Below are 71,702 nucleotides of genomic sequence, written 5' to 3'. Positions count from 1 at the left end.
ATAACGTTTGGGCTTTTTATTCCTTGATGAATAAATGAACGCCCATACCCGCTTCCAAGTTCTAATGATGAAGCCCTATATTAAAACACGAAGCACCTGTCCCTTTATGAAACTGGAATCAGATCTCGCGTGCTTATTGATCTGCTTCTACTACAATTATTGGGTTCGGTTAAAAAAACACAGGTCTCCCGAGCGCGTCGCTTTTCCCTATTGACAATCGATCCAATACGCGTCATTTCGATGGCTCCTGCTCTTTCGAAACATGTGACGGCTTTGAATGGACCTGGGGGGCGTTTGCCTCATTCAAACCCAGCGCACAATGCTCTGCCTCCTCACGGTGTTATGGCGAAGAATTTTAATGTGCATCAGGCCGGCAGCCTGAAGGCTGGTTCCCATAGCAATTTCCTTTTGCAGGAGTAGGTGGCATTTTCGGCCACAGTGGCTTCTGATTTCTTATATGAATCAGATACGCCTAAGCCTTCTACAGACAACATAACGCACACTGAAAGTAATGCCAGCAGATAGGGTTGCCAACCTCCAGGTACTAGCTGGAGATCTCCTGCTATTACAACTGATCTCCAGCCGATAGAGATCAGTTCCCCTGGAGAAAACGGCCGCTTTGGCAATTGGACTCTATGGCATTGAAGTCCCTCCCCTGCCCAAACCCCGCCCTTCTCAGGCTCTGCCCCAAAAACCTCTCGCCGGTGGCAAAGAGGGACCTGGCAACCCTCGGGAGCTGGCGTCCCTAGGTGTCAATCATACGGCCTGAGGGCCGCATCCGGCCCCTTGAGAGCTCTTATCCGGCCCGCAAGCCAGCCGAAGCAGCCCCCCCCGCCCCGCTCCTGAGGTTTCAATGATCAAAGATGGTTAAATAAAAGAAAATACTGTGAGAGTGTTATTGTTTTAAGCATGTTTGTATTTTACGTTAAAAACAAGTAAAAAATAATAACACTAATTGGCTTTGCCTGTGTCTTCTATAAAGTTGGCATTAAAGTTTATGGTACACATGGCCCGGCCTGACCAAGTGACATTTATGTCATATCCGGCCCTCGTAACAAATGAGCTTGACACCCCTGCTCTCGACTCAAGGACTCACATTGTTCTCCTTTCCTCCCTTTTATCATCACAACAACCCTGTGAAGAAGGTTAGACTGAGAGTGTGTGACTGGCCCAAGGTTACCCAGCAAGCTTCCACGGCAGACTGGGGATTCGAAGCTGGGTCTACCAAATACTAGTCCAATACTCTTAAAACCCTACGCTGCACTGGCTTTATCGAGTGTGCTTTAAATTGTTAGCTGCTTTGGTGGCCCTTCTGCTTGGCATGGAGAAGGTCCCAGGTTCAATCCCTGGCAACTGCAGTTAAAGGGACTAGGCAGGTAGGTGATGTGAATAGACCCCTGACTGAGACCCTGGAGAGCCGCTGCTGGTCTGAGTAGACAATACTGACTTAGAATCGTAGAATCATAGAGTTGGAAGGGACCACCAGGGTCATCTAGTCCAGCCCCCTGCACAATGCAGGAAATTCACAACTACCTCCCCCCCACACCCCTAGTGATCAGAAGATGCCCAAGATGTTCTCCCTCTCATCATCTGCCTAAGGTCATAGAATCAGCATTGCTGACAGATGGCCATCTAACCTCTTCTTAAAAACCTCCAGGGAAGAAACACTTCCCACCTCCCAAGGAAGCCTGTTCCACTGAGGAACCGCTCTGTTAGAAAAATCTTCCTTTGATGGGCCAAGGGTCTGCTTCAGCATAAGGCAGCTTCACGTGTTCGTGTGTAAGGGCAGAAAGGTAGGATACAAATTCTGTAACTCAATAAAATGATACACACTTCCCCCAGCTTTTCCCAGTGAGATTTATGGAGGAAGGGTGTGACGCACCCAAGGAAGAAGTCCCTTCAGACTATTGCCAAGGCTTGGGCGTTACTGCCCTCTCCTTCGCACCATTGCATCATTTCAAAGATCACCTGGCGTCGGAGTGAGCCACGTGTCCAAAATCCAAACACCCAGGCCATTTGTACAACTCCCCTTCTGCCAGGTTGCTGATTTTGCAGTTCATTAGCCTGGCTCTGTAAGCTTGGGAAGATGCCATGGCTGGTCAGGGCCCAGCGACTTTGCCCAGGGAAGAAGAAGAGTTGGTTTTTATATGCTGACTTTCTCTACCACTTAATGGAGACTCAAACCGGCTTACAGTCACCTTTCCTTCCCATGAGCAGTGGAGGCTAATCCGGTGAACTGGGTTGGTTTCCCCACTCCTACGCATAAGGCCAGCTGGGTGACCTTGGGCTAGTCACAGCTCTCTCAGCCCCACCTACCTCACGGGGTCTGTTGTGGGGAGGGGAAGGGAAGCTGATCTGATACTCCCTTAAGTGGTAGAGAAAGTCGGCATACAAAACCCAACTTTTTTTCTTCTTCTATATGATTCCCAGTCTCTTCTAACACGATACTGTAACCACAACATCCTGCAGGCTGTCAGTATAGTTCTGGAGGCCAGCCTGCGTCTGGCAGGTTTGGGTGTGGGTTTGCTTGGCTCCTCTGCCCCCCTCTGAAATGAATTCACACCTTGGACTTTCAGAGGAAAGAAATCGGGCGAGTGTTGATGCACCACCACGACTCCCGTCAAGGCAGCCGGACTGTCGAAAAAATAAAAATAAATGCCGAGTCTCAAAGCGGCTCCGGCCGTGTCCTTGCTTCACCTCCACCAACCGGAGCTCCAAATTATGCAAATAATGAACAATTTTCCAGGCTGCCTATTAAACCGTCTGCTGCGAAGCAGACCAGCTAATTCCTGGAGCGTTCGGATGCGGCGGCTGATGACGGAACGTGCCTCCGTTTGTCTCGAAAGGTTACAGGCTCCGCAGGTTGCCAACATTGGCACAAACGGGGTGTGGATCCCGATTGTTTTGCAGTTGTTCAGCGAAGTGTCTGTGTAGCTCGTCCTGAAGGGTTTAAGGTGTCTAGCAAATGACATTGTTGTAGCAGTTCTGCTCTTTGTGTTTTGTATAGCTTGGCATTTGAGAATGCGGGCTCTTGGATGATTGCCCTCGATGGCTGGTGGCTACTGGCTGCTGGGATTTTGGGCAGACCCCATTCCCTTGGGTGGTAGGGTTGCCAACCTCCAGGATGGATATGGCAAGAGGCTTAAATGTCCTATGAAAGAACTGAATACTATGCACAGACACTTCTGAGATCGAATGACTGATGAAGCCTTTGGCAGAAACGATCTTCTAATGTGTATCCAGAACAACCGTCTCCTTCTTTGATCTCTTTTGGACCTTTCTGATCCATTTTGGATCATTGTTCAGCATGCACACTTACCTGACCACCAGTATTTTTCATGTCTTGTTGAATTTCTCTGCCTTATTTACCCCCGTGTGAGGTTGGACTGTAATGTTGGTCTGCATGTATGCTTAGACACTATATAGATTGCTATACATTGTAGTATTTCGTGTATGGTTCTGGTCTGTTTCATTATATATTGTTCCATTCTTTAGCCTGGTGTTGTTGTTTTCGTTCAACCTCCAGGTACTAGCTGGAGATCTCCCGCCATTACAACGGATCTCCAGCCAACAGAAATCAGTTCACCTGGAGAAAATGGCTGCTTTGGCAATTGGACTCTATGGCATTGAAGTCCCTCCCCAAACCCAGCCCTCCTCAGGCTCCGCTCCCAAATCTCCAGGTATTTCCCAATCTGGAGCTGGCAAACCTAACTCTATGGCATTATACCCCATTGAACTCCCTCCCTTCCCCAAACCCCACGCTTCCGTTGCCCTATTGATGTTTACCTTTTCTGGACTTTTGACTTATTTGTGCCTGAATACTTTGTAAATACACTTACCTGTTTGTAATTTGAATTGTGTATAACACGTCCTTGCTCTGGATTCTATATCCTTAGGATAGTGTGTATTGTGAGGCTCCTCCTCCCAATACATTATTTGCAATTGCTGTGTAAGTGCTTTATTGAGCTTTGTACTAGTGCATAATTTTGATTCCTCTACCACCTGGAAGTTGGCAATCCTAATTGAAGGGGAGAGGGAAGGGGGTGAATGCTGAGTTTGGTGTTAGTTGGAGAAGGTGACCTTAAGCAGATGATGAGAGGGAGGGCATCTTGGCCATCTTCTGGGCATGGAGTAGCGGTCACTCGGGGTGTGTGTGTGGGGGAGGTAGTTGTGAATTTCCTGCACTGTGCAGGGGGTTGGACTAGATGACCCTGGTGGTCCCTTCCAACTCTATGATTCTGTCAAGTTTCTTTCTGTAAGCTGTCTTGAGCCCATTTGGGGGAAAGGTAGGGTATAAATGCTTTAAATAAATAAGTTGAAAGAACAATTGAAGCAAACAAATGCAGGTCTCTGCCTCAAGGAGTTTACAATCTAAGTGGGAAAGGGGATGGAGAGATAGGAGGAGGTAGAGTTGCCAGGTCTGGGTTGGGAAATAGCTACAGCTTTGGGAGGGGGGGTTGAGCCTGGAGTTTGGGGAGGAGAGGGAACTCAGCAGGGTATAATTCCATACAGTCCATCTTCCAAAACTGCCATTTTCTAAGATTGCCAAGAGGTTTCAGACTGGGTGGGCCAGGGGGATCTCACCAAGGGAGCAAGATTGAGAAAAGCCCCCAAGTATTCTTAGAGCCCTTTATCTGGAAAAGAATGTAGGCCAGGCCTAGTTCATGCAGTCATTTTCTTCCATCATAATGACACAAATGTTATTGGCATATAGGGTTGCCAGGTCCCTCTTTGCCACCGGCGGGAGATTTTTGGGGTGGAGCCTGAGGAGGGCGGGGTTTGGGGAGGGATTTAAATGCCATAGAGTCCAATGGCCAAAGCGGCCCTTTTCTCCAGGTGATCTGATCTCTATCGGCTGGAGATCAGTTGAATTAGCAGGAGATCTTCTGCCACTAGCTGGCAGTGGGCAACCCTATTGGCATAGGATAAAGGAAATTCCCTAGCTCTCCCTTTTGAAGAGAACGGGATTTGTGCTTTTGATATGCACAATTAGTACACAGAGCCTTTTCATAGTTTAGGATAAAATTCAGTATGCGCCACTAGTGAAAAGGCTGAATTAGAATTCCTTAAGAAGTTCAATAGTATCTCATTCCCTGCAGGGCTGAACAAAGATTTGGAAGTTCTTACTCACCATAGGTGTTAACTGTTTTAACAAAAACCTGGAACTTTCCCGCCCACCCGTTCCAGGTGTTAACTAGTGTAGCAGTTCTAGTGAATAGTCTCTGTACTTTCCTGAATTAGATTTGACGTTTACATAAATGCATTTTAACTAGATTTCTTGCATTTTATGGCCTCCTTGATCTTGCTGAATTTGCATTTGAAGAAGTGAGTTCTTGTGGAAATCAGAGGCTGGGATAAATATTTTGTAAACTGGTTTTTTTTTCGGGGGAGCAGTTCCTACGCAGGGTTAACACTCTCCAGATTCTGCTTTCCTGCATCCACCCTCCATTAATGCCACTTGGAAGAAAACTAGAATTAAAAATCTAACATTTAAATTACCGTGACCTGAAACATAAAGGGAAAAGATTTTCCTTCTGCTACTACGGTTGGGAAATACCTGGAGATTTTGTTTTTTTAGGGGGAGGGAGCCTGAAGAGGGCAGGGTTTGAGGAGGGGAGTAGGGTTGCCAACCTCCAGGCAGTAGCTGGAGATCTCCTGCTATTACAACTGATCTCCAGCCGATAGAGAGCAGTTCACCTGGAGAAAAATGGCCCCTTTGGCAATTGGACTCTATGGCATTGAAGACCCTCCCCTCCCCAAACCCCGCCCTCCTCAGGCTCCACCCCAAAAATCTCCAGGTATTTCCCAACTGAGAGCTGACAACCCTAGGTGGGCTGCAGAATGCACAGAGATGCTCTGCTCTCTTCCTTGGGGTCCCTGCAATGGGTAAGCCTTCCTGCCCATCCCAAATGACCGACATCTTGTAAGACCTTAATATTCTCTTCCTGGCTGTCCCTACCTTCTTTCGGTCAGACACCCACATCCTGGAAAGACCAGGTGGTGATTTTCAAGGGGAGGGGAGTAGATTATATAACTGGCATAAAAAGGATTAGTAATTCTCCTCGGTGGTAACTACAGACTGAGATCAGATATACACGGCAAGCCTTTGTGTGGGAGCAAAAATCTCGCTTTTCCAGTTATCAGACGAACCGTTGGATATTGCATTTCCTTGGAGTGCCTCCTTTGACAGTGAAAGACAGCCTGGTCTCATCCCCCCCCCCCCCCCCAATAAATTGCAGACTTGTGGCTCCTGGAAAACTTGCAAGAATGTATTTGATTCATGCAAACTCGTCTCCTTAAAGACCTCAAGGTGCCCCGGGCTCCAGTTTATTTTGGCTGCCGCAGACTTAACACAGCGACCCTCCTTTGGTATTTTTGTGTAGGTGGATCAAGATGCATTTCCTTGCTGCAATTAAACCGCTGGGCTTTTTCTCCGTTTCCTTTGGAGGCGGGAGGAATGAATGCAATCTGGTTAGGTTGTGTTGGGCAATACAGTGGTGCTTGGTCGAAATAAACAAATAAATGCCACATGTCATGGAATCAATCAATCAAGTTTTATTTCGATACAAAACCAGCTCTGGATAAAAATCAAACTTAGATTAAAATAATAAAATAAAATAATGAAAAGTTGATGATTCTGGGAAGGATGATTTGAAGAAGAGGAGGAAAGGTCTTCTATGGGGAAAGGTTTTCAAGTAGCCATTTACGAATCCCACTAGACCGGAGGCAGAATTTGGCTACTTGAATGGTTATCTCCCGAGAGGAGTCTGCTAAGAGAAGGGAAACTTTCGTTTCTGCCGATCTCCCAGGAAAGCATGACAATATGGGGAGAATGTACTGCGATCTTATGTCGTTGTAGAAGGGACACTGCAACAGAACATGTTCTATGGTTTCCACTTTCTCTGTTTTGCACGGGCATAGTCCTTGATGAAAGGGAGTACGGAGATACCTGCCTTCCAGGAGAGCTGAAGGTAAGGCCTTGAAACACCCAAGAGTAAAGGCCCTTCGATATTTGGATACTTCCAGGAATCCAAGGTAGTCGGCAGGGTGGAGAGTTTTGATGTATTGCAAGATGGGTGAATATTTATGAATCTGAGCCCCGTCTGATTGAAGGGCGTGGTCCAAGAGTCTCTGTTTGATTGTTTCCTTGGCCTTTTGGTGTCCCAGTGGCAATATGGCTTGAGAAGAGAGGCCGTGTTTCTGGAGCATCTTCTCTATTGCACTTTGCCAAGTTGAGCAGTGATTATCAGCTAGAATCAGAGGGGTTAGACCAATAGGGTTGAATATGAGTTTTAGCCAATAGTTAAGTGCGCGGACGGTCGGACCCACATATTGGACTCCAAAGAGATCACTCCAGTTTCTAATCGGAGAAGGGATCTCATGGAATCATAGAATCATAGAGTTGGAAGGGACCACCAGGGTCATTTAGTCCAACCCCCTGCACGAAGCAGGGCATTCACAACTACCTCTCCCCCACGCCCCTGCACATACTCCATGTCCAGAAGATGGCCAAGACACACACCCCTTCATGAACTGCCTAATGTCAGTTCCAGTCGCAATAGCGACTTTGATGGCAGTCAACGGAGCCAGCCCTGACTGTTCCACATGGTTATTTTCCTAGTAAGAAAACCACCAACTTACTGCCTTTCCCTACACATGCACAAAACAAATGTTGATTTTGCAAATTTCTCAAACCCCGCAGGGCGTTTGTTGCCAAGGCATCCAAAAGCAGCACCGTGTGTTTTTTTTTAAAGGAACTCCATGAGCGGTTTTAATAATGTAATTAGATGTTGGAATACAGTATCCAAAGGGGGTCATCTGAGGATAAAGGATGCGGAGGCAAGGGCAGAATGGGCTCATGAGCATAGAAGAGCCAATCTCTGCTGTGATTTAGGACAGGTGGATTGTGGGGGGTGGGAACCCTTGCAGAATTGAGCATACCTATGCTTCACCATAGAGAAAAACTTTTAAAACGAACACAGCATAGAGGTAGGTTCTCACCTGATGCTGTGCTAGGGTTGCCAACCTCCAGGTACTAGCTGGGAATCTCCTGCTATTACAACTGATCTCCAGTTAGGGTTGCCAACCTCCAGGTACTAGCTGGAGATCTCCTGCTATTACAACTGATCTCCAGCTGATACAGATCAGTTCCCCTGGATAAAATGACTACTTTGGCAATTGGACTCTCCAAACTCCTCCCTCCTCAGGCTCCACCCCCAAATCTCCTGTTGGTGGCAACAGAGATCAGTTCACCTGGAGAAAATGGCTGCTTTGGAAGGTTGACTCTATGGCATTATACTCCACTGAAGTCCCTTCCCCTCCCCAACCCCTGACTTTCTCAGGCTCCACCCCCAAAATCTCCAGGTATTTCCCAACCTGGAGCTGGCAACCCTAATGGGAGACCACCAAGGAAGTCCAGGGTTGCTCTGCAGAGGCAGGCAATGGCAAACCATCTCTGTATACCTCTCATCTTGAAAACCCTATGGAGTCACCATAATTCAGTTACAACTTGACAATTTTAGGCTCTGACCTGGATGGCCGAGGCCATTGAACCAAGTGACATATCCGGCCCTCGCAACAAATGAACACACACACATGAAGCTGCCTTACATTGAATCAGACCCTTGGTTTTTCCAAGTCAGTATTGTCTGCTCAGACCAGCAGCGGCTCTCCAGGGTCTCAGGCAGAGGTCATTCACATCACCTACTTGGGTAGTCCCCTTAACTGGAGATGCCAGGGATTGAACCTGGGAAAGGAAGGAAGAAAGGAAGATCTGGTGAACTGGATTTGTTTCCCCTCCCCTACACATGCAGCCAGCTGGGTGACCTTGTGCTAGTCACCCTCTCTCAGCCTCACCTACCTCACAGGGTGTCTGTTGTGGGAAGGGGAAGGGAAGGTGATTGTAAGCCGGTTTGATTCTCCCTTAAGTGGTAGAGAAAGTCAGCATATAAAACCCAACTCCTCCTCCTCCTCTTCTCCTCCTCCTCCTCCTCCCCCCTCTGCTTCCTACCTTTATTCCAGGGCCCTCGAATCTTCCATCTGTAGCCTGCAAACACCCACTGCAGACGGGGGCGCCATTAGAGGAGTGATGTCTGAGGCGCTGCCCTTGAGTCGCATTTCTTAAAAAATTGCTCTGCTTATGTAAGATAGTGGGAAGGATGGGAAAAACCCGACAGATGCAAGGGTTGTGTTCATTCCCTGAGAGTGACTCACGCAGGAGAGGCCTGGGAAACAGAAGATGGCATCCGTTGCTGGGACCAACCGACGCCCTGGCCAGGTGGGAAATGTATCCGCAGTGCGCAGGCTGGAGAGCTGAACATTGGGAACCCTGTTTGCCTTATGGCTCTCAAAGCCGACCATACAGAAGAACATCAGAGCAGCCATGCTGGATCAGAACAGTGGTCCATGTCATCCAGCATCCCATTTTCATGCAGTGGCTGAACAGATGCTCCTGGAAAGCCTATAAGTTGAGCACAGAGGCCAGAACATCGCCCTGCTGTTGCCTTGCAGTATTTCCTGAACTACTGCTCCTGAACATGGAGGTTCCATTGGTGAATGGCCACTGATGGTGGTGGAAAGTGCCATCAAGTCACAGCCAACTTACGGCGACCCCATAGGGTTTTCCAGTCAAGAGACAGAGGTGGTTTGCCATTGCCTGCCTCTACATAGCATCCCTGGACTTCCTTGATGGTCTCCCATCCAAATAAGAACCAGGGCTGACCCTGCTTAGCTTCGTAGGATCTGACAAGGTCGGGCTACCCTGGGTCATCCAGGTCACACACATGAACACACATGAAGCTGACTTCTACTGAATCAGACCCTTGGTCCATCAAAGTCAGAATTTTCTACACAGACCAGCAGCAGTTCTCCAGGGTCTCAGGCAGAGTCTTTCACATCACCTACTTGCCTTGTGCCTTTAACTGGAGATGCCGGGGATTGAACCTGGGACCTTCTGCATGTCAAGCAGATGCTCATCCACTGAGCCATGGCCCTTCTTTGTGGCTCTCCAAGGTCTCAGGCAGAGGTCTTTCGCATCACCTACTTGCCTGGTCCCTTTAACTGGAGATGCCGGGGATTGAACCTGGGACCTTCTGCATGCCAAGCAGATGCGCTACCGCTGAGCCATGGCCCCTCCCCATCAAGGGGGTCAAGGTGGGCAGTAAATACCCTGCACTTATGAAAGATACAGCTATCATTGGCTGTTGGTGGTAGAAAGTGCCATCCAGTCGCAGCTTATGGCAACCTCATAGGGTTGATGAATAGAGGTGGTTTGGCATTGCCTGTCTCTGCATTGCAACCCTGGACTTCCTTGGTGGTCTCCCAACCTGGGCCAACCCTTCTTAGCTTCCAAGTTCTGATGAGATCAGGCTAGCCTGGGCCATCCAGATCAGGGCAATAGCCATTGATGGCCTCCATGAATTTATCAAATCCTCTTTGAAAGCCAACTAAATGGGTGACTTTTATCACACCACATGGCAATGATGGAGAAGGTAGAAGCGACCAGTGGTGCTATTAGCCTGATAAACATGTCACAGCAAATGCATGCATACATCTATGTAAGAACATAAGAAAAGCCCTGCTGGATCAGACCAAGGCCCATCAAGTCCAGCAGTCTGCTCACACTGTGGTCAACCAGGTGCCTCTAGGAAGCCCCCAGACAAGACGACTGCAGCAGCACCATCCTGCCTGTGTCCCACAGCACCCAAGATAATAGGCATGCTCCTCTGATCCTGGAGAGTATAGGTATGCATCATGACTAGTATCCATTTTAACTAGTAGCCATGAATACCCCTCTCCTCAATGAACATGTCCACTCCCCTCTTAAAGCCTTCCAAGTTGGCAGCCATCACCACATCCTGGGGCAGGGAGTTCCACAATTTAACTATGTGTTGTGTGAAAAAATACTTCCTTTTATCTGTTTTGAATCTCTCACCCTCCAGCTTCAGCAGATGACCCCGTGTTCTAGTATTATGGGAGAAGGAGAAAAGCTTCTCTCTGTCCACTCTCTCCAAACCATGCATAATTTTATGGACCTCTATCATGTCTCCCCTCAGCCGCCTTCTTTCCAAGCTAAACAGCCCTAAGTGTTTTAACAGTACATATGAAGCTGCCTTATACTGAATCAGACCACTGGTCCATCAAGGTCAGCACTGTCTACTCAGACTGACAGCAGCTCTCCAGGGCCTCAGGTGGAGATCTTTCACATCATCCACAACCTGGTCCTTTTTAACTGGAGATGTCGGGGATTGAACCTGGCACCTTCTACATGGCAAGCAGATGTTCTACCACTGAGCCACAGCCCTTCCCCATGAAGCTACCTTCTACTGAATCAGACTGTTGGGCCATTAAGGTTGGTATTCTCTACTCAGACCAGCAACAGCTCTCCTGGGCTTCAGGTGGAAGTCTTTCACATCACCTCCCACCTGTTCTTTTTAAGTGGAGACGCCAGGGATTGAACCTAGGACCTTCTGCATGCCAAGCAGATGCTCTACCACTGAGTCACAGCTCCTCCTCTCTAATCTGAGTATAAGGAAGAGCCAACACACATATACTTTGCAATACCTGGAAAAATATGTGGTCAATGTCACATCTTCAGCTCTGCATGCATTGGATGTAACATGAGAATTATATATCTTTAATCAAAAGAATAGACTTTGGCCATTTATGCTTGGAAATTAGCAGAATGGTCCAGGCTGAAGTGCTCCGCATATTTTTTTGCGTTTTTCAAGCTGAACCTTCATTCAGGAAGTGACTGCAAAGCCAGCACATACCTGCTTTGCATTTCTTAAGAGCCCCTTTAATGTAAGGAAGCATGCAAAATCACAGCCACCAGTTAGCTGTGCAAATGGTGGTTGCTAATGGCTATGCAAACAAAGGAATGAAGGAGCAGGCAAGTGGGGGTGTGCGGAATTTCTCCTTTTGCGTGGGGACCATGAATAGGCATTTTAAAGGTCACATTTTTAAAAAGTGCTTTGAGCGAGCACCAAAATTGACCCTGCATAAATGGCCTTTGTCTTGGCATTTAAAACAGTGCAGGACTGGCTTTTGTGGCATAAAAGCAAACAGAAGGCCACGGACAATTGCCTTCCACGATGATGCATATGGCAGAGGGGCGCTGGATAGTTCAGATTTCAGCCCAATTTTGGGTGCTGAGCTTGTGAGATGTCACAAGATGAACGACCAATCAATTGAAAAGGATCAGCAGTAGCCAATCAGACGGCAGCTCTGATAATTGCTGTGATGTAAAGACTTCAAGGACGAAGAGGGATTCCTCGCACCCGCCCCCCAGCCCGCTGCCTTCATGGAAACAGCTGCGGGGTCATTGCAGGACACGCTTTCATTCATAACTCTTTATAGACAACGATCTTTACGGCAACGTTGATTTAAGCCCCAGCGCATGTAACTGGGAATGGTGCTGTTCAGAAGCGTATGAGACCTCTGATGAATGGCAGAAGGGTCCATTAATAAACAAACAAACAAATAAACAAACATATCTATATCTATATGAAAATATTGTGTCCATGTGAGTCGGGGCTGTAGGCTGGCAGCTTTCCAAGGTCTCAGGCAAAGATCTTTCCCAAGAATGGGCATCTTTGCTTTAGACCCTTGCGAGTCCACCTGCGACCTTCCACACAACATGCATATTCGCTCCAGCTGAGATATCTCCTCCTGGGGTTGCCAGCTCTGGGCTGGGAAATTCCTGGAGATTTGGGGGAAATCTGGGGGAGGTAGGTGGAGTTTGGAGAGAGGAGGGAGCTCAGCACTCTCCAAAGCAGCCATGCCCTCCACAGGCAGCCTGCTGGGTGACCTTGGGCTAGTCACAGTTCTCTCTGAACTTCCTTAGCCCCACCTACCTTACAAGGTGTCTGCTGTGGGGGGGGGGAAGGTAAGGTGATTGTAAGCCATTTTGAGACTCCTTTTGATAGAGAAAAGTGGGGCATAAAAACCAACTCCTCCTCCTCTTCTTCTTTTTCTTCTTCTTCATCTCATGCTTCCTCCAAAGCAATCATGGCAGCAAACACGATTAGAGTTTTACAGCTTTTAAACTAGTCTCTTTAGCTGTCTTTTTAATATTACTTGGATCCGCAGCAATTAGCAGCTGATGTTATTTATCTCCATGCTATGAAAAGTTTCAACCGCCCATTTCTACGTATTCAACCTCTATTCAAGGGACAGGACTTTTTTTCCAGGCTGGATGGCAACCTGCTTTTGTGAATGGCTTCTCCATTTCTTGAAACAAAAACTGTTAAATATCTTAAATCAGGACCCAAATAATTCAGAGTGCTTTGCAAGTTTTTGAGTTCTCCAGACTGTTAAAATGGGGGGACAGGACAAAAAATAAAAATGTTTTGAGCATCTTTATTATCTTAAGGTCTGTATCCTTTGCAGAATGGCAGGTTTGAATATCGTAGATGGACAGATTCATGGAGGACAGGTCTATCAGTGGCTACAGGTCATGGTGACTAAAGGGAACCTCCATGTTCATAGGCGGTCAACTTCTGAACCCCAGCATGAGGAGGCAACATCAGGGAAAGGCCTCAGCCTCTATGCCCTCCCTGCTGGACCTACAGAGGCACTTATTGACCACTGTGTGAGACAAGATGCTGGAATAGATGGACCTCTGGCCTGATTCAGCAGGATTCTTCTTTTGTTCTTAAGATGCTGGACTAGATGGACATCTGGTCTGATCCAGCAGGGCTTGTCTTACATTCATAGGATGCTGGACTAGACTTAGCATGCATAATCACAAGGAAGCCCCAAAGCAGTCTGTGGGGATGACTGCGGGGAAACGTCCCTGCATAAAAAACCATAGTTAAAATGCATAAACATTGGATTACAGAGCTCAAAACTGAAAATTAAACATTAAAACATTCTAACATGCTGAGGTTTAAATTTTCCTATAAATCTATCTTTGCCATCCCATTAAATGCCAATCGGAAGAGATGTTAATATGGTGACTGTAGGTTGGTTTAATACTATATCTCGTGTCTCATATCTCAGGGGGGGTGGACCAAACCGCTCAGTCTGAACATAGGCCTGTCTGAAGACAGACCTGTGCGCACTTCATACATCTTGACCGCCCTCTAGTGTCTGCAGTCCCACAAACACCAAAGCTATGGGATGCGGGAAAGAAATGAGCAAAATGCAAAGACTGGGCAAGCCTTTTTCCACCTTTCGCTCTCTGCTCTTTGCCCGCCGGTCCATCTGATTCAAGGCTTGCTGATTACACAGCGCAATTCTATGACACAATCGCAGGAATGAGTTCCAAAGATCAATGCTAACATGTACGGTTGCCAACCTCCAGGTACCAGCTGGAGATCTTCGGCTATTACAACCGATCTCTAGCCGATAGAGATCAGTTCCTCTGGAGAAAATGGCTGCTTTGGCAATGGACTCTATGGCATTGAAGCCCCTCCCCAAACCCCACCCTCCTCAGGCTTCGTCCCAAAAACCTCCCGCTAGTGGCGAAGAGGGACCTGGCAACCCTATGCATTGCCTATGCAACAGAGATAGCCAGGAAAAAGGATCTTCCTTGTGCGGAACAGATAGGGTTGCCAACTTCAGGTTGGAAAATATCTGGAGAGTTTGGGGAGGGGAGGGACTTCAATGCCATACAGTCCAATTGCCAAAGTGGCCATTTTCTCCAGGGGAACTGATCTCTATTGGCTGGAGATCAGTTGGAACAGCAGGAGATCTCCAGCTAGTACCTGGAGGTTGGCAACTAGGATTACCAGGTCCCTCTTCACCACCAGTGATAGGTTTTTGGGGCTGAGCCCGAGGAGGTCAGGGTTTGGGGTGGGGAGGGACTTCAATGCCATAGAGTCCAATTGCCAAAGTGGCCATTTTCTCCAGGGGAACTGATCTCTATTGGCTGGAGATCAGTTGGAACAGCAGGAGATCTCCAGCTAGTACCTGGAGGTTGGCAACTAGGATTACCAGGTCCCTCTTCACCACCAGTGGTAGGTTTTTGGGGCTGAGCCCGAGGAGGTCAGGGTTTGGGGAGGGGAGGGACTTCAATGCCATACAGTCCAATTGCCAAAGTGGCCATTTTCTCCAGGGGAACCCATCTCTGTTGGCTGGATATCAGTTGTAAAAGCAGGAGTTCTCCAGCTACTACCTGGAGGTTGGCAACCCTAACCAGTGGGCAGATGCCCCAGCACTCTTGAGGGCCCAGCAGCTGCCCCTTTGGCAAGGGCAACTGCATACACAAAGTGCTTTCTATGCCCGGGTGGCCCATTGTCCCCAGGGCCTCTGCTGAAGTAAGCGTCGGGGGCTGGCAACAATAGCGTCCGGCCTGCTTAAAGCCCGGAGGCTCAGCCGCCACGTTATTGTTCTGGTGGGAGAGCGTTTTGTGTTCAAAAGAGCCTTGTGACTCGGTCATCAGAATAAGCCCTGAGTCACAGTGCCCTCTGTGCCAAGTTCCCAGCCGGCCAAGCTGGCATGAGCAAGAAGCGGGATGGGCGGCGGGGAGGGGGGGGAGGGAATCAAACCTATGCAAACTGGCTCCTAAAATGAGCAAGGGGGTGGGAAGGCCAAATTGTTTGGGCCTTGCTAGGGGGAGGGCAATGGACTCCTGTTTTATCAATTGGGTTGCCAACCTCCAGTTGGCACCAGGAGAGGTCCCGCTATTACAATTGAGCTCCAGACTACAGAGATCAGTTCCCCTGGAGAAAATGGATGCTTTGCAGCGGGGACTGTATGTCATTATACCTTGCTGAGGTCCCTCCCCGCCCCAAATCCTGCCCTCCCCAGGCTCCACCGCCCCCCAAACCTCCAGGAATTTCCCAGCTCAGAGCTAGCAATCCTGTTTATAAATAAGGTTTCCAGGTCCCTCTTCGCCATCTGCGGGAGTTTTTTTGGTGGAGCCTGAGGAGGGCGGGGTTTGGGGAGGGGAGGGTCTTCAATGCCATAGAGTCCAATTGTCAAAGTGGCCATTTTCTCCAGGTGAACTGATCTCTATTGGCTGGAGATCAGTTGTAATAGCAGGGGAACTCCAGCTAGTACCTGGAGGTTGGCAGCCTTATTTATAAACCATGTAAAATGCCTATACCATGAAGAAAAATTAGGGTGTGGGGACAGGTGTGCCGGTATGACATTGGGGACGACACTCTAGAATTCACCCAAAACTCAATGGTTTAACCAAAAGGGAAGGGAGTTGCTTTCATGCTCTATTTATTAGCTTCTCAGAGTCATCTGGATGACTGATGTTGGAAACTGGACACTAGAGTCAATGAACATTGGTCTGAGCTGACAAGGAAATGCAGTTTTAATGAGCAAAATGTTCAGACACCATACAAAATGCCTTTGAATCTGGAGAGATACAGCTTAGCTCCACAAACGTGCCTGGAAATGAGACATCACGCTCTTCGAATCATACAGGGTCTGAAGATACTCTGACATCTGAAGATACTCCGACGGTGGAATGCGCTGCCTTGGAGGGTGGTGGAGTCCCCGTCTTTGGAGGTCTTTAAGCAGAGGCTAGATGGCCATCTGTCAGGAGTGCTTTGATTGTGGGATCCTGCATGGCGGGGGGAGGGTTGGGGTCACTGGGGGTGTGGGGGGGAGGTAGTTGTGAAATTCCTGCATTGTGCAGGGGGTTGGACTAGATGACCCTGGTGGTCCCTTCCAACTCTATGATTCTATGATCTTTATTTCTAATAAAGGTTCCAAATGGTGCCTACGCTTCTCTGCCACAAAGCCACTGGCTTTAAAAGGAGTTTAGGCAAAGTACCCGGGGGAGAGGCCCAACAACTGCTGTTAACCATGACAGCTAAATAGAACCTTCATGTTTAGAAGAAGTATACCTCTAAGTGTCATGTCCCTGGAGGGGGGGGTCAACTGTGGAATTCATTAGCTTCCCAGAGACATCCCTTTTTTGATGGGTGGGGAGGTGCAATGTGATATTTTCATAATAAATAAATAACAGGCGGGCTTTCGTGGGAAAGTACACAGTCTTTGTACTGAGTTGTGATCCAGCTGGTCTCTTGTGATCCAGCTGGGAGCCAGCGTGGTGTAGTGGTTAAGAGCGGTGGTTTGGAGAGGTGGACTCTGATCTGGAGAACCGGGTTGGATTCCCCACTCCTCCACATGAGCGGTGGGCGCTAATCCGGTGAACCGGGTTGGTTTCCCCACTCCTGCACATGAAGCCAGCTGGGTGACCTTGGGCTAGTCACTGCTCTCTTAGAGCTCTCTCAGCCCCACCTACCTCACAGGGTGTCTGTTGTGGGGAGGGGAAGGGAAGGTGGCTGTAAGCCGGTTTGATTCTTCCTTAAGTGGTAGAGAAAGCTGGCGTATAAAAATCAATTCTCCTTCTCCTTCTCCTTCTGTGCCCTCTCGGAAGGGAAGCCAAGACTTCTCGGAGTTGTGGTTGTAAAAAAAAAGTCACCGCGGTATTGTAAAAGCCCAGAAGTGATCTGGGGTACCTCTAGGAATCACTGGAAACTCAATGGTTTCACCATAGAGTTTCTGGAAATTCCTAGAACTATCCTATATCACTTCTGGGTTTTTACTGGAAATGCCATAGCACTGTAGCTGGTCCTGCCCACAACCCTCCTGCTGGTGGCCAGGCATTGTCTGGCAACTCTACAGCTCAGCCAGGGCATCATACACACAAAAACAAAGAATGATGTCACATTTATTACTGAATCTCTTCTAGTTGCCATGGAAGATCAAAGCCTTCCCAACCAGTATTCAGAGGTACACTGCCTCTGAACAGGCAGGTTCCATATTGCCATTACGGCTAACAACCATGATGGATCTGTCCTCTAATTTGTGTTTAGATAGTAGAAAAGGGCAAGACTCCAGTAGCACCTTAAAGAGTATCAAAAATATTTTCTGGTAGGCTATGAGCTTTCGTGAGCCACAGCTCACTTCTTCAGATACCAGGTATCTGAAGAAGTGAGCTGTGGCTCACGAAAGCTCATACCCTACCAGAAAATATTCTTGTTAGTCTTTAAGGTGCTACTGGACTCTTGCCCTTTTCTACTACTGCAGACAGACTAACACGGCTACCCACTGTGAATTGTGTTTAGATGTTAGGGAGTCCCATTTTGTAGGGAAAATGCCAAGGGAAGTTTATCAATATGCCCAACAAATTGTCTCTGGCTGCCAGTGGTTTACTTGATATGTAACACTGCCATCAAGGGTCCAACCCTGAGAAATGCACTTTTAATATCAGGGCGTAGGGCTGGTCGAAGAGGAAGACTTGGTTTTTATATGCCGACTTTCTCTCCCTTTTTAAGGAGAATCAAACCGGTTTACAATCTCCTTTTCCTTCTTCTCCCCGCCCTGTGAGGTAGGTGTGGGGCTGACAGAGTTCAGAGAGAACTGTGACTGGCCCAGGGTCATCCAGCAGGCTTCATGTGCAGGAGTGGAGAAACCAACCTGGTTCACCAGATTACAGTCTGTCAGAAGTCCCTGCGAGAAAGGCAGACTATAAATTATGCAAACAAACAGACAAATTGTTTTATATGACAGAAGGGCTGTCATATAGAGGAAGGGGCCGAGTTGTTTTCTGCTGCCCCAGAAGGTCAGACCAGAACCAACGGGTTGAAATTAAATCAAAAGAGTTTCTGCCTAGACATTAGGAAGAATTTTCTAACAGTTAGAGCGGTTACTCAGTGGAACAGGCTTCCTCAGGAGGTAGTAAGCACTCCTTCCCTGGAGGTTTTGAAGCAGAGGCTAGATGGCCATCTGTCAGCTGATTCTATGCTGATTCTATGACCTTAGCCAGATCATGAGAAGGAAGGGCATCTTGGCCATCTTCTGGGCATGAAGTTGGGGTCACTGGGGATGTGAGGGGGGGAGGTAGTTGTGAATTTCCTGCATTGTGCAGGGGGTTGGACTAGATGACCCTGGTGGTCCCTTCCAACTCTATGATTCTATGATCCCTTAAGGGCCAGACTACACAGTATATATAACACGTGACCACCATGGGGACTTGCTGCACGAAAGCTGTTGTGAGTTCCTTGTTATGGAACCTTAGCATGTGCTAAGGTTGCCAGGTCCTTCTTCACCACTTGTGGGAGGTTTTAGGGGTGGAGCCTGAAGAGGGCAGGGTTTGGGAAGGGGAGGGACTTCAATGCCATAGAGTCCAATTGCCAAAGCGGCCATTTTCTCCAGGTGAACTGATTTCTATCGGCCGGAGATCTGTTGTAATAGGAGATCTCCAGCTAATACCTGGAGGTTAAGAAAATTACAGCATAGGCTCAATTTCCAAAAATATTTTTATAATAATGCAAAAAACTCATAGCTCAGCAAGATGTAACTATAACTCAGAAACACAAGTATTTTAAAGGTTAATTCACCAGCAAGATCAAAAAACCGGTTACCGCACCGGCAATGTGTAGCCCCTGGCCCGTCCCAAAAATAACATAAAGGGTATGAAACCCACAGTTCTAAATTCAAACAAAATTCAACCGGAATAACTTATTCCAAATCCAAAGGAAATAGTCCAACAAACTTGTTTCAAGAAGAATCGGCATGCAAAGGTAACGTGCGCCGTCAGGGAGGGCAAAATCCAAGAGTTCCAGATAGGAAAATTCCAACAAAACGACACTTCCGGATTTGTGTTCGTTTCGCGTATAAGCTTCATCAGTTGTTAGTGTAATTCCTCTAGCTTCATAAACATTTTTACAGGGTTCATAGACCTCATAAAGGGTTCACAGACCTCACAAAAGACCAGCAGACCTGACACGTGTCTTAATTTTCTTAACTATTGTTGTTTCAGCATATAGACACGTGTCAGGTCTGCTGGTCTTTTGTGAGGTCTGTGAACCCTTTATGAGGTCTATGAACCCTGTAAAAATGTTTATGAAGCTAGAGGAATTACACTAACAACTGATGAAGCTTATACGCGAAACGAACACAAATCCGGAAGTGTCGTTTTGTTGGAATTTTCCTATCTGGAACTCTTGGATTTTGCCCTCCCTGACGGCGCACGTTACCTTTGCATGCCGATTCTTCTTGAAACAAGTTTGTTGGACTATTTCCTTTGGATTTGGAATAAGTTATTCCGGTTGAATTTTGTTTGAATTTAGAACTGTGGGTTTCATACCCTTTATGTTATTTTTGGGACGGGCCAGGGGCTACACATTGCCGGTGCGGTAACCGGTTTTTTGATCTTGCTGGTGAATTAACCTTTAAAATACTTGTGTTTCTGAGTTATAGTTACATCTTGCTGAGCTATGAGTTTTTTGCATTATTATAAAAATATTTTTGGAAATTGAGCCTATGCTGTAATTTTCTTAACTATTGTTGTTTCAGCATATAGTACCTGGAGGTTGGCAACTCTAGCACGTGCAGCCCCTCTGACGGGTTAAGGACCCCAGGCTAATTTGGGTCAGGGGAAAAAGGGCAGGGGGAAAGCTGAAGCCCGTCCTTCCTCCATACCATAGTTCTAATCTGAATTAGGTGCAAGTCCTTGTGACAATCACGTGTTACGTGTAGTTTGGGCCTCATTGATGCTCTTTAGTTAGCAATAATACGTGTGGTTTGAGCCTCACTGATGCTCTTTAGTTAGCAATAATAAATTTGTTTTCATGTTGTTGTAATAAATAATTGTAATAAATAACTTTCTTGATTATTTTTGAGTTGATTTTGTTGGATCTTGGCCTTTGGTCCAAGGTTTGGACCCTCCGCTCAACCAGAAGAAGAAGAGTTGGTTTTCAGATGTCGACTTTCTCTACCACATAAGGGAGAATAAAACCGGCTTACAATCGCCTTCCCTTCCCCTCCCCACAACAGAACACCCTGTGAGGTAGGTGGGGCTGAGAGAGTGTGACTAGCCCAAGGCCACCCAGCTGGCTTCATGTGGAGGAGTGGGGAAACAAATCCAGTTCACCGGATTAGCGTCTGCCGCTCATGTGGAGGAGTGGGGAATCAAACCCGGTTCTCCAGATTAGAGTCCACTGCTCCAAACCACCGCTCTTAACCACTACACCACGCTGGCTCTCTGGGGCTCACCACGTTTGGCCCCACCCTTGCCTGGGAAGTGGTCCTATTTTTACTTCCACATTCAGGCACAAACTTTCTCTCTTAGGAATGCTCCCAACTTCGGTTTGCCTAGAGATAACATCTGCACACATTTCCATGGACAACACTTTATTAACCTGTACAAACATCATATACAGTTAAGAAAAAAATTGGTATTAACAGTTTTAATTCAACCCCATGACCGTTCTGAGGAATAATGGCATATTCTATGTACTGAAGGAAAAACAAATGAAGACCCATTAAACTGGCGTCACTGGGTTGTAGGGTTGCCACTTATGCGTTGGGAGGTTTAATGGGCAGAGACACACAAATATGCATCACAGTGATGCTGCGACGTCTCTTCTAAGACAAACCCAGAAGTGACATCATCACGTTGGTGCGACACTCTAGGATTCCACCAGAGCTCTATGGTAAAACTGAAACCAAAGATTTTCGATGGGATCCTCGCTTGTTGCGCCTGTGTGACGATGTCACTTCCTGGTTTGCATCAACAATGTTATGGCACTGCCACAAAGCCTATTCCCTCCCCCATTTCACCCCCACTACTCTACCAAGTGGCAGCTGGCAACCAGGGTCTCAGGAAGGGTTGCCAGCAATGAGTTGGGAAATACCTGGAAATTTTGGGGGTGGAGCCTGATGAGGGCGGGGTTTGGAGAGGGGAGGGACTTCAATGCCATAGAGTCCAATTGCCAAAGCTGCCCTTTTATCCAGGGGAACTGATCTCTATCACCTGGAGATCAGTTGGAAAAGTGGGAGATCTCCAGCCACCACCTGGAGGTTAATTTGGATAACCACAGCAGCTATGACCAAATATATCATCTCGGTGTGTATGTAAAACAGAACAACCCACCATAGATGTACAACCTGCTTTATGAACAGTAATAATTCAACAGTGATTATAACAACACATTTTACCCAAAAATACTTAGGAGGGCTGAGTTTGTGGAGGGGAGGGACTTCAGTGCCATAGTGTCCAATTGCCAACCTCCAGATACTGGCAAATAAGTAATCAGCCTGCTGTAATGTTAGTTACAAGCTTATAAACTCAGCAGCATAATACAACAAAACACATAAATCATACTAAGCAAAGAGTGCTATATTCTATGTGCAGTAGTCAAATACAGTGAATAAATATATACAGTGATGTTAGCTAGACAAATAGAACTATATACAAAAGTTAAAACGTTCTTTTTTAGAACTAGTGTCTTTGGAGTCATTGTCCATCAGTAATCCTTTCAAGGTGGCCACATTTGGGTGCCTTGTTGTTGTTAATAATAAACTATTATAATAATACTCACTTCAAGGCATTAGAAACCAAGTCTTAGACGCCCCGATGGCATTGCATTTTAAAAACAAGAACCATATCACTGATGATTTTGCATATTTTGTTATTTGGCGTTATGAACGCAGAACTTCTGACAAAGTGGACATAGATAAGATTTTAAAACAACAGGAGGCTAAATATATCCACCTGCTGAATACAGTTTCTCCATTTGGACACAATAATGAACTGGATTTGACATGTTTCATTTGAGGCCTTAAAAGTAAGAATTGAGTGAATATCCCTTTAAGTGTCAGGAAACAGTCTGCTGAAACAGCTGCTGTTGATTTGGAAATGCTGTCTTTTAGCATTCAACTACACAGAGTAATTTGAGAGCTTTGAGTTCCCTCCATTACAAGAGCAGACATATTAACTGCCTTGAAGTGAGTATTATTATAATAGTTTATTATAACAGTTTATTTTTATAATATTTGAATGCTTATAACATGACTAATCTGCTTATAGAACCACAAAAAATTTGTAGGGTGGTTCTTGTGGAGTAAGCTACCTTCTCAATATTATATTGATAACAATGAACAACTGATTGACAGAATGTATATGTATATTATAGCATATTTTCTGATGAAGACCTCGGGTCGAAACTGGGCGTTAATCCGGACCCCTGTTATACACCTTGGACTGTGAAATTTGTATGATCCCAACTTCATATTGTCAGTGCAATCAACAGGATACAACTCCATGATGCACTTCAACAACAAGGCACCCAAATGTTGCAACCTTGAAAGGATTACTGATGGACAATGACTCCAAAGACACTGGTTCTAAAAAAGAACGTTTAACTTTGGTATATAGTTCTATTTGTCTAGCTAACATCACTGTATATATTTATTCACTGTATTTGACTATTGCACATAGAATATAGCACTCTTTGCATAGTATGATTTATGTGTTTTGTTGTCTTATGCTGCTGTGTTTATAAGTTTGTAACCTCCAGATACTAGCTGGAGATCTCCCGCTATTCCAACTGATCTCCAGATCAGTTCACCTGGAGAAAATGACTCCTTTTGCAATTGGACTCTATGGCACTGAAGTCCCTCCCCTCCCCAAACTCTGCCCTCTTCAGGCTCTGCCCCAAATATCTCCAGGTATTTCCCAACCCAGAGCTGGCAACCCTATCCCCACAGGGAAGAGCTCCCAAAGGCCCAAGGGCATGGTGGAGCTTGCAAAGAGGAAAGAATCTCATGAGATCTGAAAGATCTCACAGGATTGGGATCTGGTGTGCAGGGTGGAAATCTCACAAGATCTTGCAAGAGCAGAAAGCAGACCTGAGATTTAGCTAACGGAAACACAGAGAATACACTGTCGCATGGAACCAGGGGAATCCAGCCAGACTATTTCTGTTTGGGTTGCCAACTCCAGGATGGGAAATTCCTTCTGATCTGGGCAGGGGAGGGAGCTCAGCAGGGAAGTGAAGTCACAGACGCCTCCCTCCAAAGCAGCCATTTTCTCCAGGGAAAATGATCTCTGTGATCTCAAGATCAGTTGTAATTCTGGGAGATCTCCAGGACCCACCTGGAGGTTGGCAACCCTATTTTCTCTCTAGAGGTATGCTGAAGTTTCATCGCCCTGTCTTCAGGAGAGGAGAAGAAGGAGTTCAGCCGATCTGGCGCATCTTTTTTAGGTAGCGGCGCTTCCGGTTCTCAGGACAGCAACTTATCCATGATGGGGCTGGTAAATGAAAAGTTTCTGAACAAGTTCTGGTCCATGCTGTTAAGGAGAGCTTGGTCTCCGTACGATAGCCGGGGTTTCTCGTTCAGAAATTCCTTGTCAAAGTTGCTGCAATCGCCGGGCGATTTCTTGCCGAAGGAGAGAGAAATCAGAGTCAGCGATGGTGGTTAGGGATGATTATCGACATCATGGAGGATAACATGTCGGTATTACTGTTTCGTTCGTATTTAACGTATTTGATTCTTAAAGGACTCCCCCCCCCCTTTGCAAATGCAGCCTCTGGGATTGCTTTAGCTACCAAGGAGGAGAATGGGTGTGGAGAGAGAGGGAAAACAACCCTTCCCTCCCCTGCTGTTTGGTCACTAGAAAAAGCTATCTTCAAGCTCCTTTGACTCTTGGGTAAAGCTTACAGGTAATCTGTATTCGAAGAAGAAGAAGAAGAGGAGGAGGAGGAAGAGGAGGTGGTGGTGGTGGTGGTGGTCTTTATACCAGAATTTTCTCTACCTTTACGGGCTCTTGAACCAGCTTACAATCACCTTCCCTTCCCCTCTCCACAATAGACACCTTGTGAGGTAGGTGGGGCTGAGAGAGTTTGGAGAGAACTGTGACTGGCCCAAGGTCACCAAGCAGGCTGCATGTGGAGGAATGGGGAATCGAACCCGGTTCTCCAGATTCGAGTCTGCCGCTCTTAACCACTACACCACGCAGGCTATCCTCCTACCTCACAGGTTTGTTGCATGGAAGAAGAAAAGTTGGTTTTTATACCCTGCTTTTCTCTACCTTTAAGGAGAATCAAAGCGGCTTACAATCACCTTCCCTCCCCCCCCCCCAACAGGTGCCTTGTGAGGTCGGTGGGGCTGAGAGAGTTTGGAGAGAACTGTGACTAACCCAAGATCATCCAGCTGGCTTCATGTGTGTGTGTGTGTGGGAAACCAACCCTGTTCACCAGATCAGAGTCTGCCGCTCATGTGGAGGAGTGGGGAATCAAACCTGGTTCTCCAGATTAGAGTCCACCACTTCTAACCACTATACCATGCTGGCTAAAATTTGCTAAAGAATTTTTTTAAATAAACACAGAAGAAACTCCAGAGGAGTAGCCAAGTTAGTGTGTTGCATTCCAGTGACCCAGACTAGCCTGATCTCATCAAATCTCAGAAGCTAAGCAAGGGTCAGTATTATTATTATTTATTTGTGTAAAACATTTCTTAGCTGCCTTTCTTCCTTACAGAGTTCAAGGCAGCTTACAACATAGATAAAATACATGAAATAAAATCCATTAAAAAACCCCGTAAAAACCAAAATTTAAAAACACAATTCAGGACTGCTAGTAAACGTTAACAAAATGTGGTCCTAAATAAAACCAACAGCCTCCTAAGGATCAAAAGTGAGCGGGACAGGCACCTGGGGAGGTTGTTCCATAATTATGGGGCTGCCACTGAAAAGGCCCTGTCTCACGTACCCACCAAATGAGCTTCTTTGATTTATGGGTCAGGCAGGAGGGCCTTTCCCTGACATCTTAATTCCCAGGCAGGAACGAATGGGAGAAGACCCTGGTACGTAGCTACATAGGGCTTTAAAGGTCAAACCTAGCATGGTGGTTAGCCATGTCAGTCTGGCACTAGCAGTAGAAAACAGCAAGAGTCCAGCAGCACCTTAAAGACTAACAAAATTTCTGGCAGGGTATGAGCTTTTGTGAGCTACAGCTTACTTCTTCAGATACAGCTAGAACATGATTCCATCTATCCTTAAGTAGAGACGAATTAGACACACAAGGGCAATGTAAATGTCAAAAGCAAGTAAATGACATTAGCAGGCGTGATTGAATTAGGTGTGGTATACAGAGGGGTTGTAGGCGTGGAGAAATTAGCATTGGTAATGAGACAGGAATCCCAGATCTCTATTCAGTCCAGGAGAATGCATTGTCTTGCGCTTCATTATTAGTTGTAATGCAACAGTCTCTCTTTCTAACCTCCCTTTGAAATCCCTCTGTAGGAGAACTGCTACTCTTAAATCAGCAACTGAATGTCCTGGAAGATTAAAATGTTCCCCCGCTGGTTTCTGAATGTTGTGGTTTCTGATGTCAGACATATGTTCATTTAATCTTTGTGCAATCAAAAAAGCGCACGTCTATGTCAAAAAGCTCAAGCAGTAACTGATACTGACATAGGAAGACCTCCGTATCGTGTAGTCAGTGGCTCTTAAAGAGATACACTCACAATAAATAAATGCAAGTATAATAAATCAAAACCCAACGTGAAATTTAACAATGCAGGTAAGTAAAACAGTTCTTAATTCCACATTAACACAAGCACCAAGACTTTGTGCATCCTAATATGGTATGTATGAGCCCCGTGGCACAGAGTGGTAAACTGCAGTACTGCAGTCCAAGCTCTGCTCACGACCTGAGTTTGATCCCAGCGGAAGTTGGTTCTAGGTAGCCGGCTCAAGGTCAACTCAGCCTTCCATCCTCCCGAGGTTGGTAAAATGAGTACCCAGCTTCCCGGGGGGTAAAGGGAAGATGACTGGGGAAGGCACTGGCAAACCACCCTGTAAACAAAGTCTGCCTAGTAAACGTCGAGATGTGACATCACCCCATGGGTCAGGAATGATCAGGTGCCTGCACAGGGGACCTTTTACCTTTTTAAAATATGGTATGTACATCCAAAGTTCAAATCTTCAAGGCACGTCCCGAAAAGCGTCTGGGCGACGGACGCCGGGAGAAACCAAGGGAAGCCGAAGATCGGATTCCGTGCCTTGAAGATTTGAACTTTGGATGTATATATACCATATTATGTATGTTGCGCTCAAGATCTTTGGTCAGATGAGCTTGAAATAAAAAGAAAGGATATACCATATTAAGTTGCACAAAATCATGGCTCTTGTGTCTATGTGGAATTAAGAACTGTTGTACTTACCTGCATTGTTAAATTTCACGTTGGGTTTTGATTTATTATACTTGCCTTTATTTATTGTGAGTGTGTCTCTTTAAGAGCCACGGAGTACATGATCTTCCCATGTCAGTTTCATTTTGTTACAGGGACTGGCCTGTTTGTCCAATGTAGAGGATGGAAGGGCAACTATTAAGTTAGGCAGAAACTGTACATCTCCCTTTGGAATAGCCAATATCACACATGCAAACAGGAAATGCCCCCACCCTGTTAACAAGCAGATCATGTGCATTTCACTACTCGGAAGCAAGCCCCCCCTAGGTGCAAAGGAGCGTCCTCCCAAGTAGGCATGCATTGGACTGGAGGAGAGTTCATTTTAATGTAACTTGCTCAAGGGGGAGGGGAATTGTTGTCCTGAAAAGGCCATTTATTGCTTGATATAGCTCTTGATTTATTTTTAACACATCTAACCCACCTTTCCATCCCCACCTGGGGATCCCCAGTGCAGCTAACAGAAACCAAAACCAACAATAAAACCGCAGCCAGCATTAAAACAACTATTGTCAGCAAGCACATGCAACCGTCAAACAACAGCAATTAAAACAACATGGCACAAGCATATCCATAGAAGTGCAACAGAGAGCAGGTAGGCATTGGAGAGGGGCATGCAGCTGGATGAGCAGGTGGGTGGGTGGGAGGGGGAGGAAAGCGGGGCGGGCAGGCATTTGCAGACTGAGCCCCCCCCCCCAATTGGAACTAGAACACAAAAATGTAAGAAGAGCCCTGCTGGACCAGACCAATGGTCCATCCAGTCCAGGATCCTAAGAAAAAAAGAAGAGCCCTGCAGGATCAGACATCCTAAGAAAAGAAGAGCCCTGCTGGATCAGACCAGTGGTCCATCAAGTCCAGCATCCTAAGAACATCAGAAGAGCCCTGCTGGATCAGACCAGTGGTTCATCCAGTCCAGCATCTTAAGAACATCAGAAAAGCCCTGATGGATCAGACCAGTGGTCCATCCATTCCAGCATCCTAAGAACAAAAGAAGAGCCCTGCAGGATCAAACCAGTGGTCCATCCCATCCAGCATCCTAAGAACATCAGAAGAGCCCTGCTGAATCAGACCAGTGGTCCATCTAGTCCAGCATCCCATCTCACACAGTGGCCAACCAGTTCCTTTGGAGGTCCAACAACAAGGCATAGAGGCTGAGGCCTTGTCCTGCTGTTGCCTAAAGGCACTGGGATCCCGAGGCTGACTGCCTCTGAACCTGGAGGTTCCCTTTAGTCACCATGGCTAGTAGCCATTGACAGACCTCTCCACCATGAATCTGTCTAATGCCCTGCCTATGCCTGTGGCCATCACTCCATGCTCTGGCAGCGAATTCCACCTTCTAATCACTTGCTGAGTAAAGAGGTATTTCCTATTGTCCGTCCTCAATCTGCTGCCCACCAACTTCATCAGGTGCCTCCCGAGTTCTAGTAGTTTGGGAGAGGGAGAAAGGGCAAGGAATTCCAAAGGCAAACAATCCCAAATTCTGAGAGCCACCGCTGAAAGGTCCATGCCAGACAATCATACCCACCATTCTCTTGGAACTTCTCACCAATTGAGGCACAGGGAACAGGTGGATGGATGTCCAGTGGCTAGAGCGAACCAAACTAATAGGACTGAGTGGCACTTTTCAAGTGACTTCCCCCACCCCTCCTAAAAAAATTCCAGCATTGGTCAATTGCAGCCATAATAAGCAGGGTCATCAATGGATAAATATGAAAACCACCTTGGATTCTCTAAAAAGGAACTTGGAAGGGAAATGTATATATTAAGGTTGTAGCATAGGAGCCTCTTCCAAAAGGTTTGGCCCCAGAAATGAAAAGGATTCATTTAGGTATGGCAAATACTGAATGGTATATTTTCTCCACATCGGCACCACTGGCCTCCAGGAAGCAGTGAAAGGAATGACTTCATTTTCCCAGCTTGTGCAAGTCCTTTTCACAAAAGCTACCACCTTGTACTTTCGCTTGTAAGTTCCTGTTTCTTTGGTAGTGGGGGTTCTGTTCCACACGTGGTTTGTTCCTTCTAGTGGTCGACTCAGTATTACGCCGGTTTACTTCTGGCATAAAAACCTGACCAGATATGCCGGACATAAACCAGTGTAATTTTGAATCAGCCACTAGAAGGGGCAAACCATGTACAGAACAGACCCCCGCCCCAAAGAAACAGGAACCTACAAGCGAGGAAAATGAGAATGCGGCAAAGCCCCACGAGGTCAGGCCTAGAGTTGCCAACTCCCAGGTACTAACCATTAAAAAACAACAGGAAAAGGTCACAGTGTGGTGTCCGGTCCCATGTATTCTTCCCATATTGTGCTTTTTTGTAGAGATGTCCTCAAGTGGTCAGAATTCTGAGATAACATTTGAGGCAAGTGGCACCCTTAGAGACCAACAAGATTTTCCCGGTATGAGCTTTCAAGAGTGAAAGACTTTGTCAGATATCTTGATCTCTCAAGATACTCTCGAACACGCATCCCACGAAAATCATGTTGAACCCAAATCTACCTGTTCAACCTCAGTACCCTCGGAAACTTGAATTGTACTGAATTGGGTTTCCAAACAGGCTATGTTTGGGGGCAGTTTTAAACCTGGTGTAATATCATTGTGGTCACGGGGGTGGGGGGGACACCTATGCAAGAGGTCTGAACCCAAGAGAATGAGTGGGTAGAAAACGCCCTCCGTTTCGGGTGGACCGTTCGTTCCTGTGCAGGGAACCAAAGGGCACGAAAAAGCAGCAAGTTACGAAAGGGGTTTTCTCACCACTCTGGGCTTGAAAGGGGGTTCGACCGCTCTTCCTTCCACAGCTACCCAGTCGATTTCCTGGAAAAAGGCGTGCTGACGGATGTTGCCTTTGGTGCCCAGCCTCCTCTCCGGTTCTCGTACAAAAAGCTGGACAAGTAACAGAAGAGTAAAGAAAAAAATAGTTTTGTCATGATTCAGGGTACTGGTCCTGTTCATCCAAATACTCTTATCTTCTCAATCAAGATGGTCATCCTTTTCTATTCCAGCAAGCATACAATTGTAGAGTTGGAGGGGGCCACAGAGGCCATCTAGTCCAACCCCCGCTCAATGCAGGATCTGCCTTGAGCATCCCTGACAAGTGCTTGTCCAGCCGCTGCTTGAAGACTGCCAGTGAGGGGGAGCTCACCACCTCCCTAGACAACAACTGAAGAAAAAGGGGAACAAAGAAACTCAACCTAAAAGTCAGGGGGAACCAAAGGGGTTGAGCTAAACACTGTCTAACATAACAACAAATAAATCTATTTTTATTATCTATTGCGCACAATTATATTTAAAAACACAGGGCCTAAAATACAGGCTTCTAAAAAGCACAAACTTAGTTACAAATATTACCAACACATAACAGTTGATGTTAGTACATAAAATGACCAAAATCTGACCAGACGCGTTTTGGCCTTTTACAGACCTTCCTCAGTGGTCATTCATACACGATTTTACAATACACATCCTGACATATACACAAATGTTATGCAAGGTAATATATATATATATATTAAAGCCTTTTATTCTGTGTGGCTTTAAAGAATCATAGAATCATAGAGTTGGAAGGGACCACCGGGGTCATCAAGTCCAACCCCCTGCACAATGCAGGAAATTCACAACTACCTCCCCCCCCCCACACCCCCAGTGACCAGAAGATGGCCAAGATGCCCTCCTTCTCATCACCTGCCTAAGGTCACAGAATCAGCATTGCTCACAGGTGGCCATCTAACCTCTTCTTAAAAACCTCCAGGGAAGGAGAGCTTACCACCTCCCGAGGAAGCCTGTTCCACTGAGAAACTGCTCTGACTGTTAGAAAATTCTTCCTAATGTCTAGACGGAAACTCTTTTGACTTAATTTCAATTTGATTTAGTTTATGTTAAAATAGTTAGTCCATGTGCCTTAAGACATGGCTCACGGCTCACACCTTGTATGTGGTGTCCAGCGTTTCAGGATGCGTACAACATCAACACCCGTGAAGAAAAGATTCCACTGCTGAACTACTTACTGAAAAAAATTTCCCCTAATATCCAGCCAGTACCTTTCCACCCATAATATCCAGCCATCTTCAGGGCAGACTCAGAAGGGGATTCCTGTCTACCCAGCCATCATAACTGACCTCCCTGTTCCATCTTTACTTCCACCTATCCTGCCTTCTCCCCATACTGTTCAGTCACCAGTGCTATTATGAAGGATGCCATCTGGATCTCCTGGTTTTACTCTGTGAGTTTTTAGGATACATTATCCGATAATGATTATCGGTTTCAGTTATCATTTGTTGTGCTATTATGATGCATTGCATTTTAAAGGCGGAGGGAGCTGGGGATGTTCAGTCTGGAGAAGAGGAGGCTGAGGGGGGACAGGATTGCTCTCTTGAAGTATTTGAAGGGCTGTCCCTTAGAGGAGGGCAGGGATGCTGGGAATTAGTCTGCAAGTTTTATCTCTGTCAGGACTACAAAAATGGTTAAATGATTATGTTATGTTTGCATGGCCTCAGGGGATAGTTCTAGCCTAAACTGCTGTGTTTTTTTTCTTAAGAGAAGACTCACAGTGCATCCCTGAGCGGAATGCCTGCACCGCCGAAACCTCTTCCTGGCGCAAAAAATCTGTGCAACCCTCATAGGGTGGTGTATCTCGGCCGGGAAAAAAGGGGGTGATCCTGAGCCGTTCCTGAGCTCCCTGGCTGGCGTCGTGACACCCCGGGAACGCCTCCTGGGACACCGGGATGCCGCCATGGCCTTTGCCTGCGGCCGGATACCAGCGGCAGGCTCCGGCAGCGGCTGGACCTGGTGCTGCCACGGCAGCGGCCAGAGACCGGCGGCCGGCCCTGCACACCGGCGCTGGGGCCACAAACGCCGGCATGAGCCACCCGGACGCCAGCGCCGTGGGACCTTGCGCTGGTGCAGGCCTTTGCCAGCCTCCTCCTGGCCGCCGGCGATTCTTAGGAACGCCCTGTTACTTCGCTTCAATTCTTCTCCTGAAGTTATGAGCCAAAATAGGCAACAAGAGAAGAAAATGAGTTGTAGTTAGGAGTTGTTATTTTATATCCCAAGTTTACCCTCCCTTTAATATAGTAAACTTATATGTTTTGTTAAGGAAACCAACGTGTCTTGAGTCTTAGTGCGTGTGTTTAATATATGATCCACAAGATCACGATCTATCACAATCAATCTCAACAAGGGAGCTGTTCCTGTTCGCAGCAGAGGATAGGATGCAATAATGGGTTTAAATCGAGGACGAAGAGGTACCGGCTGGATATTAGGAAGACGTTTTTTACAGTAAGAGTTGTTCGACAGTGGAATCAGCTAAGAAAAGCCCTGCTGGTTCAGACCAAGGTCCATCAAGTCCAGCAGTCTGTTCACACAGTGGCAAGCAAGACGACTGCCGCAGCATTATCCTGCTAATAACAATACATGTTATTTGTATCCCTCCCTCCCATGGCGAACTGAGCTCAGGGCGGCTAGCCTCATATAAAATACAACATAATTTCGATTCTGTAAAAACATAAATACTGTACAATACACTTTAAGATTGAAAATTCAAAAAGATGCAGCCGATGTTACATAGACTGGTTCTCGGGAATTTTTCAACGGCAAATCAAAACACCTTTTTTTTTGTTTCTGAGTGTTTTTCTGGAGCAGATGACTGTCTCCAGAGATCAAGAATTGCTGGCTGTTTAATAAACCGGCTGCCTGTGTTTGATACTGTTTTATTGCTCTGATTTTCTCAAACGACAGCGCTTATTGAATTTCCACATGCTCGATGTTGCCCCTGGGGCACAGAATGTGACTGGCTAACGTTCTAAGCAAATACAAATAACGGAAATACTGCAAACAAAACGCGAGCTAATTAAAGCGCTGTTCCTCCGGTGAAGGTAATTCTGTTTGTAAAGGCTGCCGTTTTAGCACAAAGGGAAATGAACTGCCCATATATGCAAAACAAGAAGTATTTAGCCAAAAAGGGACATCTCCTTTCTCACCTTCACTAAAAGGTCTCTCGCATTTGTGTCGAGCCAGCGAGGGTAGAAGGGACTATCCATGCGGATCGACTGAAAGAGTTCCTCTTCGTCCTGGCCGTGGAATGGAGACTGGCCAATCAGCATTTCATATAAGAGGACGCCAAAGGACCACCAGTCAACAGACATGTTGTATTTCTGTCCCAGGAGAATCTGTCATCGAAGGGAGTCGGAAATGGAAGACAGAGAAGACTTGAAGATATGACGTGGTTATACAGTGAGCAGCTAGTCACATCTCATATGAACACATGAAGCTGCCTTCTACTGAATCAGACCCTTGGTCCATCAAAGTCAGTATTGCCTACTCAGACCAGCAGTATTGTCTACTCAGACCTCTCCAGGGTCTCTGGCAGGGGTCTTTCACATCACCTACTACCTGATCTCTTTAACTGGAGAAGCTGGGGATTGAACCTGGGACCTTCTGCATGCCAAGCGGATGCTCTACAAACTGAGCCACAGGCCCTCCCATCTCTTCCAGTGATCCCCATGGGAGCCACAGGGCCCGCCAATGTGTTTTCTGGTGCCCTTCTTTCCCAAAGCATATTTCCCCCAAAGCAAAGAGCTAGTCCTGCCTTTCCTTCATCTCTTTGGAGCAGTTCGTTCTTCAGAAGAGTCCAGGAGGCCTTTGGTCTTCAGAAAGCACACAGGAACAGCTGATTTCATCACATGAGGATACTGGGAACCTCTGAAGTGGGACCCTTCCAAGATTTGATCACTGCACCCAGACCCCATGGTAATTATTTGGTAGTGGGCTATAGCCCCCTATGACAGCCATTTGGTGGTAGCCCCCACTCAATGTTCTCAAAATTCCAAAAGGGCCCACAGGCATGACATGATTGGGAATCCCTAATCTACTCTGGTTGACCGCAGTTCTCAAAGGTGTTGGACAATTTCTTTCTAACGAAACATGTAACATGACCAGTGCCATTCTAAACACAGTGACACCCTTCTAAATCCATTTAAGTCAGTAGGATTTTTGGGGGGAGGGCATCAAATTGCAGCTGACTTATAAGAAGAAGAGGAAGAGGAGTTGGTTTTTATATGCCGACTTTCTGTGCCACTTAAGGAAGAATCACACCGGCTTACAATCACCTTCCCTTCCCCTCCCCGCAACAGACACTTACCTCCCCACCCTGTGAGGTAGGTGGGGCTGAGAGAGTTTGGAGAGAACTGTGACTAGCCCAAGGTGGAGGAGTGGGGAATCAAACTTGGTTCTCCAGATTAGAGTCCACTGCTCCAAACCACCTCTCTTAACCACTACACCATGCTGGCTCTTATAGCGACTTTGTGGGGTTTTCAAGGCAAGAGATGAGCAGAAGTGGTTTGCCATTGCCTGCCTCTGCGTAGCAACTCTAAGCTTTCTTGGTGGTCTCCCATCCAAGTTCCTAAGCAAGCATAAAGGAAGAGGCACTCTGCTGTTCTTTCCTCCTAGCATCATTTTCAAAGATATACTGCCTGTGGACAGGGAGGTTCCATTTCTCGACTGTGGCTAATAGCTGCTGATAGACCTTATGAGCAATAGGGTCACGATGCCTGCCTACCTCTGGTGCAATGTAGTCGGGCGTCCCACAAAAGGTGCTCGTCTTGTCGTCTCCGAACATGTTTTCCTTACACATCCCGAAGTCAGCGATCTTGATGTGGCCTTCCTTGTCTAAGAGAACATTATCAAGCTTCAGATCTCTGCAAGATAAAAATGGGTGAGGCCTTTTCTCTGAAAATGCTTCTGAGACAGAAGGGCAGGATTGGTGTCTGAAGAAGTGAGCTGTGGCTCACGAAAGCTCATACCCTGCCAGAAATTTTGTTAGTCTTGAAGCTGCTACTGGACTCTTGCTCTTTTCTACTATTAACATTATTATTATTATTATTTTTGCAAAAAGCATTAACTAACTGTAGGCCTTCCAACAGCAGACAGACATTTCGGTTATAGCCAGAAGTTGCACAAGAGGCAAGGGAAAACATGGCAAGTATTCAACAGGCTCTTTATACTAGGAAGAACACGTTTCAGCTCCTCCTAGAGTTGAAATGGACTATGCACACCCTGTGTCAGCACTGACGTTCCCAAAACCTCTCACATTCTCTCCCACAAAATATGATACAACCCTACCTGTATATGATTCCTTTGGAATGAAGGAATTGCAAGCCGCAAATAATTTCAGCAGCGTAGAACCTGAAAAAGTCACAGTTTTGATTTTACTCGTTTCTTTTCATAGGTATGAACTGTCTTTCGGCAAACATCCACAGAGTCAAGCAATTAAAAAAAAAAATCTGAAATGCTAGAAGAAAAAACATCCAGCATTAATCATAACCCGTTAGAAAATGGCACTGAAAAACCCAGACAAAAGAAGACAGAAGGGTTTTAACAGGCACCTAGTCCCAGCTCAGGCTAAAATGGATTATGCCATGTTTTAATAAATGGTCCACGTTTTCTTGAGCAACTTTAGAGCATAAGGTTCAATTCCTCTTTGAGGACTGTGACCCTCATTTTGCTGCTTGTTCTTCATAGGGTGCAGAGAAGAGTCGAAGGGAGGTGTTTTTAGGGGTCTTATTTAAGTGTTCTGGTTTTATTGTTCAAGACCTCGGTCTAAGAACAGGGGGAAAGAGAGAGAAATAACAGGAACCGAAGGGCCAAAGCAAAGCATCTGTGACTTGATATTAATTAGGAAATATGAGCTGCATGAGGTCCTGGTTTGGACCAGGTCCATGGCGTTGGTAGAGTTTAACTCTTTCGCTCTGAACCTTTGATTTCAGATTGCAGGGCCCTCATTCTCCCCGAGAACAGTGTTTTTCAACTTTTCCAGACCTGGGAGTGAATGAGCCCGGGTTGCCAGACCCCCACGGGGGGCATGGGATCCCCTGCTTTGGGGCCCCTTCCCCTGCTGCTGTTCAGCCAGCCGGCGGGGGGACTTAACCAGTAGCAAACTGAGGCCTAGGACTCTGTTGCTGGCGACATGTCGATGCTACTTCCGGCACTGACTGGGAGTGACATCATCATGTTGCCAGAGATGTGGGGATGCTCTGATAGTTGGGGAAAAAACTCTACAGTCAAAGTGGCTTCTACCAGTGACCCCTACTCCATGCCCAGAAGACGGCCAAGATGCCCTCCCTCTCATCATCTGCCTATGGTCACAGAATCAGCATGGCTGACAGATGGCCATCTAGCCTCTGCTTAAAAACCTCCAGGGAAGGAGAGCTTACCACCTCCCGAGGAAGCATGACAGATGGCCATCTAACCTTAAAAACCTCCAGGGAAGGAGAGCTTATCACCTCCCAAGGAAGCCTGTTCCACTGAGGAACCGCTCTGTTAGAAAATTCTTCCTAATGTCTAGACGGAAACTCTTTTGATTTAATTTCAACCCGTTGGTTCTGGTCTGACCTTCTGGGGCAACAGAAAACAACTTGGCACCCTCCTCTATATGACAGCCCTTCAAATACTTGAAGATGGTTATCATGTCCCCTCTCAGTCTTCTCCTCTCCAGGCTGAACATACCCAGCTCCTTCAACCTTTCCTCATAGGACTGAGCTTTCAAACCAAGGATTATCCCTCACATTCTAAGGTGGTACTTTACTGGCAAGGACTGCACCAAATCAGAAAAGGTTATCATTGGATAATCTCTCAAAATGAGCAGCAAAACTGATGCCATCTTACCTTGCTCTGCCCATGTCAAACTTGTGGCAGATTTGAATGTGAAACATCAGATCTCCCCCGTTGAGATATTCCATTACAAAAAAGAGGTTTTCCTGGGAAACAATGACATGTTGTGGTAAGGATAACATGGAGGACAGGAGAATGTAAGCTCCTTGGATCCCCACTGGGATGTAAATGAAGTAAACAAACAAATGAATACCTATCACCTCATGTTGGGAAGGGGCAGAAGCTCAGTGGCAGAGCATCTGCTTGGCATGCAGAAGGTCCCTGGTTCAATCCCCGGCATCTCCAGTTAAAGGGACGAAGCAGGTAGGTGATGCGAAAGACCTCCGCCTGAGACCCTGGAGACCCGCTGCCGGTCTGAGCAGACAATACTGACTTTGAACACATGAACACACGAATCTGCCTTATACTGAATCAGACCCTTGGTCCATCAAAGTCCCTTTAACTGGAGATGCTGGGGATTGAACCTGGGACCTTCTGCATGCCAAGCAGAGGCTCTACCACTGAGTCACAGCCCCTCCCCAGCATCTCCATTGATGGACCAAAGGTCTTATTCAGTAGAAGGCAGCTTCATGTATGATCTTTAATGGGGTCAGTTCACACAAAATTGCCAAAGACTGTGTGTGTGTGTTAAGTGCCGTCAAGTCGCTTCCGACTCATGGCGACCCTATGAATGAAAGTCTTCCAAAATGTCCTATTTTTGACAGCCTTGCTCAGATCTTGCAAATTGAAGGCTGTGGCTTCCTTTATTGAGTCAATCCATCTCTTGTTGGGTCTTCCTTTTTTTCCTGCTGCCCTCAACTTTTGTTTGCCAAAGGCTACTAAACAGTAAAAAAATTACCGTCCACAGCTTATAACTCCCCTCAAAATAATCTAGTAAATAAAAGACCCAGAGAAGATTTTTTTTAAAAAACTGGAGGTTTTATTATACTTACGCGAGAACAGCATTAAGCCCCGAGGAGCTTAATATGTATATGGATAATATTAAAAATGTGGTCTTAAAAGGAATATTTTGTTTAGCTTAACAGAAATATAGAATAAATATATTATAATTTAGAATGTTCAAGATTAAATTGGGACATAAGGTATATTCACACTGAGTGTGTGTATGTGTGTGTGTGTATAAAATTGAACAGTAGATATAAGATTTTAGAAGAAGAAGAAGAGTTGGTTTTTATATGCCGACTTTCTCTACCACTTAAGGGAGAATCAAACCGGCTTACAATCACCTTCCCCCCCTCCCCACAACAGACACCCTGTGAGGTAGGTGGGGCTGAGAGAGTGTGACTAGCCCACGGTCACCCAGCTGGCTTCATGTGTAGGAGTGGGGAAACAATTCCAGTTCACCAGATTAGCCTCCGCCGCTCATGTGGAGGAGTGGGGAATCAAACCCGGTTCACCAGATCAGAGCCCACTGCTCCAAACCACTGCCCTTAACCACTACACCACGCTGGCTCTCAAACCACTGCTCTTAACCACTCTCACCACTCTGAAGCATCACTGTAATCCCCTATTCCCCCACCCCTCTTTTTTATGTTCATTCCTTTATTTTCTGAAAATAAAACGTATCACAAAGGAATAAATTACCGTCCACAGCATATAACTCCCCTCAAAAATAAACCAATGGCATCTTTTAAATCCACTTTTTCTCTAAGGATTAAAAAAACAAACAGCTCTTTCCCCCCCCCCACCTCACAACACTCCTGGCTGTGCTATAACAGCTACACTAAGGCTGGCATGTTCCCATGTGCCAACATACCAAAGCCGGCCTTTTTTTCTTGTCGTCTTCAAAATGAAAGGAAGGAACAAGGTTTCCCCCCGCCCTTACCTTGGTTTGGAATGTGCAATAGACGTGTGTGAGGAAAGGGTGTTCCCACGCAAGGGAGAGGACTCGCTTTTCCACCATGGTGCATTCGACGTCGTCGTCCATGAGCACCACGTCCTTCTTCAGAGCTTTCAAGGCGAAAAACTGGCTGGTGGATTTCAGCTCAGCAAGAAAGACCTGGAGCAGAGAGGGGATGCTCTTTAGGGACTGGCAGCGTGGCGTGCAAGTCCGCGATTCCAGCGTGCCCAACAAAGCTACAGAACTTGGCACCGGGTGAGCAATGGGGACTCTTAGAGCCTGGCACAGGGATCTCCAACAGGTTGCCTGTGGGCACTGAAGTCCCGGCTTGGTTTGCTGAAGGGTCGAAGGACAGAACTTCCCTTTTTATTTGTACTATCAAAATTAAGGTTTAAGGTTGACAATGAGGACATTGAAATTGTTCAAGACTTTCTATTCCTTGGCTCCATCCATCGTCAACCAAAAGGGAGACAGCAGCCAAGAAATCAGAAGGAGATGGAGACTGGGAAGGGCAGCCATGAAGGAGCTAGAAAAGATTCTGAAGTGTAAGGATGTGTCACTGGCCACCAAGACCAGATTAATCCATGCCATCGTATTCCCTATTACTATGTATGGGTGTGAAAGCTGGACAGTGAAGAAAGCTGATAGGAAGAAAATAGATTCCTTTGGTGTTGGCGGAGAGTGTTACGGATACCCCGGACAGCCCAAAAAAACCAAATCAGTGGGTTATAGATAAAATCAAGCCTGAACTGACCCTTGAAGCTAAAATGGCTCAACTGAGGCTATCGTACTTTGGTCTAGTTATGAGAAGACAGGAGTCACTGGAAAAGACAACCATGTTAGGAAAAGTTGAAGGCGGCAGGAAAAGAGGAGGACCCAACAAGAGATGGATGGACTCTATAAAGGGATTAGGCAGGTAGGTGATTTGAAAGACCTGAGACCCTGGAGAGCCGCTGCCGGTCTGAGTAGACAATACTGACTTTGATGGACCGAGGGTCTGATTCAGTAGCAGGAAGCTTCATGTGTTTGTTTTGTTCAAGGGTTTGTATCTGGCATGGTAAGTTAGAAAGAGAATATGCCCGTTTATATATTTTACGAAATGTTTCTTTTGGAACAAAAGATGGAACCAGCCCTTTGGTTAAGTGTATCTGAAAGGTCAACACCCCAGAGAATTTGCTGCCTCCTTTTTCTTTCCCGACGTACCTTGCCAAAACTTCCTTTCCCCAACATTTTGTGCAAGACAAAATCATCTATGGTTAATTTTGGCAGATCAGGTCGGAGATCTATCCTCGGCTCCGGCACCACGGGAGAATCAGAGCCTGTTATGTCTTCCGCTGGAGATTCCCAGGAGATACCTTGAGGCTCTGTAAGGCATCACAGAACATATAAAAATAGTCTCCAGGGACGTTAGAAGTAGAAGCCCCGTGGAGCAGAGTGGGAAGCTGCAGTACTGCTGCCAAAATCTCTGCTCACGACAAAGGTCGTTTATGCATGGGTACTTTCACTCGCGTTTGCCCCCGGTCTGTCTCATTTGTTCCTTGGAGTTATGCATGAGTTTTCCCTCCATTAGAGATGACCTCGCTGCCAGCCCTCACAAATCCTGGGACTTCCCGTTCCTCTGTGAACCCGATTCTCCCCCCTCCCCTGAGCTCAGCCCGGGTAAAATTCCCATGCAAAAGGCAAAGCGCGGGACATGCAAGCTTGGTTTCTCTCACAGCCAATTACAAAGCAGCGTGTAAAGAGGCGGGGATTCAAGTGCTTCCTGCTTCCCACTTCCACGGAGCTCTTTCTGAGCAGAAGAAAGGCTTTTTAAAACCGAGGCTTGGATTTCTCTCCCCCCCCCACTTTCAGATTGCATTTACAATGCAATCCTTACACCCTTCCAACCCCATTGTCTTCAGTGGATTTAGAAGGGTGTATCTCTGTTTAGGATTACACTGTAAGTCTCCTTCTAATCTGGCAGGGAAATAGTTAAAGCCAGGGAACAATATATGTTGGGGTGGGAGGGGAAGTCCCCTGTATGGAGGGAGTAACTCATTTTGGGGGGGGGGGGAAGGATAAAATGCAATACCTTTTTTCCCCACTGGGGGGCCTGGCACAGAAGGGGTGGAAGATGCGTCTCGGTCAGGGGAGAGAATTTCAAGCGGTCCTTCTCGCATAATCTGCTCCGGATCACGCAAACTTCGAGCCTGGTGGACAGGCTCATATATATGTGTGTGTGTGTGTGTGTATGTGTGTGTGTGTGTGTGTGAGAGAGAGAGAGAGAGAGAGAAGACACACCCACATCACAGATTTGCAAACACCCCACAAATATAGAATCTGAGTGCAGAACTCCCCACCCTGAGAATCCTGTCTTTTCTTTTCTTTATAACAAGTTTCTAGTCCTGAGTTTGATCCCGACGGAAGTTGATTTCAGGAAGCTGGCTCAAGGATGACTCAGCCTTCCATCCTTCCGAGGTCAGTAAAATGAGTACCCAGCTTGCTGGGGATAAAGTGTAGACGACTGGGGAAGGCAATGGCAAACCACCCCGAAAACATAGCCTGCCTAGTAAACGTCGGGATGTGACACCCCATGGGTCAGTAATGACCCGGTGCTTGCACAGGGGACTACCTCTACCTTTAGCCCCTGATACTGGAATGTGGGACATATCCTTAGGGTGTGGCTAGAACCCATTTGGCAAATGAGGAAAGAGGATGAATGAAAAGAAACAAGCTGAAAGCTTTGCATCTGGCTTGGGAAACAAGAACAGAATCTGAATTCTGAAAGGTGACAGGCAAGCAACAACCTTAGAAAATGGGCAAAATCTGCTGTTGCTTCTGAGGGACTTGTGTAGGGTTGCCAACTCCAGGTTGGGAGATTCCTGAAGTTTTCGGGGTAAAGAATGGGGAGGGTGGGGTCGGGGGAGGGGAGAGAGCTCAGTGGGATATTATACCATAGTGCCCACCTCCAAAGCAGCTGTTGTCTCCAGGAGAACTGATCGCCTGGAGATCAGCTGTAATTCTGAGAGATCGCCAGGCCCACCTGGAGGTTGGCAACCTTAGACTGATGATTAGATACACTCCCCCACACTTAACCAAGTCTGCAGCGCAGACTCCATTTTCAACTCCGTTTTCAACTTTCTAACTTTCAAAGAAAGGATAGCTTCCAGATAATAGAGGGTTATGTTCTCCCTACCACCCCACTCAGTGAGACATTTCAAAGGCAGAATAGGCTATAGTTTCCTTAGGATGAAATGGAGAAGGAGATTTATGCCATCTCTGTTAACATTTACTTTATTTAAATATAGGGCTTTTTCGCATTCTCATTTTATTTATTTATTACATTTTCCTTGCTTGTAAATTGCTGTTTTTTTTCTGTGTGAGTGTGTGTGTGTTTCATGTTCTGCATGTGTTTTGCTCCCTCTAGTGGTCGATTCGATATCACACAGGTTTATGTCTGGCATAAAAACCTGCTGTTTAATTCCACAGGGAGATATGCAGGACATAAACCTGTGTGATATCGAATTGGCCACTAGAGGGAGCAAAACACATGGAGAACAGGAAACACCCCTTTCCCCTGGAAGAAGCAGGAACTTAAGAAGTGTGGAAAATGAGAATGTGGAAAAGCCCTTCCCCCTGTCCCTGTGACTCCCAAGGGGAATGCAACAGAGATTGGGAAGTTCACCGGTGTGTGTGTGTTAAACTAATCTCTCAGTGGTATTGGAACTGGGTCCCCCATGGCTGCTTAAAAAACAACAACAACCATGAAAGATCCTAATCCCTCATCTAATGGGTGACCTCAAGTTTGGTACTTTCTCTGTCTCCAAATTTAGAACTGCCAATCTGTTGTTCCTCATGTTGTTTCTTTTCTGGGCATTCATCTACGATGGTTCTCCCTCTGGAAGCGCTGCAGAAGTTTCCTGAGCGGGCAAATTCCCCTGCCGACCCCATTTGCCAGAGCCATTCCCCATGATCAGACAGTATGCCCCAGTCCTCTCTGCCCTCTGCTGAGCTGCCACAGAATTGTATTGCTTACCCACCTGCTGTGTGCTCTCGATCAGTGCCAACGCTTCGGCCATGAGCTTCTGATTGATGCCACATAGGTTTGCCACTTTGGTTTGGCATTTGTGGTGGACATTCATGGCACAGGCTGAGAAGAAGACACTGAGTCAGGGGGGTCCAACCTAGATGCTACCAGATACACATTTTCCTTGTGCTTTGCTATGTACATTTCTTTTGACCAAACTACACAATATACATATTTAATGTTTCCTGGCCCTGACTTGCTTTTCCTGCAGCCACACAACAGCTGCGGGGAAAGTCTGGGCTTTTCCGCATTCTCGTTTTCCTTGCTTCTAAGCTTTTGTTTCTTCCGGTGTGTTCAGTTCTGCACGTTTTGCTCCTTCTAGAGGTCAATTCAATACAACACAGGTTTCTGTCCAGCATATAACCCTGCAGTTTAAATCTGCAGAAACCTGTTTGATATCGAATCAATCACTAGAGGGAGCAAAACACGTGCGGAAATAGAATCCCCCCTTTCTTCAACAGGATCTTAGAAGCAAGGAAAACAAGACTGTGGAAAAACCCGGTGGGGGTCCAGCGTGGCTCAGGAGAATGCTGGGGGGAAGAGGTGGGGCTCCCCCCTGGACCCGACTCATTAAAAAAATGCATCATGTTGTTTTGTCCCTCTGGGATGCCCAACATTGGTTTGGCAGCCCTAATGCCAGGACAGGTTTTCCCCCAATTCTTTCCCAAATTCTGTTATCTGATAATGATCCCCCCCCCCGGTATTAGCTTCAGGAGCGAGGCAAAACACCAGAGACACCGATTTTGCATGAGATTTTTGATTTTTGTCCCAATCAGACCTAAGAGCAGTTTGGGGTGTATGGGGGCATTTCTCTCAGGGTAGGGTTGCCATCCTCCAGGTGGTGGCTGGAGATCTCCTGGGATGACGACTGATCTCCAGGTGACAATTCCTTTGAAGAAAATGGTTGCTTTGGAAGGTGGACTCTGTATACCCTGCTGAAGTCCCTCCTTTCCCCACACCCCACCCTCCCCAGACTCCACCCCCAAAATCTCCAGGAATTTCCGGACCTGGAGCTGGCAACCCTATCTCAGGGAAATAGTGCCAGGGGCAGGGAGTTCATTTGCCCATTCCTTTGTCCTCAGTGTTGGAACTCCCTCCCCAATTGGGTGGCAGCCTGGTGGCTTTTTTAGTTGGCTTTTTTAGTTTTGTTTGTGGGTTTCCTAGAGGCACCTGGTTGGCCACTGGGTGAACAGACATCTGGACTTGATGGGCCTTGGTCTGATCCAGCAGGACCTTTCTTATGTTCTTATGGCAAAAGAGGAAAAAAACCAAATGCTGAAACACGAATACCTAACAACAAAACAACAGCATAAAGGCCACCAAATAAGCATCAAATTTGGACAGACCCAAAGAAAAACAACTGCCTTAAATAAGTACTGGCTTGTAATAATTATGTCTATTATAACAATTACAGATTCAACCACTCAAAATATATGCACATCAAGTACAATAAGAATAACCCTTAGATAAGCAAGTAGTAATGCTATACATAAATCTACCAACGGTGCAGATAATAGTCCCAATTAAACAGCCGAGAAAGCTGGTAGTTATCTCAACGTGCTCTAAATCAGCAATCAGTTACTTCTGCATCAGAGTAACCCGCCTTTGCAATTCATCTTGGCACAAGCCTACTATTGGGATTACTGCCTGCAATTACTGCCTGCTATTACACCAGTGCTATTCTATGACACATTCCACCTTTTGCAAGCCGACCCTTATACAGGCTGGCAATTACCAGTGAGCGCGTTGAGATAACTACCAGCTTTCTGATGCTGATTGGTAGCCTGTATGCTGTTGTTTTGTTTTTAGTCTTTTTTCGTGGGGTAGGCTGGGTGAAAGACCCCCAACATACAGGGCTGCTTGATTCAGAGATGATGCTACTATCCCTCAGGACATCTTGCACTTCCGGCCAGGGCAGGGCCGGTTCTAAGCCAACCAAGGGACTGAAATCTTGAAATTCTGCATCTTCGTTCTGCAGACCTGATAGCCCCAATCATTCTCTCGACTCACCATCGCATTTTAAGCCCTGCCTCGCGAGGCCCCAGAGCAGCGTGCCGCAGTGGTCGCAGAAGGTCGGACTTTTGTAGTTGTACACTTTAAAGCGGTGAGGCATGTCAATTTTAAACCTTTCCTTGTGGAACTGCAAGAAAGAGAGATGCCTGAAGGAACATGTCTGTTGCTAAAGAAAAGCTCACCTGGATCTTGCTTGTCTGTATTGGCATTTTCCTTGCTTTTCAGTTCCTGTTTTGTTTGGGTTTTTTTTCCAGTTCTGCATGTGTTTTGCTCCCTCTAGTGGTCGCTTCAATATCACATTTTTAAGTCTGGCATAAAAACCTGCAGTTTAAATCTGCAGGGAGATATGATGGACTTAAATCTGCTTGCTATCGAATCATCCTGTAGACGGAGTAAAACACATGCAGAACTGAACACCCCACAAAAGAAACAGGAACTTAGAAGCGATTAAAATGAGTGTGGAAAAGCCTTAAACCACCTGGGAACTGTAGCAATGCTGGTCTGAGCCCTTTGGAAGAATAGCAGAATATTATTATTGCCAAGACCAAGTCCTGATTCTACATGGGTATAGAAAGCATGCAGACAGTGGTGCCAGACATCACAATCAACCTGAGAATGTCGAGTTTCTAGCCCTTATGACTGTACGTTTGAAAGGGTGTTCACATTTCTAAACTCAGAAGAAGAAGAGTAGTCTTTTTATATGCCGACTTTCTCGACCTTTTAAGGAGAATCAAACTGGCTTACAATCTTCTTCCTCTCCCCAAAACAGACACCCTGTGAGGTAGGCAGAGCTGAGAGAGTTTGGAGAGAACTGAGACTAGCCCAAGGTCACCCAGCTGGCTTCAGGTAGAGGAGTGGGGAATGAAACTTGGTTCTCCAGATTAGAGTCCACCACTTTAACCATTACACCACACCGGCTCTGCAAGAGCAGCTGAGCAAGAATTCCAGGGTTCCAGTAGACCCCTCCCCCTCCCCAGGACTAGCAAGCTGGAAGAACACATTAGGTTCCCCCCCAAAAGCCAACAACCATGCAAACTTTTAGAAACATAGAATAATAGAATTGGCTTCCTAGGGAGGTGGCGAGCTCCCCCTCACTGGCAGTCTTTAAGCAGAGGCTGGACAAACACTTGTCAGGGATGCTTTAGGCTGATCCTGCATTGAGCAGGGGGTTGGACTAGATGGCCTCTATGTCCCCTTCCAACTCGATGATTCTATGATGGGTTTAAAATACTTCTATGTTTTGAAACTCTTCCTGGATAGCGTATTTATGGGCTGCCTCCAATGACACCTGAGGCGTGGCATCATTCCGATACTTACTATGGTCTCTCTACTGTTGATCGCCGATCCGGTACACTTCGCAATCACTTTATCGATGCACTTCTTGTGAATGGCAGCATTGCATTCTGGGGAAAGAGAAAAGTCTCCTGGCATCATTTGAAGAAGACCTCCTGGGATTGCAACGGGGGACTACCTTTACCTTTTACTAAATGATACTGTGTGTAAGGGAAGGGAAAAACCGATGCAGTTAAGAAGCCAAGTTGGAGCAAAAACCTGCAGCTGAAAAGCCTCTGTCCTCTCCATGTTACATCCAAGAGGTACTACAACAGGGGTCCCCAATATGGTACCCTTGGCTGTCCACTGACAACTTTCCTGGTGTCCACCAAGTGTAGTTAGAAAGTGGGCAGGACCAGGTCAGGTACTTGCCCAACAGGGCTTCTGATTGGCCACTGGAGATCTGATTGACAGTGCAGATTATAATAATGTCCCTTCAGGGGCAGCTGCCATAGTGTTGGTTTGATTCTCTCTCACTCCTCTTTTCCAGTGTCTTTTAAAAAATTATCCCCCTTTCCCCCTATATTTGGGCTTCCTCTCTATGTGTGGCTCCACATCATGCAGCATCCATTTTGTGGTTGGCTCCACCTCTTGCGGCAGCCATTTTGTGTTTGGCTCCACCTCTTGCGACAGCCATTTTGTGTTTGGCTCCACCTCTTGCAGCAGCCATTTTGTGACTGCGCCCACCTCCCTCTGTCAGAATTCCAAAGGTGGACACAGGCTCAAAAAGGTTGGAGTCCCCTGTAATGCAACATCAGCTACAGTAATTAATATGAATAGTAATGAAAATAATTAGACATTAATAATGTAATTACATAATACATAAAAATGTAATATAATGAAGTCTCTTACGTCTGCATTGGTAGCCTTGCTTGTTAAGACCCCTGGAATAAAAACGGAGGAAAAGGTGTTAGAATAGTACAGATTCTGCAAGTCATATATATTGAAGGTGATGAATGAAAATTAAACTTTTCAGAAACTAGCGCAGTGTGTGAGGACCCAGAAAACATGACTGTAGGATGTGAAATTTAGGATAATTTCTAGGGTTGCTTAGCTATAGAAAAGGAGGGAAAGGATAATGGAAGAGATGACAGAATAAAGAACCAAAGACATTTTCCACTATCTCTAGTTCGTGGGTAAGGGAAAATGTCTTCGGTTTTGGACTTGGTAGCATTATACCCTGCTGAGGTCCCCCCTCCTCAAACCCCACGTTCTGCAGGTTCTACCTCTAAAATCTCCAAGAATTTCCCAGCCTGGAGGTGCCAACTGGCTAGGTGGGACTTCATGCCCTCCTCTGTAACGTTGCTCCGCATTCTTCCTTGGTAAGTTATAACACTTGACAGACTGTAATAAATCAAGATTCTCTTCCCTTTTCTCAATATATTGCATTGTTTGGAGTTTCTCTTCCTTTTTCTTAATTTATTATACAGCTTGGAGCTGGGGGAGGGCCATTTTGAGCGGTAAAACAGATTGTGGTAGCATTTCTAGTAAGCCGAGAGGGGGGCATTTGGAGGGACAAGCCGATCAGAGCCTCTTCCCTCCTGCACAGACCATGGTGGTGGTGGTGGTGGAAAGTACCACCAAGTCGCACCCGACTTACGGCAATCCTGTAGGGTTTCCCAGGCAATAGACATTCAGAGGTGGGTTTGCCATCGCCTGCCTCTGCGTAGCTACCCTGGACTTCCTTGATGGTCCCCCATCCAAGTCCTAATCAAGGCCAACCCTGCTTAGCTTCCAAGATCTGACAAGATCAGGTTAGCCTGGGCCATCCAGGTCAAGGCAAGAGATGGACAGAGGTGGTTGGCCATTGCCTGCCTCTGCATAGCTCCCCTGGACTTTCTTGGTGGTCTCCTATCAGAGTCCTAAACTGGGCTGACCCTGCTTTAAGTGGAGGCTGGACCAACGCTTGTCAGGGATGCTCTAGGCTGATCCTGCATTAAGCAGGGGGTTGTGTTGGATTAAGAGGGCTTCATTATGCCAAAATCCTTGTTAATTTAGCAGAGCGCACAAGGCTATCATGCGCAGAGAAGCCCATTCAAACCTGTGTGTGTGCCAGGGACAAAATTGCTAGGAGCCTATACTTCATTTATTGTAGGAAATTCATTTCTGGATAGGATAGAGTAAAATATAGTTCCCAATCTATTCTAACTAACTAGGATGGAGGGAGATCCAGGACGTGGATCCTTCCCTCATGGTGGCAACATGGAGAAGAGGGCCAGTGTGTGTGAGGAGGTGAGGAAGAAGCAGGAAGGAAGGAAGTTCCTGTAAGAGTAGCAATCTACACATCAAAGGGATAGTTCAAAGCAGTAGAGAAAGGATGCCCCAGTGTCTTGTCCCCTCTATCTCTCTGACTCACTAGTCTTGTCCCCTTCTGGAGTCTGAGGTTAAGAGACAGCAAAAAGTCCTTCACTTCCAACAGGCTGGACTAGATGGTTTTTATGGCCCCTTCCAACTCTATGATTCTGTGATGTCGGCTTGACAGCACTTTACATACACAAGCATCTAGCACAAGTTTTTCCATGCATGGCCCAATAGTAACATCAAGACCAGTAATGAGCCAGGGACCACCTTGCCGCATCTCCTGCCTGCTGCTTTAGTACTTATGCTAATCTGGAGATATTTTAACCTGCCTACCTTCACGTCTGTAAGCGTATGTTAGATTTTGTTATTTTATTTGCACTGGCTTATTCCTGTCTTATGCTTAAGCCTGAACCTATTTTTTAAAATCTTTGCAATAAAGCCTGTTGCGTTTATTGGTGTGTTCGACTGAGCGTGTAAGAGTCCAAACCCAGTTTCAGTCAAACTATCAGAAGGGGATTTATTCCAAAGTCCCAGATCTAGGGACAGGGAGATCTAATCTTCCTTACAAGGATGTGGTGGGTTGGAAGCCCCCGTCTTCGACTGTTTAGCTCCAAAGATCTGATGATATTGGGCTAGACTGGGCCGCCCAGTTCAGGGCTCACAGACCGTAGGCCGAGGGAAACCCCAAAAGCCCTACCAGACAAACTCGTGACAGACGGAGCAGAACGTGGGTTGCGGGAAGAAGGTGGCAGTGAACTCGTGACATTTGACGTTGTGGATCTTGGCTTGCTTGATAGCCCCTCGGCGTTGATGCAGAGAGAAAAACCCTTCCTTTTCGCAGTCAATGAATTTGTGGGCATCTGGGGAGAGCACAGAGAGAAGTCAAAGTCCGATGAAGAAATCCTGTGGTCAGGGTCTAAACCAAAATAACACTATTTAGATCCACTTGAAAGTTGCCTTGCTCAAATGACAAAAATAGTAGGGCATGCTTCCTAAAAGTGTCTCAGGGCTGAATGAGATCATCAGAGGGACTATGTGGTATAGCTCTTGTTGGACTATACTATGTGGCAGAGAGGGGGAGTCACAGACAAAAAAACCTGGCTTGTGAACATGTGAGCACATAAAGCTGCCTGATACTGAATCAGACCCTTGGCCCATCATGGTCAGTTTTGTCTACTCTGACTGGTAGCGGCTCTCCAGGGTCTCAGGCTGAGGTCTTTTCCATTACCTGTTGCCTCATTCTTTTAACTGGAGATGCCGGGGATTGAACCTGGGACCTTATACATGCCAAACAGATGCTCAACCTCTGAGACATGGCCCCATGGCTCTACCAATGTGAAACACTAGCCCTTCCCCGCTTGTGGAACACTAGTGTGCCAGGGGAAAGTGTTCTAGCCTCTCTGTCACTGAAATGTTGTGCAAAGGCTGTCTTTGGGAGAATATGAAATTTAAATTTAAAGGGCCCTGGCTCAGTGGTAGAGCATCTGCTTGGCATGCAGAAGGTCCCAGGTTCAATCCCTGGCCTCTCCAGTTGAAAAGGACCAGGCAGTAGGTGACGTGAAAGACCTCCGCCTGAGATCCTGGAGAGCTGCTGCCAGTCTGAGTAGACAATTGCTGACCAAAATGGACCAAGGTAGTTTCAGGTTGGTAGTTGTGTTGGTCTGCAGTAGAAGAGCTAGATTCAAATCCAGTACCACCTTAGAGACCAACAAGACTTCCAGGGTGTCAGCTTTTGAGAGCTTCATGTGTTCAAATTACTACAAAATGGTATGCTATTTCAAGATGGCATGATGTAATTTTCCTGATTCCTACCCTACTTTTCTCTAAAAATGTGTGTGTGTTAAGTGCCGTCAAGCAACTTCCGACTCACGGCGACCCAATGAATCAACGTCCTCCAAAATGTCCTATCTTTGACAGCCTTGCTCAGGTCTTGCAAACTGAGGGCTGTGGCTTCCTTGATTGAGTCAATCTACCTCTTGTTGGGTCTTCCTCTCTAAAGATACCCACCCCCCAAAACCTTCCTCCAGATAATTAAGGTTGGTTGTTTCCTTCCCCAGAAACATTTGTTGGGTTGATTTACAAAATGTGACTCATACATTTTTGCATACCAAAGCGGGAGTTGGCCACATCTCTATAGCTGAGCACAGGCAACATTTGCTGCTTGCAGAAAGTCCATGGATCACAGTTCCAAGACTCAAATATACATCACAGTTGCTTTTTTCTTTTGCAAATGCAGGCTCTGGGATTGCCTTTTCAAAGAGGAGGAGAGAGAAGGAGGGAAACTTTAACCCTTTCCTCCCCCTCTGGTTTCTCTGCTGGAACAATTTCATTTCAGCTCATCTCCAGCAGCTTGCCGTCATGTTCAGCTCACCGTTTTGTTTTGCTTTTCGTCATGAGTGACTGATGCTCACTGGTCCCTAGGTGTTTGGATTAAAACACAGCCCAGAAAGGCTGCAATCATGTGATTCTATGCATGATGTGCAACAAACGCATGAATACATGAAGCTGCCTTCTACTGAATCAGAGCCTTGGTCCATCAAAGTCAATATTGTCTACTCAGACCGGCATAAGAACATAAGAACATAAGAAGGGCCCTGCTGGATCAGACCAAGGCCCATCAAGTCCAGCAGTCTGTTCACAAAGTGGCCAACCAGGTGCCTCTAGGAAGCCCACAAACAAGAAGACTGTAGCAGCACCATCCTGCCTGTGTTCCACCGCACCCAAACTAATAGGCATGCTCCTCTGATACTAGAGAGAATAGGTGTGCAGCATGACTAGTATCCATTCTAACTAACAGCCATGAATACCCCTCTCCTCTATGAATATGTCCACTCCCCTCTTAAAGCAGCAGCTCTCCAAGTTCTCAGGCAGAGGTCTTTCACATCACCTACTGGCCTAGGAGATGCTGGGGATTGAATCTGGGACCTTCTGCATGCCAAGCAAATGCTCTACCAATGAGCCACATTTGAGTCCAGTAGCACTATTTGAGTCCAGTAGCACTTAGAGACCAGCAACATTTTCCAGCTTTTGTGAGTCAAAGCTGCCTTTCTCAGATCCTTCCGTCTAGACATTAGGAAGAAATTTCTAACAGAGCGGTTCCTCAGTGGAACAGGCTTCCTCTGGAGGTGGTGAGCTCTCCTTCCCTGGAGGTTTTTAAGAAGTGGTTAGATGGCCATCTGTCAGCAATGCTGATTCTGTGACCTTAAGCAGATGATGAGAGGGAGGGCATTTGGCCATCTTCTGGGCATGCAGTATGGGTCACTGGGTGTGTGTGGGGGGAGGTAGTTGTTAGTTTCCTGAATTCTGCAGGGGGTTGGACTAGATGACCCTGGTGGTCCCTTCCAACTCCTATGATTCTATGTGCTTTGACTCGTGGACACTTAGAGCCTGGAAGATTTTGTTGGTCTGTTCAGGGCTACTAGTAGGTTTGACCCTCAGCTCTTTGGCGGGCAGCCGGGTGGATTGGCGGGTATTTGCCCACCACCGGGCACTTGGCAACCTATCGTTGTCGCCAAACACAACATACAGGTCCCTAACAGTGCAATCCTAAGAACAGCTACACCCTTCTAAATTTATTGAAGTTAATGGGTTTAGAAGAGTGTTATTTGGATTAGGAATAGGATGGCTAGATTCCAGTCCAGCAGCAATTTAGAGACCTAGAATTACAACGGATCCCCAAACTAGAGAGACCAGTTCCCCCGGAGAAAATGAACGTTTTGGTGGACTCTATGGTATTATGCCCCATAGAAATCTCTTCCCCAACTTCTCCCTCCCCTAGTTCTTCCTGCAAATCTCCAGAAATTTCCCAACCTGAAGATGACAACCCTAAACCAAACTGAATAGAAATACCTAGTGGGGTGGGCAAGAAACCCTTTGGAATTGTTACTTTAAAGGGAGAAACTGAACTGAAAAACTGCAGCAAATTTCACACGCACAGTGGCCTGAACAATATCTAGAAACAAAAGAGAAGAAACATTAACTTTCTAATACCTCTTCTATAATAATGAAGCGCTCCCAATGGACATGTCCCAACCCAAGACTTTGAGACTGGGAGGGCGGATTCTCGAAATAATGTCAAACAAATAATGTAACAATAGTGTTACTTGCCACTGGTTTCCAGGAAGTATCTTGCATTCATTAGCATTCTGCCTTGGGGCTTCAGTTCTAGCTAAACAAAAAAAGAAAGAGAGAGGCTTTTTTAAAAGAAAAGAGAAGAGGGGTTTTAACTCAATCAGCAAATGATCATTTTGGGAAAGCTAATGATGTTCTCATTGGTGATGCACAGAAAAGAAACATCCCGCACACACACACCCAGTATTTCCCTGTGAGGAACACAGATGCAACAATGACTGATCTCTATGTGTCCACACAATTTTCTAACTTTTGCCTTCTGAGGCAAGATACCTGGGGGGGTGGGCGCTGCAGATATAGGGCTGCCAGGTCTTCCAGTATTAGGGTTGCCAACCTCCAGGTACTAGCTGGAGATCTCCTGCTATTACAACTGATCTCCAGCCGATAGAGATCAGTTCACCTGTAGAAAAGGGCCGCTTTGGCAATGGGACTCTATGGCACTGAAGTCCCTCCCCTCCCCAAACCCCGCCTTCCTCGGGCCCTGCCCCCCAAAACTCCCACCGATAGTGAAGAGGGACCTGGCAACCCAATTACTGACCCATGGAGTGACATCACATCACGACGTTTGCTAGGCAGACTATGTTTATAGGATGGTTTGCCATTGAACATATATATTAATCCAAAACCTAAATACTAACACCCCAGGGCTTATTCATGTTGGGAAAATAACATGATGAGGAAGAATGAAGTCCCTTTTCCTCATGAGCTGAGGTCCTGATCAGCAGGTAACTCACAAGCCTGTGTGGACTGGGGTGGGGGGAGAGTAATGTGTAGTTTGGCCCCATGTCTAGAAGATGGATATAGACAACTGTGTTTTATGGGCTTGTGAGGATCCCAGTCCTCTGACTGATGATGAGCTTTCAAAAATCCATTTAGCAATCAGTGAGATGCAGCACAGTCCAGATCCCTGGATTATATTATTATAACAGCAACGGTAAAATGGTAAGTGCCGTTTGCCAACAGTCAACGGAACTGTGATGGGATCTAAGCAGAACGCTACACTGCTGCATTAATCTCTCGATTAAATTTGGGGAGAAAATTCCCCACCCGTACACCACATAGTTCAAGCTCCAGGTCACTTTGATTACTCTCCCTTATTATCTCATCCTCCCAAAGGGCTTTTCTTTCTAAGCAAAAGCTATTACGGCACAGTCTTTCACGCTATTATTGAGACCAGGTGCTTCAGTCCTGCAGGAACGGGCACCATCAACGTGATGCGTTGCCCGCTTGGAGAACTGCAGACAACTTTTATGGCAACCTCGGAGTATTCCTCATCCCAAAACTAATTGTACTCTATCTTGTGGTATGTTCATAATCTAATCCAGACTCATTCCAAGGCTATTTTTAATATCTTAAGAATACGCGCAACGGTTTAACGCCACTTTGCCTACAAACACCTTTCCTGGTGCCCGTCAAGTGTTTTTAGAAAGTGGGCAGGGCCTAAGGTTGCCAACCCCCAGGTGGTAGCTGGAGATATCCCGCTATTACAATTGATCTCCAGGTGATATGAGATCATTTTCCCCTGGAGAAAAATGGCCACTTTGGCCATTGGACTCTATGGCATTGAAGTCCCACATCCTCTTCAGGCTCCACCCCCAAAATCTCCAGGTCTTTCCCAACCTGGAGCTGGCAACCCTAGTGGGGCCAGGGGGGGCTTTTGTCCTGCAAGGCTTCTGATTGGCCGGTGGATTTTTAAAAATGTTGCTTTGGCGGCAGCTGCCACCATAATACAAGGATCTGTACTGGGGGACTGAAGGTGGGCTGCAGCAGCCATTTCCTGGCTGGCTCCTCCTCCTGTGGAAGCCATTTTATGGCTGTGCCCATCACACTATGTCAGAGTTCCTCAGGTGCCCGCAGGCTGAAAAAGGTTGGGGACCCCCGGTTTAACGGCTCCAATGCTTACCCAGATTTCTGTTTTCCCGTTATTCTTTTTACACTTGTCTGCCACCACGTTGAGTTCAACCGTCGTTTCGGAGACCATCTCGGCGTTCTTGTCCTTCACGATGATGTGCATGACCCGCCCCTTGTGGATGTGCGCGTCAAAAGTGCTGTTCCAAGGGGGGTACATGGTGGGCTTCTTCTGGAGGTACCCTTGGCCATTCTCTAGGATCAAAAATGTTGTAATTATTTAGGTCCTCTGCATTCCTATGAGTTTACGAATCGCCGCTCATCTGTATCAAATGGTCATGGTTGCTGCAAACTTAAGTTTATTGACTGACGGCTTGCTGAATCGTTTTTGCACGGCTTTTATGCTGCTGCTGTTTCTGATTTAGTTAGGGTTGCCAACTGTGGGTTGGGAAATTCCTGGAGGGGGGGGGTAGAGCCCAGGGAGGGCAAGGTTTGGGGAGGGAGCTCAGCAGGGTATAATGCCATAGAGTCCCCCCCCCTCCAAAGCAGCCATTTTCTGCAAAGGGAACTGATCTCTGTAGTCTGGAGATAAGCTGTAATTCCAGAAGATCTCCAGGCCCCACCTGGAGGTTGGCAACCCTAGTTCAGTAACAGTGGCTTGAATCGAACAAGAACCATTGTGGGGGTTTAGAACCAGACTTTCCTGCCTACCATTGCTGCTGTTGCTCACCACACTTCCTGAAACGCTACCCCCATGATTCCTGGGACCCCCCACCCACACAAAATAATGTGGGAAGAGATGTCTACAGTGCATGGGGGGAAATCAGTGGAAGCTACCTTCTCTGCTATCTGAAACATCCTTCCAATGGTGGAAAACCACCGCAGGATACGAGTCAATATTTTAATCGATGTAATTGGTTTTAATGCACTGGAATGTACGTCATGGCTTTGTTGTACACTATTTATGGCAGGGGTGGGGGACGTCAGGCCCGGGGGTCGTTTAAGGCCTGCGAAATCATTTGGTCTGGCCCTTCGTGGGTCCTGGCAGATCTCTAGCTCATAAGGATCTAAGAGTGGTATCTGCACCCTCCCGCGGACAGGAATAGCCTCTATTCAAGGCAGATGTGAGTTTGTTTTGCCGAGAAAAGGAACTTTTTTTCTCCCTTGCAGAAGAGTCGTTAGCTATGGAGCTGCTAGGACCACCCAAGAAACTGTGTTAACCCTTTCCCACCCGGGCCATGGAGAAACCTATTGGTCGGCTAATTTTAAAGTTGATAATTTTGTATGGCCCGCGAATATCCAAATGGCCTTGGGAAGAAAAAAGGTTCCCTACCCCTGATTTATGGCACTGTTTTTGGGAGAAGCAGTTATCAAATACCTTCAGTGGATAAATAGCAAATAAAATGTATTTGTCTATTACCATCAATGCGCAGAGAGTAACAAAGAAAAAGAGAGGTCCCTGCCCTAAAGTAGTTACAATCTAAAAGTAAGGCTATTTTAATGAAATAAGGGGAGATACAAGTAGCGTGGCCAGCTCCCTCACTCCAGCGGGATGCCTCCCCCATGATAGCTTCAGTTCTCTGCCACCACTTCTGTAAGGCAGAAGGGGGGGGGAACAGGTATCATTCGAATGCAGTGACATAACTTCTGGCATGAACCCAGAAGTGACATTATTATGTCGGGCGACACTCTAGGACTCCACCAAAACTCTATGGTAAAACCACAGAGCTTCAGGGAATCCTAGAACATCACCCTGGCATAATGACGTTGCTTCTGGGAGGTGACGCTGCAGCACTGGACCAATGCCAGGAACGGCCACCGCGAGCAAGACAAGCCGAGCAGCTGTCTGAGCCGCCATAACCACGCTTCCTCTTTACATCCTCCCTCCCTAATCACCCCGGGTGATCATCACTTGATTGACTGCTGCAACAAGTGATAACTGCAAATGGGCCAAATGAACACACAATGCAGCTTTATATGTAGGGTTGCCAACCTCCAGGTGGTGGCTGGAGATCTCCCGCTATTACAACTGTTCTCCAGGTGAGAGATCAGTTCCCCTGGAGAAAAGGGCCACTTTGGCAATCGGACTCTATGGCAGTGAAGTCCCTCCCCGCTCAAAACCCCGCCCTCCTCAGGCTCCACCCCCCAAATCTCCAGGTATTTTCCAACCTAGAACTGGCAACCCTACTTATATTGCCCAAGACTATTGGTCCGTTTAGATCTGAACTGCCTGCCTTGTTGTGCGGCCACAGAGGCGGTTCAGATATTGAACTCAGGTCATTCTGTACGCAAAGTAGGTGCTTTACCACTGAGCAACATGTTGTTCCCATCACTGATCAAGCATAGCTGGCTGATTTTCACCTACAGTTCTACAGAAAACTTGGCCATCTAATAATAGCCCTCTTAGCATCCCGCAACAATAAACACACGTCTTGTGGTTCTCCTTAAAGACTTAGAAGAAGAAGAGTTGGTTTTTATATGCCGACTTTCTCTACCACTAAAGGGAGACTCAAACTGGCTTACAATCACCTTCCCTTCCCCTCCCCTCCCCACAAAAGACACCCTGTGAGGTAGGTGGGGCTGAGAGAGTGTGACTAGCCCAAGGTCACCCAGCTGGCTTCACGTGTAGGAGTGGGGAAACAAATCCGGATCACCAGATTAGCCTCCACTGCTCATGTGGAGGAGTGGGGAATCAAACCCACTTCTCCAGATCAGAGTCCACCGCTCCAAACCACTGTTCTTAACCACTACACCACGCTGGCTCCTTAACCACTACACTCCACTGATTAGAAGGAGACCTTGTGGTTATGTGTTCCAAAGGAGCACGGAGATGCATGTAATGATCGTTGTGCTAGATCGGAACATCTTGCTCCACTGCATGAAGCATTCTCTGGTTTTCGACTAGATAGAGAATATTTTCCATAAATGGTTTGGGAAAAGCATCGCTTCCCAGGGACGTTGCTCGAGCTTTGCCTCATTTCAAACACGACACAAAAATCCCAACAAATCTTCAGCTCCATACTGGTGTCGGTGGTCGGGGAAAAGAAGGGGTTCTTGGACACAGAACGTTTCACCGTTCCTGCCTGTGCTGCTGCCCTCATCTAAATCGCCCCTCCCTGAAACGGGAAATTCATATGTTTGATCCTGTCGGGCAAATTCTAGTTGGAAGAGGGCCTTTAAGCCGGGAAAAGAGTGAGAAGACTGAGAAACAAATTGCAGACGCTTCCTCAAGCGTCACTTCTCTTATCCATAGGGTTGCCAGGTCCCTCTGCCACTGGTGGGAGGTTTTTGGGGCGGAGCCTGAGGAGGGCGGGGTTTGGGGAAGGGAGGGATTTTAATGCCATAGAGTCCAATTTCACAAAGCAGCCATTTTCTCCAGGGGAACTGATCTCTATCAGCTGGAGATCAGCGATAATAGCAGGAGATCTCCAGCTAGTACCTGGTGCTTAAGGTAAAGATAGTACTGGCTCTCAAAATGATTGCAAAACGTATATATTGACAATAACAAAAGTGCAATAGTGTGACAACGGAAACTTATCAAATCTAAAGACGGACTCAATACAGCAAGATAGTCAACGATAACAATATACAATAATATATACAAACCAATATGCCAACTGTAAAAAAGTCAATTCCGGCTTGGGGTCCAAGTCTGGGAAGTACAAATGCAAAGTCTCTTATTTCATAATCCTAACAGAAGGCAAAAAGAGGGAGATTTCAATCTGTTAGGATTATGAAATAAGAGACTTTGCATTTGTACTTCCCAGACTTGGACCCCAAGCCGGAATTGACTTTTTTACAGTTGGCATATTGGTTTGTATATATTATTGTTGACTATCTTGCTGTATTGAGTCCGTCTTTAGATTTGATAAGTTTCCGTTGTCACACTATTGCACTTGCACTTTTGTTATTGTCAATATATACGTTTTGCAATCATTTTGAGAGCCAGTACTATCTTGATCTTAGCTAGACTATCTTAGTACTTGTGCATTTTTATCTCAGCAGTACCTGGTGGTTGGCAACCCTACCTATCCAATTCCTAGGGCCTGCCAACTCTGACATGGGAAATTCCTGGAAATTTGGGGGCGATGCCTGTAGGGGGGCATTTGGGAACAGATTTCTCCTAGAATCTATGATATATAGAGTTTGCCCTCTGAGGCTGCCATGTTCTTCTTCAAGTCCAGTAGCACCTTAAAGAACAACAAAGTTTCCAGGAAAAAGGTCACGATGTTAGTCTGTAGCAGTAGAAAAGGGCAAGAGTCCAGTGGCACCTTAAAGACTAACAAAGTTTCTGGCAGGATATGAGCTTTCGTCAGTCACAGCTCGCTTCTTCAGATTTCCAGGGTCTGGAGAAGGGAGCTCTGACTCTTGAAAGCTTATACCCTGGAAATCTTGCGGGTCTCTAAGGTACTACTAGACTCGAATCTTGCTTGGTACTACTAGACTCGAATCTACAATATCACAACATCAAATATATACAGACAATTGTGATAGGGCAAGTTGTGATATTGTAGCACTCAATATATTTTGCACTTTGCTATATTAATTTGCTCCTGTGCTAATTTCCAAACCCACAGGTATAAGTACAGAGGTGTTCTCTTTGATAGTAACCTCCAGATACTAGCTGGAGATATCCTGCTATTACAACTGATCTCCAGCAGATAGGGATCAGTTCACCTGGAGAAAATGGACGCTTTAGCAACGGGACTCTACGGCATTGAAGTCCCTCCCCTCCCCAAACTCATCCCTCCTCAGGCTCCACCCACAAACCTCCAGGTATTTCCCAACCCGGAGCTGGGAACTCTATATCCAGACCACAGAGTTTGGTTCCCCTGGAGAAAATGGCTGCTTTGGAGGGTGGAATCTGTGGCATTATACCCCCCATTGAAGTCCCTCCCCTCCCCAAACCCAGGCTACCTCAAGCTCCACCCCAGAAACCTCCCACCAGTGGTGAAGAGAGACCTGGCAACCCTACTGATGGACTGGTTCACTGTAAACTAGGGCTTACTTGTAATTCCACGAGAACTCCAGGCTCCGCCTGGAGGTTGGCAATCCTACCCAGAGTATAAACAATGACAGCTTCAGAGGGCAAACTCTATGGTATGCTGTAGATGGTATGCCAGCGTGGTGTAGTGGTGAAGAGCAGTGGTTTGGAGCAGTGGACTCTGTTCTGGAGAACCGGGTTTGATTCCCCACTCCTCCACATGAGCGGCGGAGGCTAATCTGGTGAACTGGATTTGTTTCCCCACTCCTCCACACGAAGCCAGCTGGGTGAGCTTGGGCTAGTCAAATTCTCTCAGCTTCACCTGCCTCACAGGGTGTCTGTTGTGGGGAGGGGAAGACGATTGTAAGCCGGTTTGATTCCCCCTTAAGTGGCAGAGAAAGTCGGCATATAAAAACCAACTCTTCTTCTTCTTCTTCTTCTTCTTCTTCTTCTTCTTCTTCTTCTTCTTCTTCTTCTTCTTCTTCTTCTTCTTCTTCTTCTTCTTCTTCTTCTTCTTCTTGATTCTAGGTTAAATTGCTCCTCAAATCCCCACACACAGTCAATGCCCCCAAATCTGCAGGAATTTTTCAAGCTGGAGTTGGTAACACTATGAGAGTATTAGCAGCCTTGTGGACTCAGTCCCTCCATAAGGGGAATGCGATCCTCTCCAGATCCCCTGGCTATTTTCCTAACAAGACATTGCAGGACGTATGTGGGTGTGTGAAATGCACTGCCTTCGTTGACCTTTCCCTGTCACAACCAAATGCTTTCCTGAATTCCCTGGTGGCTTATTTTTAGAGTACGGGCCCCTTTGGACGGCCATGTCATTACCTGTGTTTAATTAAGTCAATGACAGCATGGGAAAAAACACTTTGGCCATTTATGCAGGGTCAATTTTGATGTTCGCTCAGAGCTGTTTTTTTTTAAATGCGACCTTTAAAATGCTTATTCACAGTCCCAACGCAAAAGGAGAAATTCCACTCGCCTGCTCCTTCGTTCCTTCCATCCGCTGTTTGCATAGCTAACCCGTGGCTGTGAATTTTGCATGATTCCTTGAGGGGATTCTTCATTGCAAGGGCGGAGCAAACACAAAAGGTCGCGTTAAAAGGACTCTTAAGAACCGCGAAGCAGGTATGTTTCACAGTCACTTCCTGAATGACCGTTCAGCGTGAAAAACTCAAAAAAAGCTGCGGGGCAATTCAGCCTGGAACACGCTGCTAATTACCAAGCATAAATGGCTTTTGTGTCATCTGCCACACCTTCCCAAGCAAAAGGGCAAAACAAGATGTCATGGCGTCCTCACGGCTGCCATGAGGTTGCCGCTGCCTAGGAAGGGGCTGGGGGGTAGGATTGCCTTTTCCAGGTTGGGAAACTCCCAGAGATTTGAGGTTGGAGCCTGGGGAGGACGGGGACCTCAGTGGGGTACAATTAGGGTTGCCAACTCCAGGTTGGGAAATACCTGGAGATTTTGGGGGCGGAGCCTGAAGAGGGAGGGGTTTGGAGAGGGGAAGGACTTCAATGGCATAGAGTCCAATTGCCAAAGCGGCCGTTTTCTCCAGGTGAACTGATCTCTATCGGCTGGAGATCAGTTGTAATAGCAGGAGATCTTCAGCCACCACCTGAGGTTGGCAGCCCTAGGTATAATGCCACAGAGCCCATCCTCCAAAGCATCCCTTTTCTCCAGGGAAACTGGATCTCTGTAGTCTGGAGACGAGCTGTAATTCCAGGAGGTCCCCAGGTCCCTGGAGACTGGCATCCCTACCGCCGCCATCGAAAAGTCATTTAAAATTGTTCATCAGGATCAGGGTCATAGCGCGGGGCTCTTGACCATTCACGCCTTTTCAAGCACCCAAGAAGCCATGAGGGGAGGGGCGTGTGCAGTCATTTCGGTGCTCAAAAAGACATAGTGTGAGGGGAGGAAAAAGAGCACCTTTTCAGGCCCGTGCGGACGCCGTCACATCTAGTTTGGTGCCAAAACCGACTGCCCTCACATGGGGGCAGGATAATCCAATAGGAACAGAGTCCAAGTGACCATTTCCTCCATCACTTGCCCTGCTCCTTCCTCCTCACCCCTGGCTCCTCTCAGCCACACCCGTATATCAGCCCCTAGAGTTTCCAACTGGCCTGAAGGGGGTAAAATGTCCTTTTCCTTTAATAGAGGCTTAATGTGTGGAAAAAATGGACAGCTGAAGCTTTTCATGGTATGAAGGGAAATAACATCACCTGGCAAAAAACATCCTATTAAACTCCTATTAAAAACATAAGAAAGGCCCTGCTGGATCAGACCCAGGCCCATCAAGTCCAGCAGTCTGTTCCCACAGTGGCCAACCAGGTGCCTCTAGGAAGCCCCCAAACAAGACGACTGCAGCAGCACCATCCTGCCTGTGCTCCACAGCACCTAATATAATAGGCATGCTCCTCTGATACTGTAGAGAACAGGTATGCATCATGACTAGTATTCATTTTGACTAGTAGCCATGGATATCCCTCTCTTCCATGAACATGTCCACTCCCCTCTTTAAGCTGTCCAAGTTGGCAGCCATCACCACATCCTGGGGCAGAGAGTTCCACAATTTCACTATGCGTTGTGTGAAGAAAGACTTCCTTTTTATCTGTTTTGAATCTCTCACCCTCCAGCTTCAGGAGATGACCCCCGCGTTCTGGTATTATGAGAGAGGGAGAAAAGGTCTCCCTGTCCCCTCTCTCCATACCATGCATAATTTTATATTTCTCTATCATGTCTCCCCTTAACTGCCTTCTTTCCAAGCTAAACAGCCCCAAATATTTTAACTGCTCCTCATAGGGCCGTTGCTCTAGTCCCCTGATCATTTTGGTTGCTCTTTTCTGCACCTTCTCCAGCTCTGCAATATCCTTTTTTTAGGTGTGGTGACCAGAACTGTACACAGTATTCCAAGTGTGGTCTCACCATAGATCTGCACAAGGGCAGTACAATTCCCCTGTAGAAAATGGCTGCTTTTGACAGTGGGCTGTGTGACATTGTATCATACCAAGGTCCCTCACCTGCCCAAACCCCGCCGTCCTCAAGCTCTGCCCTAAATCTCCAAGAATTTCCGAAGCTGGAGTTGGCAACCATAGTGATGGCTGGAAAATTCCGGGAAAATTCAGAAGCGACACCAGTCCTCTCTAGCAATCATAAGAACATAAGAAAAGCCCTGCTAGATCAGACCAAGGGCCATCAAGTCCAGCAGTCTGTTCAGACAGTGGCCAACCAGGTGCCTCTAGGAAGCCCACAAGCAAGACGACTGCAGCAGCACCATCCTGCCTGTGCTCCACATCACCTAATAGAACAGGCATGCTCCTCTGATCCTGGAGAGAATAAGTATACATGCATAGTCTGCATGCATGTAGTTTGGAGGTGACTAGAAATCACCAGCAACTCGATGGTCTTACCTAGAGAGGTGTGACATCACTTCTGGGTTTTCCCGGAAGTAACATCACACCGCCACCCCTTCTCCTTCTGGTTGCCAGGCTGGGTCTGACAACCGTGTTTTCTCACCCATGAAAGGAAATAATGGGGGAAATATGGGGATCTCAAAATGTCCCTCCTTGGCTGAAAGAAAAGTAGCCACGGGAAGGCAGATTAGAGCAGGACAATAAATAGAAAACACCCTGGGCCTGGTTCGCATCCCATAATCTCGGCTTTAAAGGGAACAGAGGGGAGAAAAACCACACCTAACTGAGGATAATGTGTTGTACAAGATTTTTTTCTGATTAGGTTTGAGGTGCATTTCTTCAGAAATTGCCACTTTTAAGTGCGGCTAGCTTACACCCATGCACAGAAAGAGGCGCATGCATGCTCAGACACACTTACCAGCTTCCACTGCTTCTTTGACCATCACAGCGCAGTACGGATCAATCACGTCCCCTTGGGAAGGCAGGTAGGGCCCACTGTCATAGTTTGACAGCCCGATCCGGAGAAAGGGAGACATGGTCGACGGCTCTGTGTCGAGCAGAAAAGGGGACGTTGTCAGACTCGTTTCTAAAAATGCCCTGCTCGGCTCTATCGTTCCTGGCACACCCGGGGATTCAGACCAGAAACCCTTTATCCCTCCTGACAGGACTTCCCCTCTCCGTCAACCTGCTGAGTTAGCGAAAGTTGGTCGCACAGCTGAGCGTGGGGCCCGCCGGGTTGCTTGATTCGCCAGCGCAGCCGCACGGCTGGAGGCTGGTGCCAGGCGACAGCCGGGAATAACGCTGCGTTGACTGTGCTCGGTGCAAAATGAAAGGCATGCTGGCTGCGAAAGGCATGCAGTGAGATATTGGCTGGTGCAGGCAGGGAACGGCATTTGCCTGGGTGAACTGTCAAAAAAAAAAAAAGTTCGCACAAAAGTCACCGGCGGCGCTGAAAGGGGAGAAAAGCAGAGTCACTTCTGCTTATGCATGAGGCGGCGAGGAACACCGCTAAGGAGCTGTATGGCTCGACATGACTCCGGCAAGCACGTTATTTATATCCTGGATGAAAAGGAAGCCAGCCAGATAGAATCCTTGCTCTAAGAATTGAAAACAACGAAGGATCAGCTCATCTTCAAACTGCAAGGAGGAAAACAGCTGGTTTCCAGCATAAGAACATAAGAACATAAGAAAGGCCACGCTGGATCAGACCAAGGCCCATCAAGTCCAGCAGTCTGTTCCCATAGTGGCCAACCAGGTGCCCTTAGGAAGCCCCCAAACAAGATGACTGCAGCAGCATCCTCCTGCCTGTGTTCTACAGCTGGGGTTGCCAACCTCCAGGTAGTAGCTGGAGATCTCCTGCTACTACAACTGATCTCCAGCCAATAGAGATCAGAAAATGGCTGCTTTGGCAACTGGACTCTATGGCATTGAAGCCCCTCCCCTCCCCATACCCCGTCCCAAAAATCTCCAGTGGAAAAGAAGGACATGGCAACCCTATCCCCAGTACCTAATATAATAGGCAAGCTCATAAGAATATAAGAAAATATGAAAGGCCCTGCTGGATCAGACCAAGGCCCATCAAGTCCAGTGGTCTGTTCCCACAGTGGCCAACCAGGGGCCTCTAGGAAGCCCACAAGCAAGACGACTGCAGCAGCATTATCCTGGCTGTGTTAAGAATATAAGAAAATAAGAAAGGCCCTGCTGGATCAGACCAAGGCCCATCAAGTCCAGTGGTCTGTTCCCACAGTGGCCAACCAGGGGCCTCTAGGAAGCCCACAAACAAGACGACTGCAGTAGTATTATCATGCCTGTGCTCCACAGCACCTAAGATAATAGGGCTACTCCTCTGATCCTGGAGAGAATAGGTATACTTTGCACTTATGTCCCCCCCCACACCCCAGTCTGTAACTGTCTCTCCTCCAGGTTAATCAGAGAACCGTACCAGGGCATTCTGTCCAAACATTCTTGCCCTCTCTATGGTCCAACATTCAACCCAAAGGTGCCTTTCCTCTCCAGCTAGGGCTGCCAACTTCCCGACAGGGGCTGGAGACCACCCGCTATTACAATTGATCTGCAGGCTTTGGAAAGGGGAGGGACCTCAGCAGGGTATAATGCCTTAGAGTCCACCCTCCAAAGCAGCCACTTTATCCAGGGGAACCAATCTGAACACATGAAGCTGCCTTCTACTGAATCAGGCCCTGGGTCCATCAAAGTCAGTATTGTCTACACCAGTGGTTCCCAACCTTTTTTTGACCAGGGACCACTAGACTTTTTTGTTCGGTGCAGGGACCCCAAGGTTCAAAATAAAAATTCTGAGAATTTGAAAATAAACTTTAATCATAACTGTTAGTTAAACATTAAACTTAGAATAATATTTGAAAATATTTTTTATAATAGAGAACTTTTAATTGAAAATATTAATTTATTATGGGTTTATAACTTTGTTTCGCGGACCTTAATTTAGTTCTCGCAGACCCCTGAAGGTCCATGGCCCACTGGTTGGGAACCAGTGGTCTACACAGACCGGCAGCGGCTCTCCAGGGTCACAAGTGAAGGTCACCTACTTGCCTAGTCCCTCACTGGTTCCCAACCAGGAGTCCATGGACCCCCAGGGGTCCGCGAGAACTAAATTAAGGTCCGCGAAACAAAGTTATAAACCCATAATAAATTAATATTTTCAGTTAAAAGTTCTCTATTAAAAATATTTTCAAATATTATTCTAAGTTTAATGTTTAACTAACAGTTATGATTAAAGTTTATTTTCAAATTCTCAGAATTTTTATTTTGAAGCTTGGGGTCCCTGCACCGAACAAAAAAGTCCTAGTGGTCCCTGGTCAAAAAAAGGTTGGGAACCACTGCTTGATGCCGGGGATTGAACCTGGGACCTTCTGCATACCAAGCAGATGCTCTACCACTGAGCCACGGCCCCTCCTCTCTGTAGTCTGGAGACAAATTGTAATGTTGGGAGATCTCCAGGCCCCACCTGGAGGTTGGCAACCCTGTCTCTCCCAGTCTCTCCCAGCCAACCTGATTCCCCAAAGACTTGTCAGTTTCCACAATAATTGCATTGTCTTAGCAGTGAGCTCCCTCAAGCTGATCTCTGGAGAGCTGGCATATAAACTGTCTGCATTAATATACAAACTATTAAAAGGACTACTTGGCGCGACCTGGAAGCAGCTTCTGCATGTTGAAAATATGTCGGTTTATGTAATTTCTGGAGTCTTTCTATCTATGCAGGAACCAACTGACACAGGTGCTGGCTTTTTTTTTTTTTTTTTGCTGCAGCAAACAGAAAACCACTGAGTCAGAGGGGCACTTCCTGCCCTAGGCCGGCGGCAGAGTTCAAAACGCAAACTGTCTATGTTCGATGAATCCAAACATTTGAAAGTTAACGCTTCACTTAAATTACAACGTGAGAACATATAGGCCATTTATGCAGGGTCAATTCTGACACTCACTCAAAGCTCTTTTTTAAAATGCGACTTTAAAAATGCCTATTCACGGTCCCGATGCAAAAGGAGAAATTCCACCCACCCCCCACTCACCTGCTCCTTTGTTCGTTTGCATAGCCATTAGCATGTGCACTGTTGTTTTGCATGGTTCCCTCTGGTTATTCTTCGCAGCAGCGGCGGAGCCAACACAAAAGGTCATGTTAAGTGGGCTCTTTTGTAATGCAAAGCAGGTCTGCGCCGGCTTGGCCGAAATGACGGTTCAGCGTGCAAAATTCAAAAAAAGCTGCGGGGCAATTCAGCCTGGAACGCGCTGCTAAGTACCATGCAAAAACGGCCAGTATGTTTTAAAAACAGGCTAAATAGGCAAGAAATGCTATCCGCCCAAAGTCAAACGCCCCACTTCAAAAAGGATGTAGGCAGAATCGAGCGGGTGCAGAGGAGAGCGACGAGGATGATCAGGGGCCTGGAGACCGAGCCCTGCGAGGAAAGGCTGCGGGAGTTGGGAATGTTGAATCTGGAGAAGAGGAGGTTGAGGGGGGACACGATTGCTCTCTTTAAGTATTTGAAGGGCTGACACTTAGAGGAGGGCAGGGAGCTGTTGGCAGCAGAGGATAGGACTCACAATAATGGGTTTAAATTGCAGGCGGAGAGGTACCGGCTGGACAGCCCTTCAAATACTTCAAGAGAGCAACCATGTCCCCCCTCAATCTCCTCTTCTCCAGGCTCAACGTTCCCAACTCCCTCAGCCTTTCCTTTTAGGGCTTGGTCTCCAGGCCCCTGATCATCCTCGTCGCTCTCCTCTGTTCCCCCTCGATTCTGTCCACATCCTTTTTGAACCGAGGCCTCCAGAACGGCACACAGTACTCCAGGTGCGGCCTCGCCAATGCAGCATACATTACAGTGTAAATAAGTAAAACTTGCAAAAGGGGTGTTTTTCTTGGGAGAGATCAACACAGCATCCCTTTCGTATTCTGGACTCCGCCCGTTTCCCTTCTGGTACCCAAACTCAAACACATTCACTGGACAAACACTTGTCAGGAATGCTCTAGGCCCGTGTTGGCGAACCTATGGCACGCGTGCCACTTCCGGCACGCGTAGCCCTCTCTGCCGGCACGCGGGGTTCCTCCAAGCCGCTGGCCTTTCCAGCTCTGCCCCGCCCCAGATGGGGGAGGCTGTAGCCCAGGGGTGGGGAACCTCCGACATCATTGGCGGTGGCCCCCAGACTCTCCCACAGAAGCTGCCGCCATTGCCGCCGCTGGAGCGTGCGCGGCCGGCCAGGCGGGTGGGAGAGCGGGGAACAGAAGCCGAGTGCCCACACTCGGCATGGCCGGCAGCTTCTCCGGCGCCTGTGCGGGCAGAGGGGCGTGGCTGACCGGTGGGTGCGAAGGAGGCGCCCTCTGCCTCCAACCCCGCCCTCCTCAGGCACCACCCCCAAAACCTCCCACTCAATGGGGAAGAGGAACTTGGCAACCCTAGCCTCTCCCTCTGGGCCCCCTCTGGGGGTGGTATTCAGGTTAAATTGCCTCATTGGCACTCGGCGATAAATAAGTGGGTTTTTGGTTGCAGTTTGGGCACTCGGTCTCTAAAAGGTTTGCCATCACTGCTCTAGGCTGATCCCGCATTAAGCAGGGTTTGGACTAGATGGCCTGTAAGGACGCTTCCAACTCAATGATTCTGTGTTCTAAATTGGGTCACAAATACATTGTGCGTTCTCCCGCTGCTGCCTGGGAAATGCGGCTCGATCCAGTGAACTCTGAGCATGCTCCAAAACAATGAATTCCACGGACGGCGCGGGTGCGAAAGGTGCCCACGCTGTCAAAAGGGAGGTGATTTCAAATGACCCACGGCCCCCTCCCAGGACAGTCCTGGCAAATCTGTAATCCCAACAAACCCACATATTACGAACATACGCCCGCAAAGCCTGTCCATGCTGAATGCCCCCAACGACACACTTTAAAAAAATACTAAACTGTGAACAAATCAACTGTACAATGAGAAGGAACAGTTCTTTATTGGGCTCTGATTGGCTCAACTGAACAGAAAATGAGCTGGGTACATTCAATTTGCAAGCGTGCTCTTTGGGGAAATCAAAGCGTCGCTATCTTTGTAACAAGCGCCGAAAAAAGAAATCCTCCTCTTCACCCGCCACATATTTACCTGTCAGCTGCGGCAGCTGCAGTAGTAGAAGAGGGTGTCTCGTTCCCCTTTCCTCCCCAGAACCTTGATCACTTCTCTTGCAGTATTGCAGATGCCAGGAGTTCTGGGAAATGTAGTTTCCTGAGTGCTGGGTTTCCAGCCTCAGGTGCCCTGGAAACAACATTTCCAGGTATTTGGGGTACCACCTAGGATTTTTTTTTTGTATCAGAGGGCAGCCCTACTGCTCTGCAGCAGAAGAGCCAAAATCGAGGCCAGTTTAGGGTTGCCAACCTCCATGTGGCGGCGGGAGATCTTCCGCTATTGCAACCGATCTCCAGGCGGCAGAGATCAGATCACCTGGAGAAAAGGGCCACTTTGGAAGGTGGACTCTATGGCATCGTACCCCATTAAAGTCCCTCCCCTCCTCAGGTTCCACCCCCAAAATCTCCAGGTATTTCCCACCCCGGAGCTGGCAACCCTAATCCAGGAGCACTAGGGTTGCCAGGTCCCTCTTTGCCACCAGTGGGAGTTTTTTGGGGCGGAGCCTGAGGAGGGCGGGGTTTGGGGAGGGGAGGGATTTTAATGCCATAGAGTCCAATGGCCAAAGCGGCCATATTCTCCAGGTGATCTGACCTCTATCGGCTGGAGATCAGTTGTAATAGCGAGAGATCTCCAGCTATTGCGGGGAGGTTGGCAACCCTAAGTAGCACCTTACAGACCAACAAGAGTTTCAGGGTTTAAGCTTTCGAGAGTCAAAGCCCCCTTCCTCAGACCCCATGTTGTGGTATCTGTCACGAATGTCAGACAAGACTAGCCTTCTCCCCCCGCCAACATTTGCTGCCACCACTTTGGGTAAAATCCAGCCCTCCTCTCTCTGACGTGGTTGTCCGAAGCCAACCTCCAGGGGTATCAGTAGCATGCCAAGGCAGGCAGTATCTGATGAAGGAAGCTTTGAGTCTGGGAAACCTAGACTAGGGGTGTCAAACTCATTTGTGGGGAGGGGCCGTGGCTCAGCGGTAGAGCATCTGCCTGGCATGCAGAAGGTCCCAGGTTCAATCCCCGGCATCTCCAGTTAAAGGGACTAAGCAAGTAGGTGATGTGAAAGACCTCAACCTGAGACCCTGGAGAGCCGCTGCTGGTCTGCGTAGACAATACTGACTTTGACGGACCAAGGGTCTGATTCAGTAGAAGGCAGCTTCATGTGTGTGTGTGCATTGGTTGCGAGGGGCGGATATGTCACTTGGTCGGGCCAAGCCATATGTACCATAACATTTAATGTCAGGTATTAAGAAAGATGTAGACAAGCTGGAACATGTCCAGAGGAGGGCAACAAAGATGGTGAGGGGTCTGGAGATCAAGTCCTATGAGGAAAGGCTGAAGGAGCTGAGTATGTTCAGAGCATTTCCTCAGTGGAACAGGCTTCCTCGAAAGGTGGTAAGTGCTCCTTCCCTGGAGGTTTTTAAGCAGAGGCTAGATGGCCATCTGTCAGCAATGCTGTTTCTATGACCTTAAGCAGATCAAGAGAGGGGAGGGCATTTTGGCCATCTTCTGGGCTTGGAGTAGGGGGTCACTGGGGGTGTGGGCGGGGGGAGGTAGTTGTGAATTTCCTGCATTGTGCAGGGGGTTGGACTAGATGACCCAGGTGATCCCTTCCAACTCTATGATTCTATACAAACTTTATACAAGACACAGGAAAAGCCAATTTATTTTTTATTTAAAATATGGCCGTGCTTAAAACTATAACACACAGTATTTTATTTAACAGTCTTTGACCATCGACATCTCAGGAGCTGGGTGGTGGTGGGGGGAAGGCATGCACAATCAAAATGAAGCACTGGAACACTTGGTGGGGTGACCATGAGGGAAACAGCCCTGCATAGATGGTCCTTGTTTAACTGCCCAATTGCTACTGGCTGTCTGCTCAGATCAAGTCAGGAGTTCATCTGTTACTAGGGTTTAACACAGTGGTTCCTAAAGTGGGCAGTACCACCCCCTGGGGGGCGGTGGGATTACCTAGGGGGGCACTAAGAGGCAAGGGGGCAGCAGGGGGGCGCTAGAGGTGGGGCCCCTTCAACTGTGTTGTTCACCAATTTACAATGGATCAAGCTGTGGCACCATGCTGGCAAATTCGGTGGAAACTATCAGAATTTTTTTCTTCCAGACTGAAGAGCTGGATCAAGCTCATCAGTTTTGTTGAATAAACTCCGACTAAAATTTTTTAATTTGATTTTGAATAGATGTGCAATTTATTGTCACTGTTTCGAAATGCTATTGTTATCATCTTCTTTAGTGAGTCATGCAAACCCCTATTTTGAATAATGCTTTTTATAGGATAGGGTAAGGGGGCGCTGGGGTTGAGTTTGTGGAACCGAGGGGGCGGTGGCCCGAAAAGTCTGGGAACCACTGGTGCATCACTTCAAGAGGTATATCAGGCACCTTTGCAAATTGCAAGGCTTTGGGCTTGAACATCAAGAACCGGAGCGGTTTCGCGAGAAGGCACAACAGCTGCGGACTTTGGGTTGCCACATTGCAACCCGGAGAGTCTCCCTGCGCTGCTGATTCAAGAGAAAAAGCAAATATTGTGGTTTCCTAAGGCTCAGCTGGCAAGCGTATCACCCGCAAGCCCGAGAACTGCTGAATGATGGCTGCGTGCTGTGCACTTGCAAACAGCTTGCTGTGCATCTTTTCTGGTGTAATCTCATTATGCATGAAGCAGACGCAGGCGACTAAAACTTTGGCAGGGATCTGAAAGGCCCCAAAGCCTTTGCAGTTCAAGGGGAGACACGATAGGGTATAGAATTATGCATAGGTTGGAGAAAGCAGGTAGAGAGCTGATGGCTCCCCCCCCCCCCACATCCCCATCTAGGGTTCTGAACCTCCAGGTGTGATTTGCTTTTGCGTTGATAGGGTTGCCAACCTCCAGGTACTAGCTGGAGATCTCCTATTACAACTGATCTCCAGCCAATACAGATCAATTCCCCTGTAGAAAATGGCTGCATTGGCAGTTGGGCTCTATGGCATTGAAGCCCCTTCTCTCCCCAAACCCCGCCCTCCTCAAGCTCTGCCCCCAAAACCTCCCACCGGTTGCGAAGAGGGACTTGGCAACCCTAGCTGTATGGGTAGGGTTGCCAACCTCCAGGTAATGCAATACAATAACACACAGACTGGCCCAATGCAGCAGTTCAAATAAATATAATAAACACAAATTCAAGTTAACAACCACTGGTTTGAGTGTGCAAAAATAAAGATGCAGTACATTCAATATTCCATCCAAGGGTCCAAATAGGTACTCAGTGTAAATGAATTTTCTTCCTTATAAATGATCTTCCTTTATTCCTTATACTGAGTACCTATTTGGACCCTTGGGATCCCCCATACCTCTGCACCCAATCCTCTCTGGCAACTGTATGTGAGCCCCGTGCTAACAATAACAGTAGTTGTTATTATTATTATGATGGTTGCCAACCTCCAGGTACTAGCTGGAGATCTGCTGCTATTACAACTGATCTCCAGCTGATAGAGGTCACTTCACCTGGAGAAAATGGCCACTTTGGCAACTGGACTCTAGGGCATTGAGGTC

General features: G+C 47.1%; 1 protein-coding gene across 1 annotated transcript; it reads right to left on the bottom strand.

The window, feature by feature from the left end:
• Nucleotides 1-23,976: 23,976 nt before the first annotated feature.
• On the bottom strand, nt 23,977-63,071 carry PRKCQ (protein kinase C theta). The gene is made up of 17 exons (XM_056846112.1): nt 62,953-63,071; nt 54,192-54,391; nt 52,265-52,325; nt 48,855-49,017; nt 46,709-46,740; nt 45,842-45,927; nt 44,522-44,651; nt 42,465-42,574; nt 40,517-40,634; nt 39,649-39,809; nt 38,431-38,604; nt 36,600-36,691; nt 35,058-35,120; nt 34,495-34,633; nt 32,918-33,106; nt 29,697-29,825; nt 23,977-24,132 (listed from the first exon to the last, which is right to left on the bottom strand). The coding sequence occupies exons 1-17, from the start codon at nt 63,068-63,070 to the stop codon at nt 23,977-23,979; spliced, it is 2,121 nt and encodes a 706-aa protein (XP_056702090.1). The 5' UTR covers nt 63,071.
• Nucleotides 63,072-71,702: the final 8,631 nt, after the last annotated feature.

The sequence above is a fragment of the Euleptes europaea genome, chromosome 3 (genome assembly GCF_029931775.1).
Source record: "Euleptes europaea isolate rEulEur1 chromosome 3, rEulEur1.hap1, whole genome shotgun sequence".
Lineage (NCBI taxonomy): Eukaryota > Metazoa > Chordata > Lepidosauria > Squamata > Sphaerodactylidae > Euleptes > Euleptes europaea.
This window is presented reverse-complemented; position numbering and strand designations above follow the sequence as displayed.

Coding starts and splice junctions, on each gene's coding strand:
- PRKCQ (XM_056846112.1), bottom strand. CDS start 63,070: ATGTCTCCCTTTCTCCGGATCGGGCTGTCAAACTATGACAGTGGGCCC. Junction 46,741..48,854: donor GTCTGTCACGAGTTTGTCTG/GTAGGGCTTTTG, acceptor TTTTTATTCCAG/GGGTCTTAACAAGCAAGGCT. Junction 42,575..44,521: donor GCAGGGCTTAAAATGCGATG/GTGAGTCGAGAG, acceptor TCTTCTTCTCAG/CCTGTGCCATGAATGTCCAC.